This window comes from Quercus lobata, chromosome 3 (genome assembly GCF_001633185.2).
Source record: "Quercus lobata isolate SW786 chromosome 3, ValleyOak3.0 Primary Assembly, whole genome shotgun sequence".
NCBI classification, from domain to species: domain Eukaryota; kingdom Viridiplantae; phylum Streptophyta; class Magnoliopsida; order Fagales; family Fagaceae; genus Quercus; species Quercus lobata.
This window is the reverse complement of record NC_044906.1, coordinates 5120730-5192818: the sequence shown is the minus strand read 5'-3', so window position 1 is coordinate 5192818 and position 72089 is coordinate 5120730. Positions and strand designations below refer to the sequence as shown.

At 34.5% G+C, this 72089-nt stretch overlaps 5 protein-coding genes across 5 annotated transcripts; 3 read left to right on the top strand and 2 right to left on the bottom strand.

Moving 5' to 3' along the window:
• Window positions 1–6968: 6968 nt before the first annotated feature.
• LOC115980163 (calcium-transporting ATPase 12, plasma membrane-type-like) lies at window positions 6969–10274 on the top strand. Its single transcript, XM_031102444.1, has 2 exons — window positions 6969–7178; window positions 7446–10274. Exons 1-2 carry the CDS (start codon window positions 6969–6971, stop codon window positions 10272–10274), a joined length of 3039 nt encoding a protein of 1012 aa, XP_030958304.1.
• An 8601-nt stretch (window positions 10275–18875) lies between these two features.
• Window positions 18876–22635, top strand: LOC115982203 (cation/calcium exchanger 5-like). Its single transcript, XM_031104739.1, has 2 exons — window positions 18876–19826; window positions 21554–22635. Exons 1-2 carry the CDS (start codon window positions 18972–18974, stop codon window positions 22316–22318), a joined length of 1620 nt encoding a protein of 539 aa, XP_030960599.1. The 5' UTR covers window positions 18876–18971; the 3' UTR covers window positions 22319–22635.
• A 1812-nt stretch (window positions 22636–24447) lies between these two features.
• Window positions 24448–28747, bottom strand: LOC115980162 (disease resistance protein RPP2B-like). The gene is made up of 6 exons (XM_031102442.1): window positions 27797–28747; window positions 27380–27646; window positions 26483–27307; window positions 26074–26356; window positions 24632–24651; window positions 24448–24576 (listed from the first exon to the last, which is right to left on the bottom strand). The coding sequence occupies exons 1-6, from the start codon at window positions 28745–28747 to the stop codon at window positions 24448–24450; spliced, it is 2475 nt and encodes an 824-aa protein (XP_030958302.1).
• Window positions 28748–40921: 12174 nt separating this feature from the next.
• LOC115980161 (cation/calcium exchanger 5-like) lies at window positions 40922–43478 on the top strand. The gene is made up of 2 exons (XM_031102441.1): window positions 40922–41003; window positions 42748–43478. The coding sequence occupies exon 2, from the start codon at window positions 42759–42761 to the stop codon at window positions 43476–43478; it is 720 nt and encodes a 239-aa protein (XP_030958301.1). The 5' UTR covers window positions 40922–41003; window positions 42748–42758.
• A 5785-nt stretch (window positions 43479–49263) lies between these two features.
• On the bottom strand, window positions 49264–59698 carry LOC115980159 (disease resistance protein RPP5-like). Its single transcript, XM_031102440.1, has 6 exons — window positions 59205–59698; window positions 53004–54108; window positions 52112–52510; window positions 50949–51559; window positions 49448–49517; window positions 49264–49392 (listed from the first exon to the last, which is right to left on the bottom strand). The coding sequence occupies exons 1-6, from the start codon at window positions 59696–59698 to the stop codon at window positions 49264–49266; spliced, it is 2808 nt and encodes a 935-aa protein (XP_030958300.1).
• Window positions 59699–72089: the final 12391 nt, after the last annotated feature.

Here is a 72089-nt window from a genome sequence, read left to right as displayed (position 1 = left end):
TATAAGAAAGACTCCCTCATGAATGAACTTATTCAAGAACTAGTGATGAGTTATTGCCAAAATTTCACTGATGATTATAAAGGTAATATTCATAATACCAAAATGTTAAGTACTATAAACTATTCTAATATTATCAATGTTTCTTCGCAGGAATCGGAGAATGTTTCGTGGATAACTACCACTAATAAGTGGAATAATACTAATACTTATACCACCAGTAAGTGGATTATTATGGCTTCCTCAGTAGAGAGGAAGAACAAGGGAAAAGCATCAGCACAGGGCTATTCTCAAGACAAAAGGCTCCCAGCGGGATAACCTTTTAAAATGCTTGAAGGCGCATCTTCTGGGGTAAAACCTAGTGGATCAACATCCCTTCAAGGAGATGTCCTGGCAGAGGTGACATACTCCAGTGGTGATATGGTAATTGCTTTACAAGATGTTTTGTCTCGAAATTTACAATTCCACAATGGAATCTATTCTAAGTTACCAGATTCTATTAAATTCATTCTTGATAACCTTCAATTTGCTTTTACTAGAAATCACCGTTTTCCAAAAAACCCTTAGAGCCCTTGATATCCACCTTGTTAACCTTACTGCTCAAAATGAGGCTTATATTAGCCACCATGATAACCTTGCTCCAGAAAACAATTTTGTTTTAGAAAATAACCTTGTTGCAGAAAATGAGGCTCTTCGAAGCCGTCTTAAAGCCTACATTTGTCAACTCTTTGGCAAAGAGGAAATCCATTCAATGGATAATGAGACTATAATGGGCACTAATTATGCTAGATTGAGCCTTAAGACCCAATCTATATTAAGAAGTGTTGTTGCCAACTTGCCGACGGATATACAATTACGTATTCTAAGAAGCAAGGCTATGTTTAGGGCTGTTGACCTATGGTTCAAATATTTCAAAAAACTTGTTACTGCCACTATTCCTGATCCTGATGAATTAGACGAAGGTGATAATGTTTTTATTCAACTTGATTGGGAAGAACACTTTGGGAGTACTCTCAGAGTGTATGAAAAGAAACACCCATTTCCTGGCCTCTTGATAAATTATGATGATGGTTCATATGTTACTGAAGATTCAGATGATGATGATGACAGGGACCCTAACTGGCTTTCCCAAATGTTTGAATATGGCTTTATCAAGTTCATAAAATTAACAAGCCATTATCAAGCTAGCCAACTCCCATAAATTATTCAGGATGCTATTAAAGGATTTAACAGTCCTTTTGTTTCCATCAGATGCTAGAGTACATTGCCAAAATGGGAAAGAGATAACTGGATGAATGTCCAACCCTCAAAGCATCTCATTCTCATTAATAGTCACACTCACCAAGGGCCATGGTTTGAAGGAAATTCTCAATTGTCCTTTGATGATCCTTTTGATCTTGCAGAATGTTGGAGAAATTATTTTAATAACCAAATTATTAATGTTGCTTAGAATTTATGGAAAAATTATCATTTCATGGGAAGTACAGACAGGATTTCTATCTTTGGTCCCAGACCATATTCTGGTGCCATTGCTCATTTGCAAATTACTGATCATTGTAATCTAAGAAGTCTTCTCATCCCAAGGAAAACTCCAATGTTTGAGCCAATTTTATATTGTGGATTCTGTAATCACTATGCTATTTACCATGAGCATGAATGTAATTCTCCACAAAGCCCTTTTGATCCTTTTGATGGTTATCCATCCGATGCTCCTTCCACTAATTAATGAGTTCATTCTTGAGATTTCTACTGTTTGAGACTGCTGCTACTTATTTGACCGGCTTGCACAAAAGCCAAAATACTTCAATGGCTTTGAAGAATATGTTGCTAAAAAATCGGAATTGTTTCAAGATACTCCGGATTTAGTGGAAGATTTTGATTCTCCTATTTGTCTGGCCTGCACAATGGCTAAAAACTTCAATGTTTACTACTGCTAAAAGCTTGTTTCCCACCAATATGATGCTTCTGAAGATTACTAATAATTACTCTCAATTGGCACAAGATGACAAAGTTTCTTTCTTTTGGTCTCTTGTGATTGGTTCTTTTGGGCACCAATAATATGGTCTAAAAGGTGGTCTAGAATCTAAAGACACCCATTATTTGGCCTAGGTTCTCAACTTTTCAGACATTCCAGCTCTACTGATGATTCCCCAAAATTTGGAGGCAAAAAAGAAAATTTACTATTTAGTCACTATTCACCTGTCACTATTCACTATCACTATTCATCCATTACTGTTCATGACACTGTTCACTCTAAATTTTGCCTATTTAAGGGGGGTTGTCCCTTATGTTTAGAACAAGTTTTACTTCAGAATTTTCTTTCTGTAGAACTCCTTCTCTTAAGAAGCCTTCTTAGAAAGAGAATTCCTTATTTCTACTACTATTACTACCTTGTTCACTACAAACCTTGTAACTTTACAAACTTTGTAACTAAGACTAGTTCAAACTTTGTAACTGTTAACTTGTACTGTTGAGATCTTGTATTCACTACTATTGTAAGTGTTTATTCTACTTTCAATAACAAGTATTTTCAGTTTTATGTTTATTATTCTACTTGTTGCTACCGCCACCTTGGACAGATTATCGTCATAACGGACGGTTCTAAATTGCTTTCATTTACTTTGGACTATTTTCATATATACTGCTTGGCTGGTTCTACCGCCTTACTATTACTCTTACTTTCAAGTTATTTATTTTCAAGTTACATACATTATTTTCATTACATTATTACTGTGCTTTCATTTCTTCCCTTCAGCTGTGCGTCCCTTTCTCCTTTATGGTATCAGAGCCACTCTTTTCTGGCCGGTGATAGTGTGGTTGTGTTTTTTGTCTCTCTGTCTGTGTCTACCCGAAACTTTGATATTCTGTTGTTGTGTTCCCTTCTTACCGTCGTTGGCGCCACCCTAGTCATAAAGGTATTCCTAGAACTGAACTGTAAGGCCCGTTTAAGCCAAGAGAGGGCGTGTAGGGCATGAGAGGTATAAGGTTGGTAAGGTTATGTGTTACGAAATGCAACAGTTGTGAGGAAAACATGATAACTGAGTGTTGAACCTAGGATAGTATGGATAGGTTGTGGAGATCCAACTCCTCTATCAGCTCCAGGACTAGTTGTCCTCCTGATATTGTAAATGAAGAAGATCACACTATTGATGATAATGAGTTGATCCATGATTTTCGTAATTGGAATATTCCTAAAGTTGATACTAAAACTGTTTATAAAACTAGTTTTGTTGAAAGTACTTTTTATTCTGCTTACAAGGCCAGAAATGTTGAACAAATTTTCTCTATTTCAAAAGTTCATGAAAAATGTTGTTTGTTCACTAAAAGAAATATTAATGAATTCCTTGCTGCTAAAAAATTCAGTTATTTGCATATTGGTATGGTTTAAGTTGCTATCAAACCACTTACCCAAAAGGATATTAATGCTTCTGTTCTCATGTGTTTAAGAGATGCTAGATTTAAGATTTTTAAAGATAGCATTCTTGGTATGCTTACTGCTTCTATGTATGATGGTCTTGTTTATTTTAACTATTATCCTGATCTTACTCTTGCTTTGGATGATCCAAATATTGTTAAAGCTTTAACTTTGAACATTGCTTCATCTGGTTATCATATGGAAGAAGGCAGTAAGCCTTTTGCTTTGATTTATTGCATTTATTATAAACTATTGGGTACTCAAATAAACCCATGTGCTAAAATTCCTAGAGAACCTTTTGGTAAAACCATGTTAATTCAATGTTCAACCCCTGATGCTAAAATTCAAGTTCCCAAAATGATTCAATGGCAAGATGTTAAGCTTCTTAATGATTGGTTGTTGGAACAAGAATCCCCTCCTGCTAAACCTGTTTTTGATGAACTAGATCTCACTCATATTCAACAATATCTTGATGGTACTATTAAAATAAGTTTTCAAAACAATCCACCTTTGAGGATTAACGAAGGAAGACATTCCTTTGCTGGATCTGAAAGTATTTCAAAAAGAGATCAAGAGATTAATGATTTTTTGAAAAAGAATTTGGAAAAACCCTCTGATTTAAAGCTAAAAGGTATTTCAAGTGATAAATCTCAAATTAGCTCTGTTTACTATTCTACTAAACCTGAAACTTCCTCTCCATTTAGTAGAACTGCTAATGAAGAAGAAGATGACACTAAATCTGATGACACTAAATCTTTTTGTCCTTCTGATTTTCCTCCTATTGAAAACCCTGTTTACCAAAATCAATTAAGAGTTTTGACTATTTTGGATGAAAGCTTTGAAGTTGATTTGGTTTCTTTGTATGATGAATTTATGCTTGCAAAGAACAGGAACAAAAGAAAATATTTCCAAAATAATTTTGCTCAGTCTGAAAAAGACCGTGTTAAAAGAAAATGGTTAGAAAAGATGAATCAATTGAAGAAACACATTTTGTTTTTTGATTTTCTTGAAAACCATTATGTTTCAAACGATGAAGTTTCAATACAACATTTAAATGTGATAAAAAAATCAAATTTTGTTAAAGCTGATAAGACTATTGTCAAGTCTACTCATCCTCCTCTTGAAACAATTTTAATAACTACTAAGAAGGATGAAGTGACAAAAGAGGAAGTGAAGGCCTCTCCTTTCAAAATTGCTGATGATCAGACTCCCATTGTTAGTCTTATTGAACAAAACAATTTTACTAATCAATCTTTGCATATTATTGGTCAATAGCTTGACCGTATTGGAGAAAAAATTGTTGAAAAACCTGTTTCTGAAAAATCTGTTTATGTTAAAACTGAGAAACCTTTGATTGATTTACCCAGTCAAAGAGAAAAAGTTATGTTTAAAACTTCTTAGTCCAAGACTCTTGAAATTGTTGAAAAAATGCTTTTTGATTTAAAATTTAAAACTGAGGGTACTTCTACAAGTACTCCGGCTGCTTGAATTATTTCTAAAAAAGAAATTGTTTCTAAAGAAAATACAGATTCTGATACTGTTTCTTTTATTTCTACAAAAAGAATCTTTGATGACGATTTACCAGAAATTAAAAGATTTGTTGGAAACTCCAAACCCATGTCTTTTACTAAAAACTGGTATTCAAAACCCACTCCTCCGGATATGCAGTTTGAAGAGAGATCTTTCCAAACACAGTTTTCTGTTTCTGTTGATAAGCTTATCTATATATATATATATATATATATGGTTCAGTTAATATATATCTTTAGGGCACACATTAATCATTCATTTTTGAAAACATTTTATGGGGAATTGAAAAAATTGTAAAAAAAGTTGATAACTTTTTCATTTTTCCATAAAATTTTTTCTAAAATGGTTTAGTAATGTATGCCCTAAGGGCACAAATTAATAAAACCTATATGTGTGTGTATATATATATATATAACGTTTAAATAAAGATGTTCTATTTTTTTTTTTATAGGAACCCTTATCTAATGTATTTTTTAAATAATTAAAATTAAAATTATACTTGATATGTAAGTCTTGTTTGAATTTCATCACTTAACAACTTAATTTGTACAGGATGACTTGTATGTATTATATCAATATGACCCTTAACGCCTTTGTAATGGATGAGCTTTTTTTTTTTTTTTTTTTGGTTGTTGACAGATTCATCGTTGTATTGCATTGTATCTATATACACTTTATATTTGCAAAATATCAAGATAATCAAAAACCTATATCTATCCCATATATAAAATATTTAAATTTCAAGTTTTAAATATCTTAAAATCATACTTAGAATAGAACGTGATTTTATGAATCAGATTGTAAATGATATTTGATTAAAACAAAATTTGAGGTATGTATTAAGAATAAATGAAATGTGAGATTCAACTAGTGGCGGAGCCACATGTATCCTTTGGGGGGCCTTGGGCCCTCCAAAATTTTTAATTTCTTTTTACAATTTAAGTATATTTTATAAATATATAAAGGTTATATGAAAAAAAAAAGGAGTTGGCCCCCCAAAAGAAAGCATTGATAAAATAATTTAGTAATTTTTCCTAAAAAAAAGAGAGATTAGAGTTGATATACAATTACAATAGAATGAAATAGTTAGGTAGTAAGTTTTGTGAGTAAATAGTGGAAGTGTGGAATGCCTAATTTTTAGCTCAATTTCAATTCCAAATAATACATTCAAATCATTCAACATTGATAATATATGCAATTTGGTTGAAATTTTCTATTCTCAAGATTTTATCAAGAAATAAAAAAGCTCAAATGACAATTCAATTATAACATTATGATATTGATTTGTCAAACATGGATGAAGTTTTGCAAACAATTTATATATTTTATATTTACACATACACATATTATGTGGATTTTTTAGGGGAGTGTCTATTTTTTATTTGAGTTTATCTTGACAGAATATAAAATTTGGCCCCCCAACTCAAAATTCCTGGCTCTGCCACTGGATTCAACAATGAGATTTTTAAAATATTAGGAATAATGTTACTGACACAAAAATTTTTACAATTATTAAGTTTTTTTTTTTTGGGTGAAGTTTACAATTATTAAGTTGAGAGGTTATTATTAAGTCTTATATAAGTCCATCATTAACACTATTTTGCCTCTTTAATTGTGAAATTTGTTTTAAATTATGGTGTAACTCTAAACTTATTGTATACGTAAGTAACGTAACAACACACCTCAAATAGCTGATGACCATCACGTGTGAAAGTTAAAATCCTAACTCAAGCAGGGGGCTAAGCCCCTAATGAAGCAGATGAATCAATTGCTGTGTAATTTCGGGTCACGATGAAATTACACGTCTTGCAGCACGTTGAAGTCGGCAAAAGACATTAGCTTGTTTGTTTTTACTCTTTGCGTTGTTTCAACGACCTACTTGCTGTGTTACTTCAGCACAAACTCCATGCAGTTTCAAATTTAATTAAGCAAAGAAGAAAAAAAGTACTTCAATGGCATTCCTACTGGAACTTGCATTCCAATATATCAATGCCCCAGATCCAAACTAGTTATAGCAAATATTGCCATGTCTTCTTTGAACTTTCAACAACATAGCAAGATAGCCATTTGTGATGAAGAAAGCAGGTTGAACTTCAAAACCCACAAGCAGAGATGGAGGTTGGCTTACATGGCGATATACTTCATCAGGGTTCTTGTTTCTTTGTACAAGAAAGATTTTAACAAGAATGGCCCTCTCTTGGGCACTCTCTCTTACGTTGCCATTGAAGTGCAGCCGGTAGATGAGGACTCTCTGAGTGACAATTCCATTTCATTTCTCGATGGTGGTCGGGAAAAGCTAATAAGGGAGAGAGTTTCTGAGTCTTTGAGGCAGTGTGAGGTTGACCTTATCGACAGACAAAGTGTTTATGGTGCCAAGCGGAGATGGAGGTTGGCTTTCAGGGCCATATACTCTGCCAGAGTTCTTGTTTCTTTGTTCAAGAAAGTTCTTGACAAGAATGGCCCTCTCTTGCCTACCCTCTCTTTTGTTGCCATTGATGTGCAGCCTATCCATGAGGACTCTCCAAATGCCAAACCTGTTCAGTTTCTAAATGTTGCTCGGCAAAAGCTTGATGACATGGTAGGGGATAAAAATTCTGAGCTTTTAAAGCAGTTTGGAGGGGTAAAAGAACTTGTTTTACTTCTTGAAACTGATGTAAAAGATGGTATAAAAGGTGACGAAGCTGATCTTATTCTTAGGCAGAACGTTTTTACTACCAATAGATACCAAAAGCTACCTCCAAAAGGCTTTCCTAGCTTTGTGTTATTTGAAGTTTTTGAAGATATAACTATTTGTATACTTTTGGTATGTGCTATACTCTCTCTCGTTTTTGGTATCAAACAAAATGGATTCAAAGATGGGTGGTATGGTGGTGGCAGTATCGTTGTTGATATTGTTTTAGTTGTTCTTGTGTCTGCAGTGAGTAAATTTGAGCAATCAAGACAGTTTGAGAAGCACTCAACAAAGAGTAGCGATATCAGAGTGGAAGTTGTGAGAGATGAGAGGCGCCAGCCTACGTCAATCTTTGAGGTTGTTGTGGGTGATATTGTGTGCTTGAAGATTGGTGATCAGATTCCTGCAGATGGGTTATTTTTAGAAGGGTATTCCTTGAAGGTGGATGAGTCTAGCATCACAGGTGAAAGCCATCACATTCAGATTGATGAAAGGAATCCCTTTTTGTTATCAGGCACAAAGGTGATGGATGGATTTGGTTTCATGGTTGTGACTTCTGTGGGGATGAACACTGCATGGGGTAAGATGATGAGTTCAACAAGTTCTGACTTTAATGAGGAGATGCAACTGCAAGCACGCCTCAGCAAAATAACATCTCATGTTGGGAAGGTTGGGTTGGCGGTGGCTGCGCTTGTTTTCGCTGTTTTGCTGATTCAATACTTCAAAGGGAACACTCCAAATGATGGAGTGAATAAGGATAATGGCAGAAAGACTAAGTTTGTTGACGTAATGAATTCAATGGTGGGAATTGTCGCTGCTGCTGTCACTATCAGCATGGTGGCTATTCCGGAGGGCTCACCTGTGGCTGTTACTCTGGCTTATTCTATGAAGTGCTTGATGGCTAATAATGTATTAGTCAGAAAACTATCCGCTTGCCAGACATTGGGCTCAGTCACAACAGTCTGCACAAACAAGACAGGCATCCTTACACTAAACGAAATGAGAGTAACAGAGTTTTGGCTTGGAAAGGAAGCAGTGAAGGATGACACTTATTTGGATATATCGGGTGATATTATTAAACTACTGCAACAAGCTGTTGGTTTAAACACAGCTGGTACAGTTCACAAACCACATTCTACATCACTTCCTGAGATTTTTGGTTGCCCAACTGAGAAAGCAATACTTTCTTGGGCCGTGTTTGATTTGGGTATGAATATTGAAGAAGTAAAGCAGAACAATAAGATAATCCATGTAGAGGCTTTCAAATCAGAGAAAATGAGAAGTGGAGTTTTGGTGGAGAAGAACAATGGGAAGAAGATTCACACTCATTGGAAGGGAGCTGCAGAAATGATATTGGCCATGTGTTCAACTTATTATGACAGAACAGGGGTGCTGAATGTAATAGATGAGGAAAAAGCACTGCAACTTGGGACAGTTATTAAGAATATGGGAGAAAAATGCCTGCAATGCATTGCCTTTGCCCACAAAGAAGTCGTAGAAGAAAGTGGACAGGTTATTGAGAAATTAGAAGAAAATGGACTAACATTATTAGGGTTAGTTGGCTTGAAAAATCCATGTCGGCCAGGAATCAGAACAGCTGTGGAATCTTGCACAGCTGCTGGAGTGAATATCAAAATAATCACTGGTGACAGTGTGCATACTTCAAGGGCTATAGCTTTTGGATGTGGGATTCTCAATCCTGAAGAGGATTTGGACAGTGAAGCTGTAGTAGGAGGAGTACAATTCAGAGATTACTCACTTGAAGAGAGAAATGAGAAGATCGATAAAATCCGTGTAATGGCCAGGTCATCCCCTTCTGACAAGCTTCTGATGGTACAGTGCTTGAAGGAGAAAGGACATGTGGTTGCAGTTACAGGTGATGGGACCAATGATGCACCTGCTCTAAAGGAAGCAGACATTGGACTTTCCATGGGGATCCAAGGAACAGAAGTGGCAAAAGAGAGCTCAGATATAGTCATCTTAGATGACAATTTTATCTCTGTGGTGACACTGTTGAGGTGGGGAAGGTGTATATATAGCAACATTCAAAAGTTCATTCAGTTTCAGCTCACATTAAGCATCACTGCCCTTGTCATCAACTTTGTTGCAGCTGTTTCTTCTGATAAGGTCCCATTGGCTGCAGTACACACATTGGGAGCTTTAGCATTGGTCACTGAGAAACCAATTGAAGATCTCATGAAACAGCCACCTGTTGGTCAATTAGAACCTCTTATAACCAATATCATGTGGAGGAATCTGATTGCTCAGGCCTTGTATCAGGTAACAATCTTATTGGTTCTACAATTTAAGGGAGGATTCATCTTTGGTTTGGATGAGAAAGTTAAGAGCACCCTCATTTTCAATACTTTTGTCCTCTGCCAAGTATTCAATGAATTTAATGCAAGGAAACTGGAGGAGAAGAATATATTTGAAGGGTTACTTAAAAACAAACTGTTTTTAGCAACCATTGGGCTAACCATAGTTCATCAACTGGTGATGGTGGAGTTTCTGAAGAGGTTTGCCAATACTGAGAGATTGGATTGGGGGCAATGGGGTGCTTGCATTGTACTTGCAGCATTTTCATGGCCAATTTGTTGGCTCGTTAAGTGTATTCCAGTTTCAGCCAAGCAGTTGGCAAACCAAAGAGATTGTGCATCGTGAAAGACTGGCCAAGATCAGCTAGCTCTTGCCAGATAAACTTTGTATTTTCCTACTCTGATGGAAGTGAGAAAATTTTTAGGTACTTTACTATTCAGCTTTCATTCCTGTAAAGAATCTCTCTCTATTCAAGTTTAAGTAAGTATTTATTAGTTTACATGAACAGTACAATGTAGTGTATATTGTACCGTTCATCTAAACTAATAATTTTCCTTAATTTCTAATTACTAGCTTTTACTTCTCCATGTCATGAATGGAATTTTATTGAAAAAAAATATAAAAGAAAATATATTACAAAAAATTTCTTTGGTGCTTTGCTATTGTTTTCCTTTTAGTATCTGTGGTGCTCTCAACTTGAGACACAGTAACTGCTTTAGGATGCAACCAGCAACTACCTTTTGGAAGAACAGTGGAAAATTCCATAACCAAGGTTGCAAGATAAGAACTACCAAGTACTCTGTTTTGCATCTATAGAATTTCACATGTATCAGTTCTCCCAAAGTAGGGCAATATTTTGATGCACCCAATTTTACCACATAAAGGCATATAAACAGCCCTACTATGTGGCCTTTAGGTTGGTGAACTGGAGAGGGGGAAGAAAAGAGGGAAGAAAGTAGAAGAATATATAAGGAAAGTGATTCAAAAGAATGTATTCACATAGATATTTTTGTAGAAAGTTATACTAACATAATAGGAAATTCTCATGAATCATTAAAAAAGGAAAAGAAACTTTCTGTTATTTGTAACGCAGATGATAAAAAATTGGCACACATAAATTAGAAAAATATTTTTAAGAATATAAGTTAATTTCATAATATCAGATATCAAACTATTTGCAACAGTTTATTTTATTTATTTTTAAAAATTCACAATAATATGCAGAATTGCAGATATAGTGGACCACGATGTGAATTGTTCTTCTAGGGGAAAGGGAAGAGATGAGCCACATTCATTAAGAAGATAACTCAAGATGCAGATGCATGAAGTTTGGCATTGTTCAATTTGTTCTTATGAAAAATACTCCATATTAAGTACCATTTATAGTCCTTAGTCATACTGCCAAAAGATGCAGGGTAAACATTTCAAAGATTGGGAACACCCCTATATAAAACAAATAGGTCACATCATTGTTTTGTCATTACTTCCTCCAGAGACACTACCATATTACCATGGAAGATCCAAAATTGCTCTTACTCACATAACATTTGACAGGCATATCCTAGGAAAGGAACATTTCCAGGTGAAACCCAAAACTACTAAAAGAAGTGACAAAGTACCTGCCATTGACAAGACCCTAGGAATTAATAGGAGTTCATTTGGAGTCTTGGACCATGAATCTGAGGAATTCTGTTCTTGATTTATTCTTTCAAAACAGGATGATCTCATATTCTCCAAATTATGCATAACAAATAGGAACTGATGCTACAAATATGACCCCCAACACCGTGCACCAAATTCTGGGCACTTTAAACCTTATGACACTCATTTACTCTTTTAAATGATGTCAGTAAGTCAAACAGAATAGAAAACAAGTGCTGAATCTGCTTATGGGGTATGTTACATGAAAATCTTAAGGATATTTATTGTATATATATATATATATATTTTTTTTTTTTTTGAATTTGTTTGTCAAATATTATATGAATGTATGTGTATCAATGTTTTTTTCTTTCTTTGGCTAAAACAAAAAACCAGTCAGACACACGGTTCTGAGATGACCATTGAAAAAAAAAGTACTAAACCAGATATATATGCATAAGAAGACTGTTATGGTAAAATAAAACAGGCAAAGAGAGACAGAGAGGAGGTGAAGATGGTTGATGTTTGAAACTGCCAATCTACTATGTTCAACCTTTTTTTTATGCTCAACATAGTGAGAACCCATAATATTGCCTAAAATATTATATATCTACTTGTCTAGAGGTTTGAAAGGGCATTTTAAGTCCTTCTGACCTTATAGTAATTTTATGGCTACTATGACAGTGGCTTATTCTAAATTCTTAAATCTGAGAAAGCCTATCAGCAGTCTGAACTAGCTTTCCCAAAGTAGTAAGATTTCATCCTCTTTTTGCTTGGTTCTGTCATCATTTTCCATTTTATTTTATACGTATGTAGAGTTTAGATTACTTATATAAACTTGTTGCATATTTTTTAGCTATATCATAACAGATTATTACCATATAAAAACAGCAGAAGCGAGTTTAAACCATAAGCAAATGGTTTCATAATCATATCATTCTTTCAAGTCCATACCACTGCAGGCTGAAGAAAAGGCTAGCTCTGTGTGTGTGGTTCCTGAATCAAAATTTGGTTAAAATTTTTGGGAAAGTAAGAAAATAATTAGCATTAAAATTATACCATTTAAAAAGAGAATTAAATTTAGAATTGGACATTCCTTTAATAATTTGCAAAGTTTGTTGAAAAGAGATCAAAGAATTATAGGAGCTTGAAGATATCATCTATTGCACTGAAAAAGTCTAAATTAATAATACTTGACATGGCTAATTAATAATACTTGATTTTTGACATCGCCTAGTTGATTTTTGACATGTTCATTTTTGACATGGCTAATTAATAATACTTGATTAACACACAACAGATCTTCGTAGGGCCGGCCCCAGACATTTTTAAGCCTTAGGCGAGAATTAAAATTGGGCATTTTTATATTTATGTATTAATTAAATTAATATTTATTTAATATTTTTATTATAATATATTTTATTTAAAATATATTTTTCTTGCATTTTGAGATGCAAATTGACTAATTAAATTTTTGTATTCAAGTTTTTCTAACATCCCCTTTTCATTTTCTTCTAACTCTTTTTGGTGAAATTTCTTGTTCATTTGTGATATTTTCATCTAAATTTTGTATTGTATTTTGTTTATTACTAATAACAAATTTATTCATTGATCATTTTTTAGACTCAATTAATGTTTCTTCTCTTTTTCTTTTTTTTTTAAGTTTTTCATATTAGATGCATATTTTATAATAGAAATTTCAAATAAAACAATACTTAAAAATAAAATAAACACTATCTATAATATATTTATAATGACTAAAATAAAAAATAACTTTCAAGTGTAAAGCAATAAAACCTTATGTATATAAAAAGGTACTATTACAGCTCTACTTTACTGAACAATAACATTAATCTAGCAATCTCAAGTTACCAACCTGCACAAATATAAAAACGAATGATTAAAACTCAAAAATTTAAAGCCCAGACAGAAGTACAACTCCACCTCCAACCCAGCCAAAACCAATCCTATTACCTAAAAAAAAAAAAAGGATGTAAAAGACAAAACTCTAAGGCCCACGGCCCCAGCCAAAGACAAGACATAAGAGTCCTAAGATTATCTCCATCCACAAAACCAGTAAACCACGGCACCATTTGGATTTTGGATCTGCAGAGTGCAGAGCAGAGGAAAAGTCATATAGTCTATACCTAGAGAGCATACAGCTGAGACGAATCACTGATCAGATCGAAGAAAGCATGAGCCACCAACAAAAGATTTAAAAGTAGAACCAGTGTAGGGAAAGAATGAGAGAGGCAGAGAGCAAGAGAGAGAGAAGGAATGAGTAAATTTTAGGGATCGGAGTAGCAATGTTTATAAGAATGTTTCAAATTTTTTTGTTATTCGGTCAAAAGGATGTATCAAATTTTTTAGGGGTTTCATTTGAAACTAATTTTTTTTTTCTCTACTACCCGTTATGTTTCTAAATTTTGGGCCTCCTTTCACTTGGGTTTTAGGCAATGTCCTAATTGGCCGGCAGTCTTGGATCTACAATAGATACCATCACATTTATTCAATGTCAGTCTTCGTAAGTCACATAAAAAAAATGATACAAAAGATTTGTATTTCTCACGCACCATACATGTGATAGCATTTCAGCATTCCAATGTCCTTAAAATATGCAAAAAAAACTCATAAATGCTGAGCCAAAAATGTCTGTCTATAATTTCTGGAGAAGCTAAGGGGGTGTTTGATACACCTACTTATAAACATATTTTCAGTTTTTAAATAACATTACATTTATTTTTTATATACTTTTTTACCCATATGTATTTCTACACATATTTTCAAACAACAAAATATATATTTTTAAATACATGTACCAAACGCCTCTAGTTATGCTTTTATTTGTATTTTGAATTGGCAGATTCAGAAATTGTAGTCTTACAACGCAATACGTGTACATATATATCCTAACACCTCAAAATCCCCAAAAAAACGACCATTTCTCAACAAATTATATTTATGACCAGCCTTAAACTCATTCAGCTTAGCGCTATTATCTGCTATCTCTGACTAGGAAACTTCAGGTAAAGAAAACCCAGCCTTAAGAACTAGCTATCATCATGCCTTAAAATTACTCTCTGGTTTTGTAGGCACAAACATCATATGAGCCTTCGGTACAAGAAACGTAAAATTTTCTTAAATATAGTAATCATAACTCACCATCAAAACTCCATAAAAGCACAAGAGTTGTCATATAGGTAGCTTCATTTAGAGCATCCCTCCAGCTTTGCTTCTGCACCTTCTTGTTATCCTTGAATTTTTCTTCATGTTCAGCCAGCAGTTCTTCAAGCTTGCCCTTTGGTTATGTACTTTTGATGAATTCACACTCTGAAAAGGCAAAATAACCAATTGGTCATTGAGTTCAAATAATGAAATGCATAATTTTCAGAGAATACAATTAAAGATGTCAATACCCGTCAGGTAGAAAGGGCTATACAAATGACCTCGTAAAACCATGGCGGATACCTTCACGTTTGAAACTCAAGAAGACACAAAGTTCTTGCATTGGTGGGTGAAAGAGGAAAATGAGGCTTCTTTTGCTGGTAAGAAAAGCCATCAGGATTAATAAGCAGACGATTGAAAGATAGATGTATGCATTCAATTTATTGCGCATTTAAATTTTAGCACTTTGGACACTAGGTACCTTCTATATATGCACCATTGACTAAACACGTCCCATGAAATAACACTCAAGTGTGAACACAAAACATCTTCGTCAAGAAAACAAGTGTGAACATGAAAGTTGCAACATCTTCATCAGAAAAGAACATAGTGTGAATTAACATGCAACCATTGACCTGTATGGTCAAGGTCTTTAAAAAGAAGTATCACAGAAGTTGCACAATTACTAATGTCCAATATGTATATCCATGAGTGTACCAAGAAATATGCATGTAAGTTATAAATCCACCTAAAGTGGACAGTATTCGGTAAAACCATGTCTCTTTCAACGTTTGTTCTAAAAGGAACAAAAAACATAAACAAAGTCTCTTCCAAGTTCCAACTTTCAAAGCATCATTCATCACACAGCTATTGTCGCGTTCACGTTGCATCTTAGATGTTTCTTGTGAAACCAAAAATAATTGTTTGATTTTATCAACAAAAAAAAAAAAAATTGTTTGAACTTTCTAAGCAATATATACTCCTTAGTCCTAAAGCATATAAAACATTGTATGGAATATATTTTTTTTTCTTATCTTCCATGTTTGGACATTCTTAACGTCGTAATGCATACACTTGGACAATGGGCCTAATACTAACCAGATTACAAACGGGTTTATTTTCTTATATCTATTTCCACCCCTTTACAGGTTGGGCCAACCCATCATGATTTGTTTCTTTTTTTTTTTTTTTTTTTTGATAGGAAGACTGTAAAACTTTATTAAGACTTATAATAGCGTCAATACATCATGTGTAAGAGCCTGTTCTATAAAGCTAGGAATCTCTTCCATCCATGTAATAAAATCAACAATACATTGAGCATGTTTTGCAAGTAAGTGGGCTGGTCTATTCCCTTCATCTCTACAAGTATGTGAAAATTCAACACGATAAAGGTCCCCACACATTATTGTCATACCCGAAACCACAGCTACCACTGAGGAAGGAGGTGTTGTGTTCCCACAAAGAGCATTGTACAGTATCATGATTTGTTTCTTGTTTGTTTATTTTGTTTTATGTTTTTTCACCCTTCTATTTAACATATGTATTAATATGGAAAATATTTAAGCATCTAATATTTAAACACCGCCAAAGGGACTAAAATTGCTTATGAGTTAAAGTTTGAGTAATGCTACATGCCTACATCAATAATATTTCTACAATAAAATTTAGGTGAAAATTTGTTATTGGTTCTCGTCTAAATCTACTATTGACATTATTTATTTATTATCTTCTGCTACTAACAATCTGACACCAATTTTGTTGTAAAAATATTATCGATATCTTTATTTTTAAAGTTATAGGTACTATCTATGTACTTTTACCTTATAAATTATTTAGATCCTAAAACACCCACAATAGTTTTAGAAAAATATATGTAATATAATTGGAGCTTGAAAAAATAAACATAATATCTCAAATATACTAACTTATTAATAGTTTTAATTTTTTTATTAGAATAGGGTCTTTTTTATTTTATTTTAATGAAAGATGATTTTATACTTCTTATTACACTATAATCATTACATAAGACATCGCTTACACATTAGGGTGGGTTCCACACTTTTAGGGTCCACTCCCCTATAAAAGGGATGTTGCATATAATTTTACACAAAATAATAAATTTTGAATGACACATTTTGAAAATTGTTTGTTTGATCACTGATTTGTCACTAATGTATAGTGAATATAAAAAGAATATTTTCAAAAAGTGAGAAAAATAAACAAGGAAGCGACATTTAAATCGCTTTTATCCAACACTTGTTTTTTAAAAAAGCCCAATTTCATACTGCACTTTTTGAAATCATCATTTTTTGAAAAAGTATAAAAAACTGAACCAAACTCACCCTTAAGATAGTTAGACATTTTTGGGCAATGGGCATTTGTTGAGTCTTAGTCTAAACAAGACCTTTTGAAGAATTTGAGAACTTAGTTTGTTTAGTTTCGTTTGTTTTCTGCTAAGAATTATTATTATTATTATTATTATTATTATTATTATTTATTTATTTTTTTGATAATACCAAACTTTCATTAAACAAAGCAAAATTCGAAGCCCTTTCTCCAAGCATCCCATACAAACCCTAGGAGGGAGGAATCTAATGAGCATTAATTTTATAAGAGAAATTATAAAAATCCTATTTTCCTTAGAACCCACTTATTATGATGGGGAAATTAAACCAATCATAACTTGCCTTGCACCAACCACATTTAGCATTGAGAGGTGCTACGTTTAAAACATTTTTACAATATTTTCATAACAAATCATAGGTGGTTAGTTGTTATTGGTTCAAATTTGAACCTAACACCAAGATCACTTTTTTGCCCCAACAATAATAACCAGTAACAAACTACCACTTAAAATTTGTTGTAAAAATGTTGTGAACATATCATTTCTCTTTAGCATTTAGGAGCTTTTATGGGCTTTCAGAGTGTGTCAAGCTTACACATGTAGGTTGCATTAGGTATTGACTTAAAAAATCAGTTTTTTTTTTTACTATTTAGTTTTTTTTTATTATTATTCATAAATTTCAGTATGTTTTTTAGTACTATTTATGACTCTCACTGATGTCATAATTCTTTAATAAAGTCTAACGATTTACAAAAGCATGGACTTGAATGTTTTAATGACTACAGCCCAACTTGGTGAAGTAAAATTATTAGGTTCGAAGCCCAAGTAATTAGAGAGATGGATGCACAAAGCCCAATATGCATAAGTGCTCATCGGGTCCTAGGACTTTATGTACTTGGCCCACCTTTCATCTAGGGTAGCATTAGCATTTACATTATTGTGTTATTATTTATTTTTAATGCTTTAAGCCTGAATCTGACAAGATCTACCACACAAAAAGGAATCCAACAATATGTAATATTAATGTAATATTAATGATATATATTTTTTATAAGAGAATTTTTTTAAAAAGTGATATGTCTATAATATATTTACAATAAATTGTAAATAATTAGTTGTTATTAGTTTAAATTTGAATCTACCACTAAATTTTTTTTTTCTACTAATAACAACCCGTAATAATCTGCCACTTAAAATTTATTGTGAAAGTGTTATAAAAATATTGTATTATAGCATTTTTTTTTTTTTTTTGAGTTCATCAAAATTTTTTTTTGAGATATATATTTTTTTGACAGGAATGAGATAGAAATATTGATGATATATGGATGATAGATTTGCCCAAGAAGTCCCAAAAACTAAACATATACTATACAGCATGAAAAAGCCTAGATAATATATATATATATTTTTTTTTTTGCTGAATGCCTGGATAATATTATTGGTAAACCTCTTTTATACATCTTTTTTATATATTTATTTATTATATACTTATTCTGCGTAAATGTTAAGAAGAATTGATTGAAAAGCAATAGAACCGCGGATGCACTGGCTAGGACAGGAAGTGCAATGCAAGAGGACTATGTTGTTTTTGATATCTCCCCATCTGATGAGATTTCATCTTTTGTGTATTCTGATGTAAATGGGGAGAACTTTTGTAGGCTTATTGCCACTAATTTAGCCATTTTGTCCTCTTAGTTTAATGAAATTTCCGTTTAACAAAAAAAAGAAAAAGAAAAAAAGAAAGATTGAAAAGCACTATGAAAGTGTGGACAAAAGGCCCAAAATTGTCACAAACACATTGGTCAGTCAAAAACACAGAGAGAGAGAGAGAGAGAGAGAGAGAGCGATTTGACAAAAGGCCTTGATGCGAACTCCTCACATGGAATGATGGAATGGCCTTCTCTCTTCTCCTGTCCCTCAAAACCACTGCACTATCCCTCGCTCTCATCTCCACACTCCTCTTCTTCCTCCTCAAATCCCAACCTCACACCTCTTCTTTTCCCACAATCCCCACCAGATCCCTTCTCACAAAACCAACCACATCACCACCACCACCACCACCACCTTGCTCCAAATCCCACTCCAACACTTTCCTAAACTACTCTTGCCTCTTCACCCAAAACCCATTTCTCTCCATCCCTTCTCTCTCCCTCCTCATCCTCCTCTTCTTCTATATCCTCATCAAAACCGCCCAAGACCACTTCTCCATCGTAACTACCAAACTAACTAACCAACTGAATCTCTCCCCAACTATTGGTGCTGTTACTCTTTTGGCCTTAGGCAATGGCGCCCCCGATGTCTTCGCATCGGTCGCGGCGGTCCGAGGAGGCCAGTACCGAACTGGGTTCGGAGCAATACTCTCTGCGGGGACCTTTGTCTCTGCTTTCGTTGTTGGTTTCGTGGCAATCTACGCCGCACCCTTTTCGTTGAACCCTGTGACTTTTGTGAGGGACGTGTTGTTTTACTTGGTGGCGGCATTGTTTTTGTTCTACGTGTATCTTAGTGCCGAGATTTTTCTGTGGCAGGCTGTTGGGTTTGTTGGGTTTTATGTGTTTTTTGTTGGGATTGTGTTTTGGATGGATTTTGGATTGGGTGGAGGGAGGAGGAAGGTTGGGGCTGAGGTGGGTTTGGTTGGGGAAGGTGAGGTGGAGAAGGGTTTGGTTGAACAAGACTGCGAGATCGGAGAGGTTTCGAGGAATTTGGAGGAAGTGAAGCCAAGGTTCGGGTTCTGTCGAGCTCTTGGAATGGTACGTTTGAGATGAGACTTTGTGTTTTTGTTGGAATGCTTTTAAAGTTTATGTTTGTTTTTGGTGTACTATGTGTGTACTAGTTTATTTGCCTCGAGAATGAGCTTAATTTAGTAATCATGTGTCAATTGGAAAGTAGTTTTGGAGAATTAGATCGGATTTTATAATCTATATAGCTACATCCTGACGAACTTGATGCCAATTGTGTTTTATATTATTCATGTTATAGGCATTTCTTGTATCCATAAGAAAAGACTTGAACTTGAATTGGATTTTTGCTTTTTTTTTTTTTGGTTGTTAATCTTATAATTTGTTTACTTATGATGCTGTTTAGCACAATGCTTCCATAGTTCCACTAGGAAATCTCTTCAGGGTAGTCGTTTCATTTTCCTCCTCTTTTTAGTAGCTTGAGTGCAATAAGCACTTTATTGCTGTGTATGTAATCTTGCAATGCTATTAAAATAGAGAAAAAACTGTTTAACTGCTTGTTTACTTGAAATACAAATGATTGAAAATGATCTGAATCTTATAGTTTCTCACTCTCAACAATTACACGTGTGTATACATACATATATAATTACCTTTGTATAAATTTCAAATGACAATGATATATATATTAGGGTTGATTATCCAAACCAAAGTCTACCCCATTATATCAGATCATATAGGTGAGCATTTGTAATTCTCCTAAAGCCAAAGGTTGAATCATACTGTAGAATTTTGGGTTTTCTATGTATAAGGGTCATAGAAAAAATGCAGTGTCGGTTTACTTATGGATTGGCATAACATATGGTTGGTTGTGCAATATAAATTGTAAAAGCTAGTTCTATAGATGAGGTAAAGAAGAATCAGAGTTTTATAGCTAGGATTTTTTGCTTGATCTTGGAGGATTAGACAAGTTCCAAGGAAAGAATACAGCTTGTAAGGAGTTTTTGAGAAAGGTGTATGCAGATGTCCTAGATATACCAAGCTTGACCAGGTAGATGGAAGGGATGTTAATACTTAAAATTATTGATACTAGGAATATTACACGTGGGTAGCTGTCTCGTAAACTGGATCATGGAGCAATATTAATCTGCATTGATGTTGATCCAGTGGAAACTGTTGAATGCTATTGTATTTTTTGAGTACTGTTTGTTGGAAGTGTAGAATGACATTCTGTTAAATGTTGATAATGATCAATTAAGCTAAATACATTAATGACTCTTGGGTTTTTGTGTAATGTGTATGTCAATAATGATCAACAATGCTAAATGCCTATTTGAGAGAGCTAATAGAGTAAGGTGTACTAGTTGAATAAAATTGAAGAAATGGTTTCTATGTGCTTGTTCAACATATTGGTCTTGAAATGTTATTGGGGTCTTCTGATCAGTAACCTAGCTTACCTTTTCTTTGGTACTAAATTTAGTTGCATACCTGCTTTTGATATATAGACTAGATCAATGAGATGAAGGTCATCAAAGAAACGCCGACAATCTACCGAAAATTCCACCCTAAAATACCTGAATGAAAGAAGCAAAAAATTGATAAAAGAAAATGCTAGCAATTTGGAACTAGAAAAGTAGAACTGTGGGCATTATTATTACTTCTCTTCAATTCTCCTTGAACTGGGAGATACCATGAAAGTGTATGTTCAATTTCAAATTGTTTTATTTTACAGGAATCAATTGGAAGTAGATTTCTTCAATTTGTATTTACTTTATTTTTTATTTAAATTGTATATGCAGATCTCAAAAGCATGGGAACTTCCAGTCATGTTTCTATTAAAGCTCACTATTCCTCAAACCACACCTTCAGAATGGAGCAGGTTCTATGCATCAGCCAATATTGTTCTTTGCCCCCTAGCTCTTTTATATGCTTGCAATTCATTCATGCCATTTGATCATCCAATTGTTTTTCTCCTTCCCCAAACCCATTTCCCTCTCTGGTTTATATTACTATTTGCTAGCTCCTCGCTTGCAGTGCTTCACTTCATAATAGAAAAAGAGCCCCCAAAAACTGAGCAGATACCTGTGCTGCTCATAGCATTTGTCATGAGTGTGTTTTGGATATCCACTATTGCTGGGGAATTGCTGAACTGCCTTGAAGCACTTGGATCACTTCTTGAATTGCCGCCAGCACTTCTTGGGCTCACAGTACTTGCATGGGGAAATTCAGTGGGGGATCTAGTTGCAGATGTGGCAGTTGCCAAAGCTGGTCAGCCTGCAATGGCCATGGCTGGCTGCTTTGCTGGGCCAATGTTTAACATGCTTGTTGGGCTTGGAACAGCTTTGGTGATACAAACTGCCGATGTTTATCCAAATGCTTATGAGCTCCATTTTCATTTGGGAATTGTGACTGCATTTGTCTTCCTGTTACTGAGCTTGATGGGGTCTCTACTGGTGATTATTTGGTACAGATTCCGGGTGCCTAGGTTTTGGGGGTTTTGTCTTGTTGGTCTGTATATTCTTTTTATGGCCGTTAGCTTAATAATTGCCAAGTTTTCTGGGTGAATTGTCTGAGATATGACCGATAGAGTATGTCGATAAATGCCAACTAATGTGAGAGGATGCAGCTGCTACCTCTTGGGTATCTGCTTGGTAAACTAGGATTGCAGCTAAAGAGGAAGAATGGAAGGATCGAGTAGACTGCAAATTGAAGATAGGTAGAGGTTATAGGTCGGATTAATTTTTTTAATTAATTTTTTTCCATTGCATAGATTAGATGATTCTTTTTGCATTGACTACCAAATCTTTTTATGATTATATCAGAATTATCCTTGTCCACTTGTAATATGAAAATATCTATGTATTAAATCTTTTGTCACATATATACCATTATTGCAGTCACTTGCCTGTACCTTCATGCTCATCTGAGTATGCCTTGGTTGGCTTTTCAAACTAGTCAGTATTAGAAGTTTCCCTAAGATATGTTCATCAGCTTATTAATTACTGTGTTTATATTTACCATTTGTTTTTTTTTTTTTTTTAAATAAAAAAAATCCTTTGTTTTTCTTTATCCTCTGAAGTCTAAAACTATGGACAACGGCAGCCATTAGCATCAACCAATGGTCCAAAAGTTTCCCTTGTACCAAAGAATGTTTATTTGGAGTGTGTTTTGGCCCCCAACTTATTTATATTTTGCCTTTTTTGCCTCTGTTTTTATTTTTTGCAAATAATCTAACTTCTAGAGATTATTTTTTATTTTATTTTATTTTTTTATCATACATTTAAAATAGTAAAAGTTATCAAAAACTATATCATTTCATAAACACTATTCAAATATGCTGTTCCCAAATGCACTCCTAGAATAAATCTGATAATTTTCTTAAATTTCGTAGCAACCTTCTTTTATGTCTTACGATAATATAGTAAAGGAAATTAAAAAAATTTGACAAAATTTTAAAACACTTTGATAGGTACCCAAAAAGTTGTGATAAAGCCAACTGACAATAATACAGTAAAGGAAATTAAAACACTTTGACAAATTTCAAACACTTTGATAGGTACCCAAAAAGTTGTGATAAACCCAATTGCTAGAGGTATTCAAAATTATACATCAGATAATTAATTAATATATATATTTTTATAAATATAATTAATTAACATTTTTTCAAATGAGTAAGTAATCATTACTAATTAGTATTTGTGACCAAATAGTTGCTATATATATATTTTTTAGAGATAGTTTTAACTAATGACATCCGCTCCTGATCATTATTATTTATTATCAGACTAAGACACTAATTAATTTTGGTGTAGGCGGATATCGAACCCCAGATATCTTGTTTGACTATAATAGATTTTACCAGTTGAGCTAATTAAAAATCACACAAATATTTAAATGCTGACTAGGTTGTTTTTTCAAAAGATTCGTGCCCTCCCAATGAAATTTCCAAGTTAAGAGGTTTTTGACACTTTGCCCTCTAAAATAAAACAAGCTTGACCATTGTTATACATCTTACAAATCTCCACACACTTGTGAAGATGATTTTTTACACTATGTAACTCATTTCCGTTATAGGCACTATGTAACTCATTCATACTCATTTTCGTTTCATGTTTGGGTGTTAATTTGTGGTTAGCAACTCTTACAAATGGGAACAACACTGCTACTTGGTGAAAAAATACATTTTGGTGCAGCAATCACAAGCTGACACTTGAGCATGCTGTGGATTTGGAGGTGAAATAGGCGTGTCCCTAGAAATTTTTTTCTCTGATAGCACAAAAGGAAATCTGGACCTTACTAAGGCTCCAAATACTAATAGTCTACAAAATACAGAGGCCCGATCAGCCCAGCTTTAGCTGTTGCTAGGATCAATTCATTAACCAAAAAACTTACTATGTATAAGCCTACAGTGTTCCATTGTTTCATGTCTTCCGATAGTATTGAATCTTTCCAGTTCACCAGTTGGTTTTCCTGCTATTATTTCACTTACCTGCTTGTCCTTGGTCTGTAGTTGGTCAGGATTATCATACTAGTGAAACCTTGAGCTTTTGCTTGGTGAATAGCTTCCCTTGCTGCCAGCATTGTTGAGTGCTTTGGATTTGGGTCTTTACTGGAATGACACCCTTTAAACACTTCTTTTCCCTCCCTGTATCATGCTAAGTACGCTATTCCTCCTCGTTCCAGCTTTTTTCTGCTATGGCCTTCTGTCAGTAGAAGAATCTGCTGGTCTTGCTGGATTTTCTTGGGCAATGGTCATTTTGGATTGGTATTGAGTCACTGAGTGATTCCTGTCTTCCCTGTTGATGTAGGCTCTCTGTTGTACCTGTCAATCAAAATGTTACCAGCCATTAGTATTTCATGAGGGTTTGGTACCTTACCTTCAAATAGGGGTTAGTTTCTGCATTTCCATATTGTCCAGAGTCATAGCAAAGGTGCTGTCAAAGCTGGGGTTGAGGTTTTTATACTGCCTTCATGTTCTGCAGCCAATGTTCAAGCCAGTGATGGATATAACTAGGCTGCAAAATATCTGGACACTATTTCTGTTACTATGTTCCTTTTTTTTTTTGCCTGAAACTATGTTCCTTTTTTGTTAGCAAGATTTCACAGGCAAGGCATATTGCAACAAACCAAATGATGACTTTCTTTCATTAATTCTGCTTTTCCTTTGCATTAATGCCCTTCCATATTTTATTATGTGCCCATTTTAGTTTGGATTAGGATCAATTAGACTAGTTTGGATTAGGATTAGTTTTATTAATAGATTGTTAGATTAGATTTCTTTTGAATTTAAATGTAATCTTTATCTTATAAAGCCACTATTTATTTGGCTTGATGTTGAATAATAAAGCAGGTTTGGAGTTTGGACTCCCTTGAAGTAGTCCATAAGTTTTGGTTCCTTGAAGCAACCAATAAAAAATTGGGTACGCATCATATTCAGAGATTAGGAGAGAGATAGAGAAATGATAAAGACATCCGAATATGCAAATGAAACAATACAACTAAAGGAGACATACCTTACATTAAACACCACAAAAGAAATTGAACAAAAACGATGCAGAAAAGACATATTTCAAAAAATATCATAATAGGACCTTGATATATTTCCTCATTCAAATTTTTGACCAAGATATTCTAGTATCCCTGGTCGGACTGTCCAAATTCATTGAACACACTGAAGCCAATCCCACTGAGTATGTGGAGCACACCTCCTTTGGACACTGGCAACTGGCTTGAGCTCCACACAAACATATGCAGCTCCTTGCTACAAAAGCCCTCTTTCTCTTGCGATTGTTGTTGTTGCTAAGTTTTCGTGCTTTTAGTAATAGTTGACGAGAAGTACTCCAAGTTGGGTATAGAGTATGGCACAATAGTCTGCGTAGGATGAAACTTGGACCTCGGAGATGAGATAGTTTGAGCCGTTGGTGCACAATTCTCTTTGAAATTTGGCGGGCTCTAGATTGGACCTCTTCATAGTTGTCATGGAAGATACTAGAATTCTGAGGAGGAGGAGGAGGAAGAGAACACCTGCATTCTACATGGACTCCCATCCTTTTAACAAAAGGAGTAGATTTTCTGGGTGCAAAAGATGGGAAAAATATTTCACAAGACAGCTTAACTTGGTTTCGATAGCCTAGCTTCAAGTCTTGAAATTGCTTCTGCAATGAGCTTTGAGGTTTGCAAGACAGCTTAACTTGGTTTCGATAGCCTAGCTTCAAGTCTTGAAATTGCTTCTGCAATGAGCTTTGAGGTTTGCAAAAAAACCAAAGATGGTCAAAGCTATTTTTGAATAAGATTCCTCTTTTGAATGTTTGCCTACTACCATTGATGGAAATGTCAACACGATAACAATAATCACTATAATCATCCTCCATTCCAAAAGCAAGACATAGACCAAATGTGGGAAATTCTGGACCAATCCAGAATGATATGGACTTTCCGACACTTTGATGGTTGAACCAATTTGGAATGTCATGTCCGGGTAGTATAATTTCATATTCATCATCTCCTTGGGATATTCTTCTAGATAACTGTGGATCCATTGATATGTCGCTTCTGACACCTAAACATGGTATATTTGGTGGAAGTCCTAAAATTTCTCCAAACTGCATTGAATTAGCAAATTCAAGAAATTACAACTTAGCAAATCTAGTCATGTATTTGTGAAGGTAACAAAATTGGTTTCTTGATAACTTTAAGAGAGAGAGAGAGAGAGATGGAGAGAGAGAAACCTGAAGGAACAATTTGCTTGATGATTGTGAAGTCAGCGAGTGGCAGTTTGATATAAGTACTTTTATTATACTTTTTGGAAGCCTTGGAATTTCCTGAAGTTCATTGCACCTTTCAATGAAAAGCATACGCAATCTCTCAAATTTGCCAAAGAATTTTGGAAGGGTAACAACATTGCAATCGGTGATGTATAAACTTTCCAATGAGAAGGGGCAAAAAGAAGTCAATATAAAATCTATTTCCGAGCGAATTTTAAAGAAATTAAGAGATAGATAATTCAAGCTCGGAAAAACATATTTGGGAAAGTCTTCATAAGACTTGCATGGTGGTTGTATATCATTCTCGATGTCCTTTGGAAATATGACATCTCCATAAAGAGAGAGCCTTTCAATATGTTGTAATTTATAAATGCTACTTGGAAGATGTACCAAATGGTTTCCGAGGAGTAAGCTCTTAAGTCCAATGAGATTCCCAAATGATGAAGGAAATTCACAAATACCAGTTGGGTGTAGTGCTAACTTGCCTAAACATTTCATTTCTTGAGAAATATCTGGGAACTTCTTAAGGCTTGAGCAGCCAGTAAGAGTCAAAGATGAAAGAGATTTCATCATGAGACAACTTGGAAGAATTCGAAGTTTAGTGCAATTGTTGAGTTCCCATACTTCAAGCTTTTCAAGATGCCCAACAGAGTCATGAACCTCAACTAAATTCGTACAATACCTAAGATCCAATTCTTTTATGTTTGGGGCCTTTGATAAGTCAGGTAATTTCCTAATGTATTTACACCAACTGAAATTTACATATTTCAAGGTTTCGGACGAAAATATCTGTAGAAGAAAAAAAAAATTAGAATATAGTTTTAAAAAGTAATAATTTATAAATATTATTAATAACCATACCTGCTTGAATTTTTTCTGTAATCGGCTGCCCGACATGTTGAGTGCAACCAATTTCTTAGGACAAAAATTGGTTGGCAATGAAGAAAATGGATATCCAGGCCAATCAAGAAACCTTAATTCATTGGGAAGATATTCAAGGTGTCCAGAGCTATGTAGATTACGAATTATAAGTAATCTGAGATTTTTCATCTTAAGAAATTGCTCCTTCAATTGTACCTTCATTGGTTTAGGTGGGCACAACATTATGCCTTGAATTTTATCTGACCCCTAGTTGGACAAAGCAAAAAGTGAATCACATTACACAATAGAATTAAAAAAGAAAAAAAAAGAAATTACTAAACGGAAAAATATGGAGAAGAAACTGAATACATCTATCATGTGAAGAAAATGGAGAAAGTGAATCAAAACAGATAATACCTTATTTTCAATTAGTAGGTCAAGACCATCCTTATAAAACCATAGCCTGCTACGTTTTCTAGGCTTCCGTGGTGATTCTTGTCGAACAATTTCCCTACCCATTTGTTGTAGCAAGTCTTGCATCGACAATTTATTGTGTTGATCAATAGTCACAAGACACTTATCAATAAGTTTTGGAATACCAGATACTGGGTATAAATCACAGGTTTCCAGTATATCCACAACATAATCCATGTAATGTCCATTGAAGAAACATGCAATATCGAGGAAAATATCCCTTTCAGTTTCGTCTAATCCTTCATGACTTATTTTCAATATTTTTTGAATATCTTTATTAGGAAAATTTTCATACTCATATGATGAATTTTTCCATTTGGGTTTTTTTCTTCCATGCAAATCAGCACCCATTATTGTTAAAGCTAATGGAAGGCCTTCGGCATTACGTATTACTTGGTTTGCAAGTTCCAAATAATCTTCCTTGGGTTCGTTTCTCTTGAAAGCATATTGATTAAAGAGTTCAAAAGCTTCATGTTCATTTAATCCCTTTACCTCATAGGTTGAAAGACCATTTCCAAAAGTAGCTAGCAAGTGCTTATCTCTTGTTGTTATAATAATTCTACTTCCAGAAGCAAACCAATCACATCTTCCAAGCAATTTTTCTATCTGGTCTAATTCATCCACACCATCAAGAATTACAAGAACCCTTTTGCCACAAAGAGTTTCATTTATCATGTTGATTCCTCTAGATATGCTGCCCACCTTCAAATTCTTATTCCCTAAGATATCAAAAAGAAGTGTCTCTTGCAGTTGGATTATGCCTTCATTTGTCTCTGACTTCTCTCTAATGTTCTCTAGAAAGCTTCTTCCATCAAAGAGATAAAAAATCCTATTATAAATAGCTTTTGCGATTGTGGTTTTACCGACTCCACCAAGGCCATATATCCCTACCATGCGAACATCATTTGATTCTATATCTAAAAGTAATTCTATGGCCTTTGCTCGAGAATTTATTCCCACTGGATATTTAGCAACAAATAATGGCATACGATATAATTTTGAATTTGATACCTCTTCGACAATTCCTTGGATAAATTCGAATTCAGTACAACTGCCATTCATTGAAAATTAATAGCATGTAATGAGTTAGATTATAAAAAGGAAATAAGAGTATAAACTAAATTCAAGATGTTTAGTTTGTACATTACAACTAAAGTATCACTAATTAAAGTAAGGGACATGTAACTCATAAATTGAATAACTATAATTTTATTAGGATGTTTTTTGGGCACTTAGCAATTTAGTTGTCACACTCCAACCTAACGAGTGGACTAGGCACGTGAAAGCAGCCACACTTATAAAGTTGTCACTATACAAGCATTCAACGCCTTTTTATAGAGTAGTAACTATCCTCAAAGAACTATCACATCAAACTAAATTCAATTGCTCGAACAATCTCCAAAGTAACAACGAAAACAAAAATCCAAAATCTCAGGTGCATAAAATATTAAAATTTTACAAGAAATATAATAATTTAATAATCTTGACAAGATTATTAAATGTGTCGTGTTAGGGTTAATTTTTATTGTAAAATTTTTACAAGATTACAAGTTATGTTATGATTTAGCAACTTTGACAAGATTTCAAGAAACAACTTATGACTCTAGGAAGGGATAGGTTCCCTAACCTAGGGTTTAAATATTATAACATAGTAGTGGCAATTTGTGTTGGTGGATCATGTCAAAGTGGAGGTATTATATTACAAAATGAGTTAACCCTAACACGACACATTTAATAATCTTGTCAAAGTTGCTAAATAATAATATAACTTGTTTGTTAAATGAGTTGAGACCACACAATTTATGTAGCATGTTTAATAAATAATTCGTGTTGAGTTGACATAGACACAACCCATTTCAACCCACTTAAAGAATATGACTCAAACTAGGGGTGGCAATTCGTGTTCTCACGTCGAGTTCGTGTCGTGTTAACTCATGCGTATCTGACTATATGAGTCAACACTAATCTGACATGTTTATTAAACGAGTCAAGATTCCTCAACCCTAACATGACCTATTTATTTAACGGGTCAGTCGTGTCGGCCTGTTTATCTGATTTTATCAAAATAAAGAAAAAAATTTATGAAAAACAAACAAATAAATATTTTAAATATAAAATTCAGAACTAATGAGTAATCGCATCACAAATAATCATTGAAAACTAAAACATATCTCAATATTTCAAATAATCAATCACAATATGTCAAAGAAAAAAAACCATAACAACTAATAAGTTTATATACTTAGGACTTGAAGGGTATATTGGTAAAATTTCATTTAATTAAACAGGTCAGACGAGTCAAACGGGCTCCATAGATTGAACACTAACCCGACCCGTTTATCAAACGAGTCCGTCGTGTCAAGCCGAATATGACACAAACATATTAAGCCTCAACATATAAGCTACTAATTTCGTGTCGAGTTCGTGGGTCGTGTCCAATTTTGCCACCCCTAACTCAAACTGACTAACATATTTTATATTTGTAAGCATATAAACTATATTTTAGGCAAAAAGGTTAGGGGTTTTCGAATTTCAGTGATGAATTTATCAATATAAAAATTAAAATTATTTTAATTACTCAATTGTATATTTAAAATTTAAACTTATACTGGATAAAAATGAAATTTATTTTTATAGGTTAAATGGGTTTGTGTCAAAATGGAACTTGTCTTGACACGAATAATGAATCTAGTCATTTTAAGTTGACTGCGTGATGCAAGAGTATAGGGATGGGTAATAGATTGTGTGGCAACCATGTAAGCAACATGTGTCATTTTGTGTATGTCTCTAATCATCATTTTTTAAAAATTATTCATTCAAAATCATTCATGGGGTCTTGTCATTTTGTGTGTGCAACAAGTGTCTTTTGATTAAGAAAATTATTTGCAAGTTTGTGTTGCTTTGGAATTGAGTAATTCCTCCTCACAATCAAGAGTCGCATTGAGTGGCATATGTAAGTTACTTCTGCTCCCCCTATTGAGTAGCATCCTGAGACTATCATTTTTTTCGTTGGTTGAATCTTTGGTTTAACCAACACAACAAGTTATAACCTACATCATCATTGTGGGTCAAACAAGTCAACATAGAATTGACTCATTTATTAATTATGTAAAAAATGGATGATCTATTTTGATATGAACCCATTTACACTAAACACTAACCCATAAAAAAACTTGTTGGATTAGTGAGCCATGTCAAATATTCCCACCTCAATTACAAAGACCAGTGTCAAAATTACTAAGTCCTCTCCTACCAAAAAAAAGTCCTGTTGTCTTTTTCCTTTGGAACCGGGTATCATAATCTCCCCCAGTTATAAGATTTAGTCCTCTAAATTCATCTCAAAGTGAACCAAGCCACTAGGCTTCTGTTGCGCATGGACACTAATGCTACCATTTGTGATTGTCTATAAGATTTTCCTAGTATCGTAAAAGAACTACTAAATTACCAAAACTTCTTTGGATACATATAATTCCGGTCTAAGTAGTTCTTTTATATTCCTTCCATAATGAATGAAAATATCAGTGCCTATTCTGTCAAAATATCCCAAATAATGTGATAATTATCAATCACTATTCTCTAATTGCTCAAAAGTTAAAACTTAAAAGTGATCTCCAAAATTATAATGAAAAAAAAAAAAAAAAAAAAATTCATGATTTCAACGTTCATCATATAAATCACTAAACTCTGATAGCCATTTAACTCTATACCTCAATATTAAGTAATGCTTTCATTCTTTCACGAGTTCAAACTAGTTCACATGCATGTGCATGTTTTTCCTTCCTCAAAGTGCGTAAAAGGAAATTTTCAAGATGACCGTAGAGAATCAACTAAGCACTAACATTGTGTCCATGTCATAGAATACCTTGGTAATACCTCAATCATGTAATCTATCATTTGCGATTAGAATAAATAAGATAACCTAATAATAAGTTCTTTTATTTCTATCTTTAACCTATAACTAATTACCTTCTTAGAAAAATATGATGACAAAAACAAAAATTACTTTCATAATTTGTCAAAACTTAGGGGAAACAAAGAAGAAGAAGAAGCAAATTAATAATTAGGGCCGGGTAGTTGTTTAACAATAATCTAGTGGTCATTCCAAAACTATTAAAACTCTTAAAAGCAAAAAGTAATCAGTAGATACATACTTGTGCTTGTAATGCCAACCAGAAATATTGGCCACTTCATATAAAGCATTCCTCCACCTTTGTACCTTCTCAGCATCCTTAAATTTTTCTTCATGTTTAGCGAGTGCTTCCCCGAACTTTCCTTTTTGCTTACGAATTTCTGATGGATCAACATTGTAAAAAACTGGTCGCACCAACTGATCATTTTTCTTACACTCAAGAATCTTGACAAGTTCATCCAAGCACCGAGTAGAGAATGCATAGTTTTCAGAGAATACGATTATTGAAATCATTGAACCCTCAATAGTTTTGAAAAGTTCAGTAGAAATTTGTTCTTCCATTAGGAGATTATTATTGATGAAAGTGTGAATGCCCTGCTGACACAAAGCGTTATACAAGTGACTCGTGAAATCTAGACGAGTATCTTCACCTTTGAAACTTAAGAAGACATCAAAGTTCTTGGATTGGTGAGTGAAAGCGGAAGATGAGGCTCGTCTGCTGGTTACAAGCGCCATTGGGATCTCTATGAGTAGAAGGACGAGAAAAAAAATCTGAAAGGAGAAAGGAAGATGTGAAAGGGGTTGCCAATATATGACTGAGAAAAGTAACCGACAAATTAGGAAGGTGAATTCAAGCAAGTGGAGATTTTGAAGAAGGGCTTGCTTTTGGTGTGGCATTGACATACTCTTCGAAATTTCAAGTGCCACATATTGATGCTTTATAGTTTTTAAGACCCTTTATTAAAAACAATTCAACTTAACGAATGCTATTCCTTAACAAAAGCCCTTCTTTCTTTCTTTATTTTATTATTATTATTATTTTTTTTTTTTTGAGAATAAATGGTAGATCAAAGTAATAGCAATAGATTTAGATATCCATAATCCTACGAAGTTCAAAGAAAGGTTTTCACGTTTTTAACTTCTCTAGAAAAGTACCAATCTTTTTTTTTTTTGGGAGAAAAGAAAAATAACAATTTTTAATCTTTAGAGAGGTCCACACATTTTTAACTTTTCTTGAAAAGTAGCTATTATTATTTTTCTTTTAAAGAAAAGAAAAGAAAAGAAACTATATATTTTTAGTCTTCCAAGTTTCACCACTCCTTCAGTAATCAAAAGTTATTCTTTTTCCTACAAAATCCTCACTTTTCCATTTCCTTGAGATTCCTCACTCACTCAGATATATTTTTCCCTGAGGTTGCCCAAAATCAATTCTGCTATACACGCCACAACAAAGAGGAAAAAGGAAAAGGGAATGTGTGAAATGTTCATCGATTTATTGTACATTAATACGCCGGCTAGAAAGCAAATAATTAATTAAACATTGATCTTTTATTGTTGTGCATAAAGTTTTATGCTTTCTAACATTAACACGAATATAAGTCCACCTTTATGTTGAAAGATAAAAGCGTACAAGACGTGGCATCAGAGGAGACTTTGATTTGATGCAGTCTTGATTTTACATTGCTGTATCATTGAATTTTTTTGTGTGAAACCGAGAATAACTCTTTGAACTTTCTTATTTTTATTTTTTTGATGTAAAATATTCTTTAACTTTATTACAAGTTACAACCATACCGGTCCTTACGGTGTAACATTTCACATTACAAAATCTACTCCTCAGTCCTCACGCGTAAACTGGGCCCTTATGAAAAATTTGTCCTTATAGTGAATTCATTTTCCGAGAACAGTAAACAATACAGCTTCTCAGTACTTGGTCAATCGAACACTTTCCTTATATTATTTTTTATAAAAATTTGGTGCCTTTCGAATTCGAATTATTTTAAATCAATATGCCAAAAAAAAAAAATTACAATTAAACTTTGATTTTCTTTTTTTATTGTATAAAATTTTACAATAAATCTAAAGTTATAACATATTCGACAATTATTTAGATAACAAGTTATTAAAATATAATAAAGTAGTAGGCCAATTTTCCTACCAACTCAACAGTTATTTGTTGTGAAAATTTTTGCCTATGTAGTCGTAGTAGCAATTAATGGCATTACTCATGATTTTATGCTTCTTAACATGGACATAAATAATTCCATTACTGTCATATATGTTGAAAGATATAAGCTGGCGTCTGCGTGCTACGCATGTTTACCATAGTGTGGCGTTCTCAGTACTCTTTAGTAATAACCAAAGGAAAAAGGAACAAGAAAACTCTTTATCCTAGCAACAACTCTTTATCCTAGCAACATTACTATAATGAGAAAAAATGGCACCTTCATTTTCCAAACAAAATAGTTTTTCGACTCTCCACTTTTCTATTCTTTCAACCAAACACACATTAAGAAAAATTAAATATTTTCTTTCCCCATACTTTTCCATTCCCCAACCAAATAGACCTACGTTTCCATGCCTCTTTCATTTAGTCACCTTCTTTTTAGACTAATGTGTGAACCCATTTCCATGCATGCCCGAAAATTAATACTTTGTCTTTGACCAGTGGTTAGGGTCTCGTGTGGGGTTAGGCCATTTTTGTCCGACGAACTTGAGGATCCGTCAAAGGATATTTTGAATTCCATCATTTTTTTTTGAGGAATGAATTCCATCAATTTTTTTTTTTTATCTCATCAAAGGGTATAGATTTATGTGTCTATTTGCGTTAATATACTTATGTTTATGTGTTTATATAGTACCCTCAATATATATATGTGTGTATATATATATATATATATATATATATATGTTGTTGCGTGTTTATATTGATAAAAATATAAACACACTACATATTGATGGAATAAATGTTTGTATGTTTATGTTTCATAATATATGTTTACGTGCATATTTACGTATTTATCATTTCTTTGTGTGCAAACACGGATATTAACACACACACACACCAGTATATGAGTTGTACGTCTGAATGTGTTCTCCAAGCATTGATCGATATCTCTCGTCCGGAATGCGTGTCCCGTAATAACTATCCTCCTCGTCCTTACTATTTTCACCCTGCCTCCTTTTCTTCAACAAACCCAATTCTCTTTCACGCATAACCCCGTTACCGTGTTTCACATTCTGTTTGTGTAACTAGCAATAAACCACAATGCAGGCAAACATACATACATAAGTGCACACCCCACTAAACCAATAGTCCATACATACATAAAGTGCATAATTTGCACACTAAAATTGCAATCACAAGCAATGGTTCCAACTGTGACCAAATCCAAATTCTCTCCCAAGTAGGAGCTTTCTCTCACACATACCGTGTGATTCTTCCTCCACCTTTGTGTGGTCTTCTCCACCATCTGTGGGTGGGTTTCTCCATCACTGGGTGAGCCTTCTCTACCCATTCTCTTCGTGATCACTTTACTATTTTTCTGAAAATCCCTAAATCTAAATCCCAAAAATCTCAGCTACATATCAACCATCAACCATCCCATATCTCTCACAATTGTCACTCATTTTGTCTGCTGGTTTTAGTGCCTCAATCATTGGATTCAGCAGGAAGTGGGTCGGCATCTGATTAAATAAATCCCGGTCATTTTGGAGCTTTTCTCTCTCGCCGAATGAGCAAAGTTCTTCTGGAGAGTGGGTCTTCTTGGTCTGGGTGGGTTTTGATCTATTGTTGATCGATACTCGATGGCTTTTCTGCCTGAAGCAACTGTTGCAAGGATCATTTGTAGGGCAATTCACCGACATTTAAGGGTAATTCTGATTTGTATTTCTTTATTGCTTCTAGGCTCTGAATTTTGGGATTATCTCTTTGTTTGGTTCTGTTTGGATGTTTTGTTTGTTTCAATGGGCATTTTTACTCCTGGTTGGATTCGCTTTGTATAGACTAAGATATGAAAAATACAGAATGGCCACACCACTGAAAACAATGAATTCCCTTTGTTGGAATTGTCGGGGAATTGGGAACCCCTGGAAAGTCTATACGCTCCGCGATTATGTGCGGCGCTGGAATCCCAACTTAGTTTTCCTCTCGGAAACTAAATCAAAATGCAAACGTATGGAAAAAATAAAATTCAAACTTGGTTTTACAAATGGATTATGTGTATCGAGTAGGGGCCGAAGTGGAGGGCTTGCTCTTCTTTGGTCCAGTGACACAAAGCTGGAGATTAAGAGCTATTCTAACCATCACATTGACGCGATAATTACAGAGGTAGACACTGGTCTTGTTTGGAGATTCCCCGGGTTTTATGGATACTCGGAGACCCACCTTAGGGAAGAATCCTGGAAACTCCTCTACTATCTACATAGTCAATTTAATTTACCTTGGTTTTGTTGTGGTGATTTTAATGAAATCCTTTCAATGACTGAAAAAGCTGGTGGAGTTCAACGTTCCCAAAATCAAATGGATGGCTTTCGTAGAATTGTAAATCACTGTGGTTTTAAGGACCTAGGATTCTGTGGCCCAGATTATACTTGGTGCAACATGAAGGAAGGGAGTAATAGGATTTCGCTTCGCCTTGACAGAGCTTTTGCTACTAATGAATGGCTCGGGCATTTCAAGGACCCTAGTATTCACCATTTGGCTGATTCCACATCCGACCACTGCATTCTTGCCATCACTGACTCTCCTCCTCCATCCCGTAGAAGTAAACGTCATTTCCATTTCGAAGCTATGTGGGTCAAAAGGGAGGATTGTCATGATGTGATTGAGGCTGCATGGCACTCCGGTACTTTCTCTGCCACTCCTAAAGGGGTAGCTTCAAATCTCCAAAAATGTGCAAGTGCGTTGGCAAGCTGGAATCAGAATGTAGTAGGCAATATTCCAAAGAAAATAGCCGAGAAAAGGAAAGCTCTTAACTCCATTACAACTGTTGATTAGCAAGGCAGCAGAGGAGCTGAAATTAATCAGCTTTGAAAGGAAATAAATGACCTTCTGGACAGTGAGGAGACCATTTGGCGACAATGTAGCAAAGTCCATTGGTATAAGGAAGGTGACAGAAATACAAAATTTTTTCACGCTCGTGCTTCGGAGAGGAGGAAGAAGAATTCCATTTTGGGGCTTTGGAATGAGGATGGTGTTTGGTGTGAAAGTAAGGAAAGTATCACAGCCACTGCTATAGATTATTCTGAGAAAATCTACACTACATCTTCTCCCACCGGAATCAATGAAGTCACTAATGCAATCCCTAGGCGTATCACAGATGAAATGAACTCTAAGCTCACCAAAACCTTCACAAGTGAGGAAGTCTTGAAGGCACTCCAGCAACTCCACCCCACCAAAGCACTTGGGCCTGACGGTATGTCCGCGATCTTCTTTCATAATTACTGGGACATTATTGGACCTAGCATTATAAACATGGTTTTAAATGTGCTGAATTCAAATCTGCCCATGACTGAAATAAACAAAACCAACATCTCCCTCATACCAAAAACCAACCAGCCAGCCAGAATGACAGAATTCCGTCCCATTAGTCTCTGTAACACCACCTATAAAATCATTGCAAAGGTCCTTGCAAATAGGTTTAAAGACATTCTACCAAACATCATATCCGAAAACCAAAGTGCATTTACCCCTAATCGCTTGATCACGGATAATGTTCTTATTGCCTTCGAGTTCATGCATTATCTAAACCATAAAAAAGAAGGAAAAGAAAATTACATGTCTATTAAATTGGACATGAGCAAAGCTTTTGATAGGGTAGAATGGAGCTTTATTAAAGGTGTGATGGAGAAATTGGGTTTTGTGGAAAAATGGATTGATATTATTATGAATTGTGTCTCTTTTGTTTCTTATTCAGTGCTTATAAATGGGAAAGCTTGTGGGAACATTCCTCCCTCAAGGGGCATTAGACAGGGGGATCCTCTCTCCCCTTGCCTCTTCCTCCTTTGCGCCGAGGGCTTTTTAGCTCTTATTCATGAAGTTGCCATGAATCAGCAAATTAATGGATTTTCCATTTGTAGAGGCTGCCCTTTAATTACTCACCTTTTCTTCGCCGATGATAGCCTCTTGTTTTGTAAAGCAAAGGAGCAAGAATGTCATACACTTGTCAGTATCCTTAACAGATATGAAGAGGCTTCGGGGCAGAAAATTAACACTGACAAATCCTCAGTTTTCTTTAGCCCGACCACTCCACAAGAATTAAGGGATGGCATCCTAAACATCCTTGGCCCAATGCAAGATTCCAGACATAACAAGTATTTGGGGTTGCCTTCCATCATTGGGAAATCCAAAGCTCAGGTGTTTGCTGAAGTTAAAGACAAAGTGGCAAAAAAGCTTGCCGGTTGGAAGGGTAAACTCCTTTCAATTGGTGGGAGGGAGATCCTAATTAAAGCGGTGGCTCAAGCAGTGCCTACATACACTATGGGTTGCTTCCAACTTCCCAAGACTCTTTGCCAAGACTTGGAAAGTATGATGAGGAGCTTTTGGTGGGGGCAAAAGGACAAAGAGAACAAGATTGCGTGGGTTAGTTGGAGGAAGATGTGTCGATCTAAACTTCATAGAGGTATGGGCTTCAGAAACATTCAAGCCTTTAACCTTGCCATGCTAGCTAAGCAAGGTTGGAGAATTCTCACAAACCCCGACTCCCTAGTGGCTCGAGTTTTCAAAGCAAAATACTTTCCTTTTGATGATGTCCTCAATTCCAAAAAAGGGAGTAACCCCTCATATGCTTGGCGAAGCATCCACAATAGTCTTGAGGTTATTAAAAGGGGCACAAGATGGAGGGTAGGCAATGGCCGACGAATCCATATTTGGGATGATAGATGGTTGCCAACACCATCAACCCACAAGGTGATCTCCTCCCAAGCTGGCTATGGAGACTTTCCTTGGGTGTCTTCCCTCATAGACATTGACACTAGATGGTGGAAGATTGATGTAATTAATGCTACTTTTCTGCCCCATGAAGCCAGCACCATCCTTAAAATCCCACTAAACTATAATTTGCCCGAAGATTGTCTTATCTGGATAGGCAACAAAAGGGGTGAGTTTACAGTTAAAAATGCATATCATATAGCTTCAGGTATTGTGGATTCAATGGAGGAAGGTGAAAGCACCTCAAGTAGCTCATGGACCCTTTTATGGAAGTGGATTTGGCAGCAAAAAGTCCCTTCGAAGATCAAAATTTTTGCTTGGAGGACTTGTATCAACGATCTTCCAACTATGAAAAATCTAAACAACAGAGGTGTTCATTGCTCTAGCTTCTGCCCTCTATGTGACAAAGCCATTGAGACCACAGCCCATGCACTTCTTCATTACGATCATGCAAAAATGACTTGGGCATTTTGGTATAATTGTCCTGTGGACCTCTCTTCCTCTTATTGTGACTTGGTGGATATTGCCTTAGATTTTATTGCAAAAGGCTCCCCGAATGATTTAGAGCTCTTCTTTGCCATTGCCTGGTCTATTTGGTGGAATCGCAATCAAGCAATCATGAGGACTCGGGTTCCCCTCCAATTCATGCTTGGGAAATGGCAGGTGGAGTCTTGGCCGAATTCAAGGCAGCTTGCTCCTGTCCGAGATTATCTCAGTCCATTCCCCAGTCCAAGTGGAAAGCTCCACCTACGGGCTTCATTAAAATTAACACTGATGCAGCAGCTTTTGAAGATGGGAGGAAATCGTGCATTGGTGTAGTCATTCGCGATAATATGGGTGAAGTTCTAGCAGCATCAAACAAGGTTCTACCCGCGACATACTCGGCTGAGATCTCAGAAGCTCTGGCCATGCAAGATGGTGTGCTTCTTGCAGCGGAAATGGAAGTCTCCCACGCTATTTTTGAGTCCGACGCCTTATCCATTATTCTAGCAATTAACGATGGAATCCATGGTGGTGAGCTTGGGCACATAATCAGAAACATCAAAGAAGTGGCTGCTTTGTTTTCCTAGTGTTCTTTTAAACATCTGAAAAGGGAAGGCTACAGAGTTGCCCATGAGCTACATGAGCTTGCAAAGGTAGCTGGGAATTCTGGTGTTTCACAGGTTTGGAAAATGTCTTTTCCAAGTTTTCTTAAGCATCTTCTTATTGAGGATCTCTATTTGTAAAGCTCAAGTTTTTTCTCTCTTTTGTAATTCATTTTCAGTTGAATGAAATTCTCTTATTTTCCATCAAAAAAAAAAATATATATATATATATCTATATATATATATATATATATATTACAATCACAAGCATCAATCAAACAGGTCATTGCGATTTCAAAGTAAAAAAATAATAGTAATAAAATTAAAGTTAAGAACAAAAAAGCCTACCTTGGCTACCTGTGCTCTCATCCTGACTGCTATTCCCATAATAATCAAAATCATCATCCTGTTGTGGAAGTTGAAAGTTCACCAAAGACTACAGCACAACCCAACACCCAAATTCAAAAAAAAAAAAAAAAAAAAAAAAAAAACCACAACAAAAAACAAAAACTTTAAGCTTAATATTACCAAACCCAAGATTCCAAAAACAGTGAAACATCAAGAAACCCCCAAAATTCTCCACTGAACAACACCAAATTAAATCTCAAACTTCAAAAGGAGGCAGTAATATCCGTGTTTGCACACAAAGAAATGATATTTACACAGATATCAAGACCACTTCTCCATTGTAACTACCAAACTAACTAACCAACTGAATCTCTTTCCCACTATTGGTGCTGTTACTCTTTTGCCTTAGGCAATGGCGCCCCTGATGTCTTCGCATCGGTTGCCGCGGTCCGAGGAGGCCAGTACCGAACTGGGTTCGGAGCAATACTCTCTGCGGGGACCTTTGTCTCTGCTTTTGTTGTTGGTTTCGTGGCAATCTACGCCGCACCCTTTTCGTTGAACCCTGTGACTTTTGTGAGGGACGTGTTGTTTTACTTGGTGGCGGCATTGTTCTTGTTCTATGTGTATCTTAGTGCCGAGATTTTTCTGTGGCAGGCTGTTGGGTTTGTTGGGTTTTATGTGTTTTTTGTTGGGATTGTGTTTTGGATGGATTTTGGATTGGGTGGAGGGAGGAGGAAGATCGGGGCTGAGGTGGGTTTGGTTGGGGAAGGTGAGGTGGAGAAGGGTTTGGTTGAACAAGACTGCGAGATCGGAGAGGTTTCGAGGAATTTGGAGGAAGTGAAGCCAAGGTTCGGGTTCTGTCGAGCTCTTGGAATGGTACGTTTGAGATGAGACTTTGTGTTTTTGTTGGAATGCTTTTAAAGTTTATGTTTGTTTTTGGTGTACTATGTGTGTACTAGTGTGTATTTGCCATGAGAATGAGCTTAATTTAGTAATCATGTGTCAATTGGAAAGTGGTTTTGGGGAATTAGATCGGATTTTATATTCTATATAGCTACATCATGACAAAGTTGATGCCAATTGTGTTTTATATTATTCATGTTATAGGCATTTCTTGTATCCATAAGAAAGGACTTGAACTTGAATTGGATTTTTGTTTTTTTTTTTTTTGGTTGTTAATCTTATAATTTGTTTACTTACGCCGCTGTTTAGCACAATGCTTCCATCGTTCCATTAGGAAACCTCTTCAGGGTAGTCGTTTCATTTTCCTCCTCTTTTTAGTAGCTTGAGTGCAATAAGCAATTTATTGCTGTGTATGTAATGTTGCAATGCTATTAAAATAGAGAAAAAACTGTTTAACAGCTTGTTTACTTGAAATACAAATGATCGAAAATGATCTGAATCTTTTAGTTTCTCACTCACAACTATTACACGTGTGTATACATACATATATAATTTCATTTGCATAAATACCAAATGACAATGATATATGTATTGGGGTTGATTATCCAAACCAAATTCTACACCATTATATCAGAACATATAGGTGAGCATTTGTAATTCTCCTAAGCCAAAGGTTGAATCATATTGTAGAATTTTGGGTTTTCTATATATAAGGGTCATAGGAAAAATGCAGTGTTGGTTTACTTATGGATTGACATAACATATGGTTGGGGTATCTGTTGTGCAATATAAATTGTAAAAACTAGTTCTATAGATGAGGTAAAGAAGAATCAGAGTTTTATAGCTACGATTTTTTGCTTGATCTTGGAGGATTAGACAGGTTCCGAGGAAAGAATACAGCTTGTAAGTAGTTTTTGAGAAAGGTGTATGCAGATGTCCTAGACATACCAAGCTTGACCGGGTAGATGGAAGGGATGTTAATACCTAAAATTATTGATACTAGGAATATTACACGTGGGTTGCTGTCTCGTAAACTGGAGCATGGAGCAATATTAATCTGCATTGATGTTGATCCAGTGGAAACTGTTGATGGCTATTGTATTTTTTGAGTACTGTTTGTTGGAAGTGTAGAATGACATTCTGTTAAATGTTGATAATGATCAATTAAGCTAAATGCATTAATGGCTCTTGGAGTTTTTTGTAATGTGTATGTCAATAATGATCAACAAAGCTAAATGCCTATTTGAGAGAGCTAATAGAGTAAGGTGTGCTAGTTGAATAAAATTGAAGAAATGGTTTCTGTGTAGTGTGTGCTTGTTCAACATATTGGTCTAGAAATGTTATTGGGGTCTTATGATCGGTAACCTAGCTTACCTTTTCTTTGGTACTAAATTTAGTTGCATGCCTGCTTTTGATATATAGACTAGATCAATGAGATGAAGGTCAACAAAGAAACGCCGACAATCTACCGAAAATTCCACCCTAAAATACCTGAATGAAAGAAGCAAAAAATTGATAAAAGAAAATGCTAGAAATTTGGAACTAGAAAAGTAGAACTGTGGGCATTATTTTTACTTCTCTTCAATTCTCCTTGAACTGGGAGATACCATGAAAGTGTATGTTCAATTTCAAATTGTTTTATTTTACAGGAATCAATTGGAAGTAGATTTCTTCAATTTGTGTTTACTTTATTTTTTTATTTAAATTGTATATGCAGATCTCAAAAGCATGGGAACTTCTGTCATGTTTCTATTAAAGCTCACTATTCCTCAAACCACACCTTCAGAATGGAGCAGGTTCTATGCATCAGCCAATATTGTTCTCTGCCCCCTAGCTCTTTTATATGCTTGCAATTCATTCATGCCATTTGATCATCCAATTGTTTTTCTCCCTCCCCAAACCCATTTCCCTCTCTGGTTTATATTACTATTTGCTAGCTCCTCGCTTGCAGTGCTTCACTTCATAATAGAAAAAGAGCCCCCAAAAACTGAGCAGATACCTATGCCGCTCATAGCATTTGTCATGAGTGTGTTCTGGATATCCACTATTGCTGGGGAATTGCTGAACTGCCTTGAAGCACTTGGATCACTTCTTGAATTGCCGCCAGCATTTCTTGGGCTCACAGTACTTGCATGGGGAAATTCAGTGGGGGATCTAGTTGCCGATGTGGCAGTTGCCAAAGCTGGTCAGCCTGCAATGGCCATGGCTGGCTGCTTTGCTGGGCCAATGTTTAACATGCTTGTTGGGCTTGGAACAGCTTTGGTGATACAAACTGCCGATGTTTATCCAAATGCTTATGAGCTCCATTTTCATTTGGGAATTGTGACTGCATTTGTCTTCCTGTTACTGAGCTTCATGGGGTCTCTACTGGTGATTATTTGGTGCAGATTCCGGGTGCCTGTACCTTCATGCTCATCTGAACATGCCTTGGTTGGCTTTTCAAACTAGTCAGCATTAGAAGTTTCCCTAGGATATGTTCATCAGCTTATTAATTACTGTGTTTATATTTACCATTTTTTTTTAATAAAAAAATCCTTTGTTTTTCTTTATCGTCTAAACTATGGACAACGGCAGCCATTAGCATCAACCAATGGTCCAAAAGTTTTCCTTGTACCAAAGAATGTTTATTTGGAGTGTGTTTTGGCCCCCAACTTATTTGTTTTTTGCCTTTTTTGCCTCTGTTTTTATTTTTTAATTTTTGCAAATAATCTAACTTCTAGATATTATTTTGAAATAAATTAGCTTTTAGCTTTTAGCTTTTAGCTTTTTTATTTTTATATTTTTTTTATATCACACATTTAATATAATAAAAGTTATCAAAAACTATATCATTTTATAAACACTACACAAATATGCTGTTTCCAAATGCACTTCTAAAATAAACTTGATAATTTTCTTAAATTTCGTAGCAATTTCTTTTATGTCTTACAATAATATAGTAAAGGAAATTTAAAAAACTTTGACAAATTTCAAACACTTTGATAGGGACCCAAAAAGTTGTGATAAACCCAATTGCTATAGGTATTCAAAATTATATGCCAGATAATTAATTAATATATATTTTATATAAATAATAATTATAAATATTGTAAGGACACGATTTGGGACGACCCATAGTAGTGTTGGGTTCGCACATAAAAAGGCCCCAACAATATCATTTATAGAGCGTGGGTTTGAAAGGCTAGGTCTAGATCACCAGACAGTGGGTTTTTCGTGGTGTTCATACATAGTTAAATCACATTCGCCCTAGAAGTCTTTTTCCAGGAGGCGGGCTGGGAGGCTCTGGTTTCTGGCCATTTTTCCCAGCCCCTGCTCTGGATTGCTTACTTTTCCTTTTATACTAGCATGTGTTCCTTATCCTTCGTCCACGTGTAGGATCGATTTTTTCCAAGACTGATACTTGTCCCATCAGCCTATATCCAGAGTGGTTGGGGGTGGTTGTAAAAGCTGGAGAGTATGGCTCTGTCAGGTGCAGAGTATTGAATGGCAGTAAGGGCAGCTTTCCCTGGTCGTTTTACTTTCCAGCGTATCCTTCTCTATCGACCTAGATATTTTAGATTTTTTCCAAATTGTTCCTATACCGTTTTTGCCCTTCCTTCCGGTGAGACTTCAGACATGCCGAGGACTGAATCGTCCTCGGCTGTGTCCCAAGACTATTTTGTACTTGTATTACCGATCCTGGGCCATAACCTTCCTCGGCTCGGGCCTTGGGCCCCAATGAATAAAAGGGCCAGGGCCACAAATTATTGGGCCCCACAATAGCCCCTCAAAATCCTGCTGTCCGACCTCTTGGTTGGAGAGGAGGGTTTTGATAATGCCAAGCCTTTATTACGGCTCGTTTAATTTGGTCCTTCATTAATGTTGGTGTCTCCTTATCTACCTAGGAAACATACCGGGCTACGAGACATTCCTTTAAATTCCTTCACAATGCGTTCCTGCTGTTTGCTTATCCAAAATATGCCTTTAATGATTTCCCTTTACGAGACCATTTAAACTCGACGGTTATTGATGGTGTGGGGAAGTGGAACGGGTATATTCTCGTTTACAGATTTTCTTGGAAATCTGGACAGATTAAATACCTTCCGCTTTGCCCTTCATATAAGAAGAAAAGCAAGAGGTTATTTCTCTTGTACAGAGACCCTTTTAATCCTTTTGAAATCTGAAACACTTAGCCGCCTCCAGAGTTTACTTTATCCGCTAGTTTCACCTTAAATTGTGTTACGTTCGAGATAGGAGTAAGTAATGAAGAAACCCCACCCTTCCCAGAAATACCATGTTCCTATGAAGCTCAAAATGGCTCGGTCAGGGCAGGGATGGCAGAGACTCAAGATCCCTCTTACCCTCCTTTCAGCCAAAATCCGAAGCAGGAGCTCGTCGCGTCAAACTTTTGGCACGACTGAGCTGGGGTCACCTATTATCAATACCAGCCGCTCTCTTATGAGCATAGTAACATGGCACCAGCGTATTAGAAGTCAGGACTGACGCAGGGACAAAGTATCCCTGCTTCTTCCTCTCTTCCTTCACTGGTGCCTCCTTTTGCCTCTCTTTCTTCTTCTTTCCACCACTAGATCCATCCTGGTGCTTTTCCTTCTTCCTCTTCTTCTCCTCTCCCATCAAGGAAGATCCTCCTCTCAATATGGATGCTAATGGAGCAGAGTTTGGAAAGACTTGGGAGCAGAGCTTAAAAAGATTTCTGGCTGTTCGTTTGTGTTTTTTTTATTTTATTGTTTTAGTAACTCGTTTTCTATATTGGCTTGTTCAAGCCCTTCTTTGTACACTGTAATACCCCTTTATATTAATAAAAATTATCATTCCTTTATTTCATATGTTCTATCTCTTCTTTTTTGGAATGGATATGTCGTAAATAGACGCGCTGCTTTGCGATTTCTCTTTTATTTCTATTCTTTGAACGATGTTTAGGGCCAAAATCCCAGTTAATAAAAAGGTCTTGCTCTGTGCTTATTGAAACAATCCGACTTAATAATACTAAATCGAACAAATGATACTTAGGGCTGAAATCCTTACTAAGAAGAAAGGAAAAAGATATTATGATGAACTTATTAGGGCTGTCTGGCACAATACCGCCGACCTGAGAACACAATACTTAAGGCCAAAATCCCTTACCAAGAAAAAAAGACGCTATCATGAACTTACGAGTGTTGTTCAGCACAATAATACCAACTTGAACAAACGACACTTAGGGTCAAAACCCTTGCTAAGGAAAAGATATTATTATGAACTTAATAGAGTTGTTTGGCACAATAATGCCGACCTGAGAAAACAACACTTACCCCAAAATAGCTGAGATGATAGCTGAATGCTCGGTGCGGTGTAGGAGGTAATCATCCGAAGACATATAACCCAAAAATGAACAACCCCTACAGGTTGCTGAGTAATAAGGTGTTTCACCATCTTCCTAATATCTTTCATAGCGTTAACCTCTTCTGGTATTTGATCCAAGGATTGAGCAACTTAGAATTTTTATTAAGTAGCCGACCTTTCCATAGGTTTGAATCCGAGGACCATGCAATACCTTGGTTCTATCCAAAATTTGATTTCTATAAGTAGTTGGTTTCCCCATACGCTTGAGTCCGAGAACTATGCAATACCTTGGTTCTATCCAAAATTTGATTTCTATAAGTAGTTGGTTTCCCCATAGGTTTGAGTCCAAGGACCATGCAATACCTTGGTTCTGTCCAAAACTTGATTTTGATAAGTAGTTGGTTTCCCCATATGTTTGAGTCCGAGGACCATGCAATACCTTGGTTCTGTCCAAAACTTGATTTTGATAAGTAGTTGGTTTCCCCATAGGTTTGAGTCCGAGGACCATGCAATACCTTGGTTCTGTCCAAAACTTGATTTTGATAAGTAGTTGGTTTCCCCATAGGTTTGAGTCCGAGGACCATGTAATACCTTGGTTCTGTCCAAAACTTGATATTTATAAGTAGTTGGTTTCCCCATAGGTTTGAGTCCGAGGACCATGCAATACCTTGGTTCTGTCCAAAACTTGATTTTGATAAGTAGTTGGGGGAGTTATCCCCTCGGCTATGGCGTGGGACCTTGGTTTAAGGGGATTAGCTCCTTGGCTAAGTCCCTAGAACCATCCGTGCTGCTGATGCTACGAAGCGCAGCCCCTAGCGAAGAAACGTAGCCCCTAGTGGGACTTTACTCTAAAACACTATATCTGGCTACTGAAAATGATGTGAAGGATGGTATCAGCCCACCACCAGTGCCAAGGCACAAGCCTCCCCACAGACGGCGCCAATTGTAAGGACATGATTTGGGACGACCCATAGTAGTGTTGGGTTCGCACATAAAAAGGCCCAAATAATATCATTTATAGAACGTGGGTTTGAAAGGCTAGGCCTAGATCACCAAACAGTGGTTTTTTCGTGGTGTTCATACATAGTTAAATCGCGTTCGCCCTAGGAGTCTTTCTCCAGGAGGCGGGCTGGGAGGCTCTGGTTTTTGGCCATTTTTCCCAGCCCTTGCTCTGGATTGCTTACTTTTCCTTTTATACTAGCATGTGTTCCTTATCCTTCGTCCACGTGTAGGATCGATTTTTTCCAAGACTGATACTTGTCCCATCAGCCCATATCCAGAGTGGTTGGGGGTGGTTATAAAAGCTGGAGAGTATGGCTCTGTCAGGTGCAGAGTATTGAATGGCAGTAAGGGCAGCTTTCCCTGGTCGTTTTACTTTCCAGCGTATCCTTCTCTATCGACCTAGATATTTTAGATTTTTTCCAAATTGTTCCTATACTGTTTTTGCCCTTCCTTCTGGTGAGACTTCGGACATGCTGAGGACTGAATCGTGTTTTCGGCTGTGTCCCAAGACTATTTTGTACTTGTAATACCGATCCTGGGCCATAACCTTCCTCGGCTCGGGCCTTGGGCCCCAATGAATAAAAGGGCCAGGGCCACAAATTATTAGGCCCCACAATTAATATATATAATTTTTTGATAAATATAATTAATTAACTTGTCTTCAAATGAGTAAGTAATAATTAAACTAATTAGTATTTGCTGCCAAAATGGGGTGACGAATATTTAGATGTTGACTAGGTCATTTTTAAAAAAAAAGATTTGTGCCCTTTGAATGAAATTTCCAAGTTAAGAGATTAATGACACATTGTCCTCTAAAATAAATTATGTAACTCATATTCTTAGAAAGTAGAAAATAAGGTACATTTTATTTTTAATCATTTATATATGAAAGAGATTATAGGCATAAGGGTGGATGGGTAAGATTGGACGTGGGTTTCTAAAAAAGAAACATGAAAAAAAATTGGACCTAAAGTAAAAAATAAGGTATATTTTATTTTTAATCATTTATATATGAAAGAGATTATAGGCATAAGGGTGGATGGGTAAGATTGGACGTGGGTTTCTAAAAAAGAAAAGAAAAAAATTGGACCTGGGTTATTGAAGAAAATGTAGCTTGGTTCTCTGTGATGTTGAAATAAATTGCAAGTAGGGCATTCTTAGGCTTAAATATAAAGTGGGAGATGCGTATTAGTATTTTCAATTTTGATTTAAAGAATCATGAGTTGTGTTATCCGCTGTGGTTGTTTGTAGACTTTTTAACACAACTCATCCTTCATTAACTCAAAATTGAAAATATTAATACGCATCTCCCACTTTATATCCCGCGTATTGAAATCCAAATTCATACTCATTTTCCTTACATGTTTGGGTGTCAATTTGTGGTTAGATTACAACTCTTACACATGGGAACGACATTGATACGTGGTGAAAAAATTCATTTGGGTGCAGCAATCACAAGTTGACCCACTTGAGCATGTTGTGGATTTGGAGGTGAAATAGGCGTGTCCCTAGAAATTTTTCTCTGATAGCACAAAGGAAATCTGGACCATACTAAGGCTCCAAATACAAATGGTCTACAAAATACAGAGGCCCGAACAGCCCAGCTTTAGCTGTTGCTAGGATCAATTCATTAACCAAAAAACTTACTATGTATAAGCCTACAGTGTTCCATTGTTTCATGTCTTCCGATGGTATTGAATCTTTCCAGTTCACCAGTTGGTTTTCCTGCTGTTATTTCACTTACCTGCTTGTCCTTGGTCTGTAGTTGGTCAGGATTATCATACTAGTGAAACCTTGCTTTTGCTCGGTGAATAGCTTCCCTGGCTGCCAGCATTGTTGAGTGCTTTGGATTTGGGTCTCCCTGTATTTTGCTAAGTACGCTATTCCTCCTCGTTCCAGCTTTTTTCTGCTATGCCCTTCTATCAGTAGAAGAATCTGCTAGTCTTGTTGGATCTTCTTGGTCAATGGTCATTTTAGATTGGTATTGAGTCACTGAGTGATTCCTGTCTTCCCTGTTGATGTAGGCTCTCTGTTGTACCTGTCAATCAAAATGTTACAAGCCATTAGTATTTCGTGAGGGTTTGGTACCTTACCTTCAAATAGGGTTTGGTTTCTGCATTTCCATATTGTCCAGAGTCAGCAATGGTGCTACTGCTGTCAAAGCTGGGGTTGAGGTTTTTATACAGCCTTTATGTTCTGCAGCCAATGCTCAAGCCAATGATGGATAGAACTAGGCTGCAAAATATTTGATCTGAGATTGATACTTGAACCTAGCCACATTGCTTTTGTAGATAGACGTGAGGAATAAATGATCCAGGTTCCTCTTGAGACTGGCACAAGACACTTTTTCTGTTACTATGTTCCTTTTTTGTTAGAAAGATTTCACAGGCAAGGCATATTGCAACAAATCAAATGATGACTTTCTTTTATTCTGCTTTTCCTTTGCGTTAATGCCTTTCCATATTTGATTATGTGCCTGTTTTAGTTTAGATTAGGATCAATTAGATTAGTTTGGATTAGGATTAGTTTCATTAACAGATTGTTAGATTAGATTTCTTTTTGAATTTAAATGTAATCTTTATCTTATATAGCCACCATTTATATGGCTTGATGTTGAATAATAACAGGTTCGGAGTTTGGACTCCCTTGAAGTAGTCCATATATCAATTACAAGGTTTTGGTTCCAACCAATAAAAAATTGGGTACACATCATATTTAGAGATGGACAAAATTTAGTTACAAAATTAGTTGTACTTTAAGGTTACAACTTTACTCAATATTTTTTTCTTGGAGGTGAATTTTTTACAAATCTACCATTGAATTACATTTTCTTCTTATATCCTTCATGCTTGCAAAATTTCTAGAAAATTAAAAATCAAAAGTTATATAATCAATAACTTGTTAAAATTGAAAGTTTTTGTAGTTTAATATTATACATATAATATAATTTTATAGATTATATAGAAATAATATCTGATTGACACAAAATTTGATACATGTATTAAGAGCGTAAAGAGCATGCAATCCAGCTATTAGATTTTTGAAATATGTAGCAATATTAATGATATTTGAGTAAGGTTGTAGCTTTAGGCTACAACTAATATTTTAGCTAAACTTTGTCCTTTCGAGATCAGGGGAGAAATAGAGAAGTGACAAAGACATCCGTATATGCAAATGAAATAACACAACTATAGGAGACATACCTTTACATTAAACACCAAAAAAGAAATTGAACAAAAACGATGCTAAAAAGAATATTTAAAAAAATATCATAAAAGTACCTTGACATATTTCCCAATTCAAATTTTTGATCAAGATGTTCTGATATCCCTGGTCGGACTGTCCAAATCCATTGAACACACTGAGCCCAATCTTGCTGAGTATGTGGAGAACACCCCCTTTGGACATTGGCAACTGGCTTGAGCTCTACACAAACATATGCAACTCCTTGCTACTAAAGCCCTCTTTCTCTTGCGAATATTGTTGCTGAGTTTTCGTGCTTTTAGTAATAGTGGACGAGAAGTACTCCGAGTTGGGCACAGAGTATGGCACAATAGTCTACGTAGGATGAAACCTGGACCTCGGAGATGAGACAGTCTGAGCCGTTGGTGCACAATTCTCTTTGAAATTCGGTAGCCTCTAGGTTGGACCTCTTCAATGTTGTCATGGAAGATATTAGAATTTTGAGGAGGAGGAGAACACTTGCATTCTACATGGACTCCCATCCTTTTAACAAAAGGAGTAGATTTTCTAGGTGCAAAAGGTGGGAAAAATATTTCACAAGACAACTCAACTTGGTTTCGATAGCCTAGCTTAATGTCTTGAAATTGCTTCTGCAATGAGCTTTGAGGTCTACAGAAAAACCAAAGATGGTCAAAGCTATTCTTGAATAAGATTCCTCTTTTGAAAGTTCGTCTACTACCATTGATGGAAATGTCGACACGATAACAATAATCACTATAATCATCCTCCATTCCAAAAGCAAGACATAGACCAAATGTGGGAAATTCTGGACCAATCCAGAATGATATGGACTTTCCGACACTTTGATGGTTGAACCAATTTGGAATGTCATGTCCTGGCAGTATAATTTCATATTCATCATCTCTCTGGGATATTCTTCTAGATAACTGTGGATCCATTGATATGTCGCTTCTGACACCTAAACATGATATATTTGGTGGAAGTCCTAAAATTTCTCCAAACTGTATTGAATTAGCAAATTCAAGAAATTACAACTTAGCAAATCTAGTCATGTATTTGTGAAGGTAACAAAATTGGTTTCTTGATAACTTTAAGAGAGAGAGAGAGAGAGAGAGAGAGAGAGAAACCTGAAGGAATAATTTGCTTGATGATTGTGAATTCAATGAGTGGCAATTTGATGTAAATACTTTTATTATACTTTGTGGAAGCCTTGGAATTTCCCGAAGCTCATTGCACCTTTCAATGAAAAGCATCTGCAATCTCTCAAATTTGCCAAAGAATTTTGGAAGGGTAACAACATTGCTATCGGTAATGTATAAACTTTCCAATGAGGAGGGGCAAAAAGAAGTCAATATAAAATCTATTTCTGAGCGAATTTTAAAGAAATTAAGAGATAGATAATTCAAGCTCGGAAAAACATATTTGGGAAAGTCTTCATAAGAATTGCATGGTGGTTGTATATCATTCTCGACGTCCTTTGGAAATATGACATCTCCATAAAGAGAGAGCCTCTCAATATGTTGTAATTTATAAATGCTACTTGGAAGATGTACCAAATGGTTTCCGAGGAGTAAGCTCTTAAGTCCAATGAGATTCCCAAATGATGAAGGAAATTCACAAATACCAGTTGAGTGCAGTGCTAACATGCCTAAACATTTCATTTCTTGAGAAATATCTGGGAACTTCTTAAGGCTTGAGCAACCAGTAAGAGTCAAAGATGCAAGAGATTTCATCATGAGACAACTTGGAAGAATTCGAAGTTTAGTGCAATTACTGAGTTCCCATACTTCAAGCTTTTGAAGATACCCGACAGAGTCATGAACCTCAACTAAATTCGTACAATACCTAAGATCCAATTCTTTTATGTTTGGGGCCTTTGATAAGTCAGGTAATTTCCTAATGTATTTACACCAACTGAAATTCACATATTTCAAGGTTTCGGACGAAAATATCTGTAGAAGGAAAAAAAAATTAGAATATAGTTTTAAAAAGTAATAATTTATAAATATTATTAATGACCATACCTGTTTGAATTTTTTTCTCTAATCGACTACCAGACATGTTGAGTGCAACCAATTTCTTAGGAAAAAAATTGGTTGGCAATGAAGAAAATGGATATCCAGGCCAATCAAGAAACCTTAATTCATTGGGAAGATATTCAAGGTGTCCAGAACTATGTAGATTACGAATTATAAGTAATCTGAGATTTTTCATCTTAAGAAATTGCTCCTTTAACTGCACCTTTATTGGTTTAGGTGAGCACAACATTATGCCTTGAATTTTATTTGACCCCTAGTTGGACAAAGCAACAAGTGAATCACATTACACAATAGAATTTTATAAATAAAAAAAAATAGAAATTATTAAAAGGAAAAATATGGAGCAGAAATTGACTACATCTACCATGTGAAGAAAATGGAGAAAGTGAATCAGAACAGATAATACCTTATTTTCAATTAGTAGATCAAGACCATCCTTATAAAACCATAGCCTGCTACGTTCTTTGGGCATCCGTGGTGATTCTTGTCGAACAACTTCCCTACCCATTTGTTGTAGCAAGTCGTGCATCGACAATTTATTGTATTGATCAATAGTCACAAGACACTTATCAATAAGTTTTGGAATACCACATACTGGGTATAAATCACAAGTTTCCAGTATATCCACAACATAATCCATGTAATGTCCATTGAAGAAACATGCAATATCGAGGAAAATATCCTTTTCTGTTTCATCTAATCCTTCATAACTTATTTTCAATATTTTTTGAATATCTTTATTAGGAAAATTTTCATACTTAATTAATGTATTTTTCCATTCAGGTTTTTTTCTTCCATACAAATCAGCACCCATTATTGTTAAAGCTAATGGAAGGCCTTTGGCATTACGTATTACTTGGTTTGCAAGTTCCAAATAATCTTCCTTGGGTTCGTTTCTCTTGAAAGCATATTGATTAAAGAGTTCAAAAGCTTCATGTTCATTTAATCCCTTTACCTCATAGGTTGAAAGACCATTTAAAGTAGCTAGCAAGTGCTTATCTCTTGTTGTTATAATAATTCTACTTCCAGAAGCAAACCAATCACATCTTCCAAGCAATTTTTCTATCTGGTCTAATTCATCCACACCATCAAGAACTATAAGAACCCTCTTGCCACAAAGACTTTCATTTATCATGTTGATTCCTCTAGATATGTTGCCCACCTTCAAATTCTTATTCCCTAAGATATCAAAAAGAAGTGTCTCTTGCAGTTGGATTATGCCTTCATTTGTCACTGACTTCTCTCTAATGTTCTCTAGAAAGCTTCTTCCATCAAAGAGACAAAAAATCCTATTAAAAATAGCTTTTGCGATTGTGGTTTTACCGACTCCACCAAGGCCATAGATCCCTACCATGCGAACATCATTTGATTCTATATCTAAAAGTAATTCTATGGCATCTGCTCGAGAATTTATTCCCACTGGATATTTAGCAACAAATAATGGCATACGATTTAATTTTGAATTTGATACCTCTTCAACAATTCCTTGGATAAATTCGAATTCAGTACAACTGCCATTCATTGAAAATTAACAACACATAATGAGTTAGATTATAAAAAGGAAATAAGAGTGTAATCTAAATTCAAGATGTTTAGTTTATACATTACAACTAAAGTATCACTAATTAAAGTAAGGGCCACGTAACTCATAAATTGAATAACTATAATTTTATTAGGATGTTTTTTGGGCACTTAGCAATTTAGTTGTCACACTCCAACCTAACGAGTGGACTGGGCACGTGAAAGCAACTACACTTGCAAAGTTGTCATTAAACAGGCATTCAATGCCTTTTTATAGAGTAGTAACTATCCTTAAAGAACTATCACATCAAACTAGATTCAATTGCTCAAACAATCTCCAAAGTAAAAACGAAAACAAAAGTCCAAAATCCTCAAATGCATAATATATTTAAATTTTACTAGAAATATAATAATTCTTCATAAATAAGACATTTATTTCTAATAATTTCATACTAGTAAGGGAAAATGTCATAAATCTCAAATAGTACCTACTCAAAAACTCCTTTCAAACTTCTAGCATTCTCCAAACTTAACCAAAAACTCAATCATACATCGATGCATGAAATTGCGAGTATCCAAAATACTGTATTTGATTACACTAAGGTCTCCTTAGTGATATAAAACCATTCTTGAATTCCCTTTGTTAGGTTTTGTGGAGCTTAGTTGTGTTTGATCCAGATAACAGCCCGACTTGAAATGTTGTGCGTGGTTTTTTAATGAGAGATTTTTTGAGGCTTAATCCATGGAGAGGAGGCTTGGGCCGATAGGCCAAAACCGTAGAAAATTTTTTTACCCCATTGTGAATCCTATGCACAGGATATAGAAACCGTTGTTTTGGCGATTAGGGTTTTTTGATGTAGTTTTTGAGAGAGAAAAAAAACTGTACTACCGCACTTTGTATTTTTTCCCTGATAATAGTAAAATTCCTGCAATTTTGTGTACGTAGGCAAATAAATACTATCTTGTACATGTGATTATTTCTTTTCTTTGGCATGTGTTTTCTCTATTTTGTTTCTCACATGTTTGAGAATTTTGTGTTAATTCCCTACCCCCTTAGCTAATAATATTGATTCCTAATGGTGAACTATCAAAATTCTATTACTCAGGCACAATTCACAAGGAAACATTCATAAATCATGACCTATGTCTAGATCTACTAACCGTATTTCACATGAAAACATGCCAAAGATACATATAAAAAAAACTGACCTCCTAGGCAACCACTATTCCAAAACAATAAATCAATAGCAAAAAGAAAATTTTTGTAAACTTAGCTTGAGAATCGATAGCCTCTTCTCTCAAAGTCTTTGGGGACTCTCCTCTTTGGGAAGTCTAAGAAGTGGAAACAACTTATGACTCTAAGGGGGGATAGCTTCCCTAACCTAGGGTTTAAATATTATAATATAGGAGTGGCAATTTGTGTTGGTGTATCGTGTCAAAGTGGAGGTATTATATTACAATATGAGTTAACCCTAACACGACACATTTAATAATCTTGTCAAAGTTGCTAAATCATAACATGACTTGTTTATTAAATGAGTTGAGACCACACAATTTACCTGGTATGCTTAATAAATAATTCGTGTTGAGTTGACATAGACAACCCATTTCAACCCACTTAAAGAATATGACTCAAACTAGGAGTGGCAATTCGTGTTCATGTATTGGGTTCGTGTTATGTTAACTCATGAGTATCCAACTATATGAGTCAACACTAACCTGATATGTTTATTAAATGGGTCAAGATTTTTCAACCCTAACATGACTCATTTATTAAACAGGTTAGTAATGTTGACTTGTTTATCTGATTTTATCAAAATGAAGAAAAAAACTTATGAAAAAACAAACAAATAAATATTTTAAATATAAAATTCAGAACTAATGAGTAACTGCATCACAAATAATCATTCAAAACTAAAACATATCTCAATATCACAAATAATCAATCACAATATGTCAAAAAAACAATAAACCACGACAACTAATAAGTTTATATACCTAGAGTTTGAAGGATATATTGGTAAAATTTCATTTAATTAAACGGGTCAGATGAGTTAAACTGGTTTCATAGATTGAACACTAACCCAACCCGTTTATCAAACGAGTCCGTCGTGTCAACTCGAATATGACACGAACCTATTAATTCTCAACTCATAACCTGCTAATTTCGTGTCGGGTTCACAGGCCGTGTCCAATTTTGCCAACCCTAACTTAAACTGACTAACATATTTTGATATTTGTAAGCATATAAACTATATTTTAGGCAAAAAGGTTAAGGTTTTTTTTTTTTTTTTTTTAATTTCAATGAAGAATTTATCAATATAAAAATTAAAATTATTTTAATTACTCAATTGTATATTTAAAATTTGAACTTATACTAGATAAAAATGACATTTACTTTTATATGGGTTTGTGTCAAAATGGAACTCATCTTGACACGAATAATGAATCTGGTCATTTGGAGTTGACTGCGTGATGCAAGAGTATAGGGATAGGTAATAGGTTGTGTGGCAACCATGTGTGCAACATGTGTCATTTTGTGTATTTGTCTAATCGTCATTTTTAAAAAATTATTTAGTCAAAATTATTTATGGAGTCTTGTCATTTTGTGTCTGCAACAAGTGTCGTTTGCTTAAGAAAATTATTTGCAAGTTTGTGTTGCTTTGGAATTGAGTAATTCCCCCTCACAATCAAGAGTGGCTTGTTCGCATTGAGTGGCATATGTAAGTTACTTTTGCTCCCCCTATTGAGTAGCATCCTGAGACCATCATTTTTTTCTTTGGTTGAATCTTTGGTTTAACCAACACAAGAAGTTATAGCCTACATCATCATTGTAGGTAAAACAGGTCAACACAGAATTGATTCATTTATTAATTATGTAAAAAATGGATGATCTATTTTGATACGAACCTATTTACACTAAACACTAACCCATAAAAAAACTTGTTGGATTAGTGAGTTATGTCAAATATTCCCACGTCAATTACAAGACCAGTGTCAAAATTACTAAGTCTTCTCCTACCAAAAAAATAAAAAGTCCTATTGTCCTTTTCCTTTGGAACTGGGTATCATAATCTCCCCCAGTTATAAGATTTAGTCCTCTAAATTCATCTCAAAGTGAACCAAGCCACTAGGCTTCTGTTAAGCATGAACACTAATGCCACCATTTGTGATTGTCTATAAGATTTTCCTAGTATCGTAAAAGAACTACTAAATTACGAAAACTTCTTTGGATACATATAATTCCGGCCTAAGTAGTTCTTTGGCCAACATGGACATTTGCCCCTTTTGCCCAAAATAAGTAGCAAAATGTCCATATTATGAAATTATCTAACAAAATGCCAATATTTTGAAACTCGAATTTTAAAAAATTGAGTTTCAATAAAAAAACATGATTTAATGAAAATCGAGAAACTCGAGTTCCATGTAATTTTTTTTTTTTTTTTAAGTTTTTTGCCTATAATTCGATTTCTTAAAAATCGAGTCTTTCATTGAAACTCAATTTTTAGGAAATCGAGTTTAAAACAAGGCATATGGTTAAATAGTTTTAGAACATGGCATTTTGCTACTTGTTTTGGGCTAAAGGGCCAAATGCCCATCTTGGCCGTAGTTCTTTAGGGCCTGTTTGGGTAAAGAATTTTCGTCACTCAATTTCCATCACTCAATTTCCATCACTCATCACTCATCACTCATAACTCATCACTCATCACTCATCACTCATCACTCATCACTCAATTTTTCACATCCGTTTGCCTTCATCACTCAGTTTTCATCACTCACTATTTTTCACACTATTTGGAGGGCCCACACCTGTCACGGTACAGTGTTTTTTTTTTTTTTTTCACTAGCAGCTTCTTCTTTTTTTTTTTTTTTTCCCTCCTGGGTTGGCTGTTCGGTCTGGGGTTTTTTTTTTTTTTTTTTTTTTTTTCACTAAGTTTGGTGAGTCTAGGTACTTAAAAAAAAAAAAAAAAAAAAAAGCCAACGCCAACCCAGAAAGAAAAAGAAAAAAAAGAGACAGCCAACGCCAACCAAAAAAAAAAAAAAGCCAACGCCAACCCAGAAAAAGAAAAGAAAAAGGAAAAAAAAAAAAAAAAACAGCCAATGCCAACCCAGAAAAGAAAAAGAAAAGGAAAAAAAAAAAAAAAAAACAGCCAACGCCAACCCAAAAAAAAAAAAAAAAAAGTCAAAAGGTGGTCAAAAGTTGCGGCTGTGGGTCCCTCATGTGTGTTTATTTACGGAAATGCCATTGAGTTATGAGTTATGGAAACTGAAAACAGCCTTTTGTTGTTTTCAGTTTCCATAACTCATAACTCAAAAATCAGAGAATTGAGTGATGGAAACAGAGTTATCGTTTGGCCAAACAACCTTTTTGCTATGGACCCCACCATTTTTGAGTTATGAGTTATGGAAACTGAGAATTGAGTTATCAAAAAACTCAATCCAAACGGCCCCTTATATTCCTTCCATAATGAATGAAAATATCAGTGCCTCTTCTGTCAAAAAATCTCAAATAATGTGATAATTATCAATCGTTATTCTCTAATTTCTCAAAAGTTAAAAGTGATCTCCAAAAATTATAATGAAAAAAAAAAATGATTTCAACGTTCATCATATAAATCACTAAACTCTGATAGCCATTTAACTCTATACCTCAATATTAGGTAATGCTTTCATTCTTTCACGAGTTCAAACTAGTTCACAATGCATGTGCATGTTTTTCCTTCCTCAAAGTGCGTGAAAGGAAATTTTCAAGACGACCTTAGAGAATCAACTAAGCACTAACATTGTGTCCATAGAATACCTTGGTAAAACCTCAATCATGTAAACTATCATTTGCGATTAGAATAAATAAGATAACCTAATAATAAGTTCTTTTATTTCTATCTTTAACCTATAACTAATTACCTTCTTAGAATAATATGATGACAAAAACAAAAATTACTTTCATAATTTGTCAAAACTTAGGAGAAACAAAGAAGAAGAAGCAAATTAATAATTAGGGCCGGGTAGTTGTTTAACAATAATCTAGTGGTCATTCCAAAACTATTAAAACTCTTAAAGCAAATAGTAATCAGTAGATACATACTTGTGCTTGTAATGCCAACCAGAAATATTGGCCACTTCATATAAAGCATTCCTCCACCTTTGTACCTTCTCAGCATCCTTAAATTTTTCTTCATGTTTAGCAAGTGCTTCCCCAAACTTTCCTTTTTGATTACGAATTTCTGATGGATCAACGTTGTAAAAAACTGGTCGCAACAACTGATCATTCTTTTTACACTCAAGAATCTTGACAAGTTCATCCAAGCACCGAGTAGAGAATGCATAATTTTCAGAAAATACAATTATTGAAATCATTGAACTCTCAATAGTTTTGAAAAGTTCAGTAGAAATTTGTTCTCCCATTAGGACATTATTATTGATGAAGGTGTGAATGCCCTGCTGACACAAAGCGTTATACAAGTGACTCGTGAAACCAAGACGGGTATCTTCACTTTTGAAACTTAAGAAGACATCAAAGTTCTTAGATCGGTGACTGAAACCGGAAGATGAGGCTCCTCTGCTGGTTACAAGCGCCATTGGGATCTCTATGAGTAGATGGATGAGAAAAAAAATCTGAAAGGAGAAGGAAAATGTGAAAGGGGTTGCTAATATATGACTGAGAAAAGTTACCGACAAATTAGGAAGGTGAATTCAAGCAAGTGGAGATTTTGAAGAAGGGCTTGCTTTTGGTGTAACACTGACATACAACTCTTCGAAATTTCAAGTGCCACATATTGATGCTTTATAGTTTTTAAGACCCTTTATTATAAACAATTCAACTTAAAGTGTACCTTTATGGTTGAAAGATATAAGCGTACAAGGCGTGGTATCAGAGGAGACTTTGACTTGATGCAGTCTTGATTTTGCATTGCTGTATCATTGAATTTTTTTGTGTGAAACCGAGAATAACTCTTTGAACTTTCTTATTTTTATTTTTTTGATGTAAAATATTCTTTGAACTTTATTACAAGTTACAACCATACCGGTCATTGCGATCTAACATTTCAAATTACAAAATCTACTCCTCAGTCCTCACGCGTAAACTGGCCCTTATTAGGACCGGCTGAACATTAAATTCAATTGATACAATTGTTTAAGACTCCATATAAAAGAAGGTCCAGTTAAAAAATATAAATACATATATGTGTAATATTTATCTATATATTTTAATTACAAAAAAAAAATATTTTAGTCCTTTAATTGGTCAATAAAATACATTAAAAAAGCCACTTAAAAAATATAAATATATATGTGTAATATTTATCTATATATTTTAATTACAAAAAAAATATTTTAGTCCTTTAATTGGTCAATAAAATACATTAAAAAAGTCCTATTGTATCTTAAAATGCAAAAAATTAAATAAGTGAAAAAAAAAAAAAACAAATTTCAGCTAACAAAATTAAATTTTAAAAGATAAATTCATTAACCCATTCTTAAAATATGCTAAAATCAAAATTAATACTAAATAAATTTATTAATAATACAACATAATTATCTTAAAATATACTAAAAGAGAGATTATAAATTTCTAAATCAAAAAAAAAAAATCCCTCATCTTTCTATCTCTCTTCTCTCGATATTCTTTCCTTTCTTACCTTCATCTTGATTTTTGATCTTTTTCTATCAACTCAGTCATTCCCCTCTCTATCGATATTCTTTCCTTTCTTATCTTCGTCTTGATTTTTGATCTTTTTCTATAAGTTTAGTTATTCATTTCGAGTTATATTTTTTAACCTACTTGATTGACGGGACAAGGACAACACGTTAAGTTTGCTTTACACCTGCACAATCTGCTCACACTCCACAGCACTAATCCACTGTACAGTAACAATGTACACTGCACAAAGCTTGATACTTGATAAAATGACCGCACCTAGCACTGCACAGGCACAGTGCAGTTGTTGAGTATATGATTTTTTATAATCTATAAAAGTGGAAAACAATTTTAAGCCCCCACCAACACAGCTGCAAACTCCCTAACGGGCCATACACAATGTATACCCAATTTTTTTTATACAAATTTTTACTTTATTAATTATTATTAGTTATTATATCAATTAATAATTTAATATATATTATATCAACTTATTTATATTTTAGTAATATTAATTTATTAAATTACGCAATAAATAAAAATAAATTTTAAATAAAAATAAAAATATATTTAATTAATATTATTTAAATATAAAAAAAATTTCACTTAAAATTTTCACAAGTATCCAAAGTTGTTAAGCCGACTCTAATTTTGACTCATGAAAGCTATCGACCATTAAAGAATGACAGAGTCCTAGCTCAAGACTTTTTTTTTTCCACACAATGTGAACATCTGAACCCGAGCCAGCATAGCATAGCAATAATACTGTGGGCCCATTCATGCTCAGTCCTCTCAGTACTCAAACTTCAAAGCAAACCCAAAACCCATACCCAATCCTTTATTACTCCACCAGTATCTAACATGTGAAAGCCAGACCAAATTCAATTTGGAACCCAAAAAAAACATACAGTCGGAGAGAGAGACGAAAAAAGCTTGATTTTGACCCATGAAAACTATTCACCATTAAAGAATGACAGAGTACTAGCTCATGACTTTTTTTTTTCCACATAATGTGAATATTTGAACCCGAGCCAGCATAGCATAGCAGCAGCAAAGTAATGGTAGTAGCAGAGAGAGAGAGAAACGAAAAAAGCTTGATTTTGACTCGTGAATGCCATTCACCATTAAAGAAAGACAGAGTACTAGCTCATGACTTTTTTTTTTCCACACAATTTTAATATCTGAACCCAGTTTTTCTTCTTCTTCTTTTTTTTTTAAAAAAAAACCCCATTATTTAAATTTCCCCAAATAGAAATAAAATATTAATTTTTTATAAGAAAAAAAAAACCCTAAACAGCTAAACTTTAACATTAACATGAAATTTAAACAAAGAAATTAATGCAGTGGGTGAAGTGTAGAAAGAGGCTGCAGATTTTTAGATTTTGGGCTCAGTTCTGCACAAATTACCAAAGTGTGACTTTGGGTGAACAGGAAAGGTCAAATAGACTAGGCTTGAGGCCTGATAAGTTCTCAAATACCACATGTGGTGTTGTCCTCATCTCAAAAGAAAATTAATGATAGCAGTTGGCAGAAAAAAAAAAGGGAAAAAAGAAAAGAAAAGAAGACCGTATGCAAGAAGATGGGTCTAGGACGGATTTTTTGGAAATCAGCAGTGTCAGCCTTAAACGGTTAAACCTTGTTAGGAAGTGAGTAAGATAAATAAATTAAAAAAAAAAAAAAAAAAAAAGAGGCACTCGACTTTGTGAAGCCGAGCACTAACTAGGAACTCGAGTTTCATAAGTTTGAGTACTATTTAAAATTTAATTTTATGAAATTCAAGTACTAAAAAATGATACATTATTAAATATTTTTGAAACAGTGCGAATATGCCATAAATTTTGTCAAAATGTACATCGTACTCGAGTGTAATAAACTCGAGTAACACATTGTAACGAACTCCAGTTCTATATAATCAGGTTCTGTGTGGCATTTTTTATGGAACTCGATTTTCTTAAACTAGATTTTTTAAAACTCGAATTTTAAGAAAGTGACAAATTACTAAATATTTCTTAAACAATGATAAAACACTAATAATTTTAAAAAATAGTGATATTTGACTATTTTTGCCCGCCCTTTGAATTTATTCTTTGCAACTTGTGGTGAAAACCAAGCGAAGCTACGGCCGGTAGTGATGCTTTGTGTTGTTTAAGTTTTTTTTTTTTTTTTTTCAAATAAAAATACTTGCCAAATAAGCTCGGCTTTCACACGTTTGAATTTATTCGATGCTACGGCCGGTCTTAATGCTTTGTTTTGTAATTTTTTTTTTTCTAATGGAAAAATACCATGTCTCAGTCTTACTATGACTATGAGTGCTATACTTTGTACTACCAATCACAATTTACAATGGTTTCAAAAAAAAAAAAAAAAAAATTCACAATTTACAACATTTCCCCCCCCCCCCCCTAAAAAGTACTCAAAATTTTAAAATGAAATAAGTAAATAAAAATTAGATACATGGCAATGAATTCCATAGCAGATCCTATCCTTCACAAATACAAAACTGGCATATATTAGCACATGTGACATTTTGCTCCTGATCACAAGCTTTATTAAGGGATGGAAAGGGTCATTACTCATTACTAGTTTATGTCTAGAATAAGTAATTATTCAGTATTTGGGAATACAACAACAAATTATTCTATTCTTTCACATAATAAATGATTCACACTAATTGAATTCATGACTGTATTTATTATTTATGTAAAAGAATGGAATACCAAATAGCTGTATTTTTATAGTACCCAATAACTTTGTCAATTTAAGGATAATTTTACGAGTGTGAGGAGCGAGCGAAGAGCACAATGTGCAAACCTTCATAAATCAAAATCTAAAAAATAAAGTAAAATAAAAATAAAAATTAATTAATATATAAATATATATATATATATATATATATTAAAAGACCACAATAGGTTGAATGACTCAAAATAGCACATTGACTCAAAATAGTGCATACATAGGAAAACATAACACATGTATATTACTCGAATTAAAAACATGTAGCTCAAATAAATAATTTAAAGGGGTTAACAAGGTTAACCTGGACCAAAATTCCAATGTGGAATCATTAGTGATTAATATCCAAGCAGTTTATTTCTCAGCAAATTAATGTGCAAATTAAAAAGATACAAGAGTTGTGTTAAATCCAAGCATTTTTAACACATTATTGGCCCATTAGTCTAATAATATTGGTCATGGGCTAAGAAGATGAACTTAATGGATGAGGTACCCAAGGTGGGCCTTGGATCCACAAAATGGTTCGAAACTTCAAATTCTTCTTAGGTTTACACATGCAAAATATATAAATATACTAGTCGCTAACCCGTGCGATGCACGGAAAAGTTATTAAACATGACTTAGAAGATTATTCAATCACACACACAATCTTCTATTTTTTTCCTATTTGATTTGATTTATTCTTTCTATTTTTTCTCTCTCCTATCTTTATCTTTAATCTTTATTTAATTTTTATCTTTTTCTTTTATCCACTGTAGAATTTAATACCTGATTAAAAAAAAAATTCTACACTCTAAGTGTTTGTTTAGAAACAGTTTATTTAGTTGAAATTGAAATTTTTGTTGTTGAAAGTACCTTAAATAAAGCCAGAAGGTAGCTGAAATAGTACAGTGGGACTCATGAATAGTACTAAAAAGTATAATAAGACTCATGAATAATAGTAAAAATAAATTAAATAGTAGGTAAAATAAGCTAAATAGTTATAAAAAAAATCTTTTTAAACCAAGCCGCAAGCTAAATGTATATCTACATATTAATTTAGACTTATAAAAAAAAGTTTGTCTTATCTCCAATAATTTTTTAATTGGAATTTTCTTTTTCTTTTTTTAATGAGAAACTGTTATATCATCCACTAATTAAATAAAATGTGGAGATTAAAACTCACTACCACTTGCTATTGTGTATTTAGAATAAATAAATATTCTCTATTTAAAAAGTACCGAAGATAAACCAAACCCATTAAAAAAAACTATATTTATGATTTATCTACTCTTCTACGTGTTAATATCTTTTATTTTTCGTTTTTACTATCTTCCCTCTTTTTTCTTCGCATATTATCTTCTTTACTCCACAGCTGGCTTCAGCCACTGACACATGTTACCTCTCCACACTATTTGGCACACTACTCCATGTCCACAAAGGGTAAATTAAGATCTAATTTCAAATAAAAACATATATTTCACTCTCTTTTAGTCTTTCCTCATACAAGTTGCATCAAGTATTGGTCCATGGACGAAGGTCTCTCTCAGCAGCAATGGCCGAAGTTCTTTCTGCTTGGTAAGGGACTGTGTTACTCTCTTTTAGTCTTTCCTCATACAAGTTGTAGATCTCTCTTTGTTTCCTTATATAACTGGCAGCCATTGCATCAAGTATTGGTCCATGGACGAAGGTTTCTCTCAGCAGCAATGGCCGAAGTTCTTTCTGCTTGGTAAGGGACTGTGTTTTGTGTTTAAATTAGTGCCAGTCAAAGTGTTGGTACGAAATATAGTGGCTGTACCAACCACGACAGTCCCATATTCACTCTTGGTTGAAAGGCTGAGAAAAGAGAGAGAAGGTAGTTGCTTCGAAGGAGGTAGAAGGGAGTATCGGGATTTGCAATTTGTATTTGATAGGAAAAAAAAAGATATTTATTATTATTATTTTTAATAATGCTGAATTGTAAAAATGTGGGAGCTCTAAAGATTTTAGTTTTATATGTATATATAGATTACATCATGCATGCATAAATATGCATATATGTTTTCGTAAAATATATATATATATATATATACATATACATTTATTTGTGCGTGTGTTAATATCCGTGTTTACACACAAAGAAATGATAAATACGTAAATATACACGTAAACATATATTATGAAACATAATCATACAAACATTTATATTGGCGAGAATATAAAAACACACACATATATTCCATCAATATGTAGCGTGTTTATATTTTCATCAATATAAACACACAACAACATACATATATATATTGAGGGTAATATATAAACACATAAACATAAGTATATTAACGCAAAAAGACACATAAATCTATAGCTCAATGGAATCGAGACACATAAATGCGTACGTTGACCGAATCGAAAATACACAAACATATACACATACTTATCTATGTGTTTACATATAAATGTGTATGTTGATGAGATATTAAAAAAAAAAATGATGGAATTCGTTCCTCAAAAAAAAAAAAAAAAAATGATGGAATTCAAAATATCAGGATATACCCTTTGGCGGATCCTCAGGTTTTTCGGACAAAAATGGCCTAACCCCACACGAGACCCTAACCACTGGTCAAAGACAAAGTATTAATTTTCGGGCATGCATGGAAATGGGTTCACACGTTAGTCTGAAAAGAAGGTGACTAAGGGGGTGTTTGGTTTGTGTTTTTAAACAACCATTTTCAGTTTTTAAACAATATTTCACACATTTCAATGCACTTTTTCACCAACATGTATTTTCACAAATATTTTCAAACAACAATTTTCAGTTTTTAAACACATATACCAAACGGGCCCTAAGGCTGTGTTTGGTTCCTGTAAAATATTTTCCGAAAAATAAATCTCATAAAATATTTTCCAGAAAATATTTATTTTCCAGAAATACTATTTTCGGGAAAAGAAAATATTTTCAAGTGTTTGGTTGCATTATGAAAATTGTTGTAGAAAATATTTGCATGTGTTTGGTTCTATTCTGAAAATGCTGTTTTCATACAAAATTTTCACATTTTCTCAGCTATTTTCTCAGCATCCAAACAAATTTTATTACTAAAAATTTCAAAATCATAGCCAAATCCCAATCCACAAAACAAATCACAGCCAAATACCCATCACTTGCAACCACCAACAACAACCCACAACCACCGAAATTTATACCCATCACCGAAACTCCAATTCAACCCACGGCAACAAACTCCAGCAATCAAAAGCCACAACCGACGGCAAGCAAGCAAAACCCACCACCACAACAACAACAAAAATCAAAATCACACAGAGAGAGAGAGATCGGTTCGTGGGTTTTCGGCAAAGTCGAAGGCTTTGGGTCGCCGACGAAGTCGAAGGCTCGTGGGTCGAAGATCGGTGGGTTGAAGGCTCTAGGTTCGTGGCACAATTTGGGCTCTAGATTCGCAAGTGAAGTCGAAGATTGGTTCATGGGTTCGTGGCCCGAAGTCTCTAGGTCGTCGGCGAAGTCGAATGCTCGTGGGTCACCGGCGATGGGCTCTCTCTTCTGCCTCTCTCTCTCTCTCTCTCTCTCTCTCTCTCTCTGCGCGTGGGCGCGATCTCACTCTCACTCAGCTCTCTCTCTGCTTTTCGGAAAATTATATTTGAAGGTAAAATAAAAACGGAAATCATTTTACACCTTAACACACGATCAATTGAAAAGCATTTCTGGAAAATTTATTTTCCATGTGCAACCAAACACCCGCATTTACGGAAAAACATTTCCGGAAGTGATTTTCACCCAAAACAAACACAACCTAAAAGAAAGAGGCATGGAAAAGTAAGGGGAAAGAAAATATTTAATTTTTCTTAATGTGTGGTTGGTTGAAAGAATAGAAAAGCGAAGAGTTGAAAAATTATTTTGTTTGGAAATCGAAGGTGCCATTTTTCTCATTATAGTAATGTTGCCAAGATAAAGAGTTTTCTCGTTCCTTTTTCCTTTGGTTATTACTAAAGAGTACTGAGAACGCCACACTATGGTAAACATGTGTAGCACACAGACGCCAGCTTATATCTTTCAACATATATGACAGTAATGGGCTTATTTATGTCCATGTTAAGAGCATTCTTATTAAGAAGGGCAAATGTTATAAATGCTAAAATTTAACATACAAAATACTATAAATACTAAAAAGTATACTCCATTAATACTCTCAAATCTTATTTATTTTGCAATTCAGCTACAGTGGGCTGCTAGACTTATAAATGCTAAAATTTAACATACAAAATACTATAAATACTAAAAAGTATACTCCATTAATACTCTCAAATCTTATTTATTTTGCAATTCAGCTACAGTGGACTGCTATGTCTAGCAGCCCACTATAGTAAGATTATAAAAAATATATATATTTGTTTAATATTTGTTTAATGGTAGTTATTTGAAAACATAAAAGAAAGAATAAAAAAAATATTTAAATAAAGTGGTAAAATAATAGAAGTTTCAATGTTTTGTGGATTGTAAAGTGGTATGTTAAAATTGATAAAGTAGGATTTTAAAATGGTAAATGCTAAAATATTTAGCATTCTTGATAAGAATGCACTAAGCATTAGCATTGAAGAATGCTAATGCCATATCTAAGGTTTTTTTGGTATTTCATAGCTAAAAAACATTTGCATCAAAAAATGGTATGCCTCACTATTGCAAAATTTTTTGCAATAGTGCTACAGTACAATTCTAAACTTAGAATTGTACTGTAGCACTATGCTAAATATATATATATATATATATATATATATATATTTTATTCCACCCCTTAGTTAAAAAAAGTGATGATGTAAAAGAAATAATAAAGAAAGATTAAAAAAATAATATTTTAATGAAAAAGTAAAATAATAGAGTTTTTGGATGTATGGTGTATTGTAAAATGGTATGGTATAATTGATAAAGTAGCTTTTTGGGATGGTAAAATAGGATAGAGTAGCATTCTCCAATGCTGATTCTCTAAGAAGCATAAAATCATGAGTAATGCTATTAATTGCTACTACTACTACATAGGCAAAAATTTTCACAACAAATAACTGTTGAGTTGGTAGGAAAATTTTCATATGGCCTACTACTTTATTATATTCATTATTAATAACTTGTTATCTAAATAATTGTCGAATATGTTATAACTTTAGATTTATTGTAAAATTTTATACAACAAAAAAAAATCAACGATTAATTGTAATTTATTTTTTTGTTGGCATATTTATTTAAAATAATTCGAAAGGCACCAAATTTTTATAAAAAATAATATAAGGAAAGTGTTCGATTGACCAAGTACTGAGAAGCTATATGTATTATTTACTGTTCTCATAAAATAAATTCACTATCAGGTTGAATTTTTCATAAGGATCAAGCCAGCTCAACAACTTTAGAGAATTTAGGAGAAAATTTTAAGTGAAATCTTTTTTATATTTAAATAGTAATTAAATATATTTTTATTTTTATTTAAATTTTTTTTTATTTATCGTATAATTTATTACTAGAATATAAATAAGTTGATATAATATACATCAAATTATTAAGTGGTATAATAACTAATAATAATTGATAAAATTTAAAACTTGCATAAAAAAAAAATATTAATTTGAGTGGGTATCTATTGGGTGTGGCCCGTTAGAGCATTCACATCAGCTCGTGTAAATTTATCATCTATTTTACACCAAAAAAGCTACATTTTCTATTTTACACATCTATTTTTACAAAACACCCACATCAGTTCATCTATTATACACTATATTTTATATAAATAATATTTTTATATTCTTTTTTTAATATTATTTTACCTACCGTTTCTTTTTCCAATACATCATTTTCTTTCTTCTTTCTTCTTTCTTTCTTTTTCTTTTATCTCTGCCGTTTCCTCTTTCTTTTCTTCCTCTTCTTTTTTCTTCTTTCTCTCACGATCAAAACCTAGAGGCACCAGAGCTTTTCTTTCTTCTTTCTTTCTTTTTCTTTTATCTCTGCCGTTTCCTCTTTCTTTTCTTCCCCTTCTTTCTTCTTCTTTCTCTCACGGTCAAAACCCAGAGGCACCAGAGCAAGGACTCCATCAACACCACAACCATCACAAGCACCACAACACCTCTCCAATCCACCGATCTCCATTAAAACCGATCTCTATCAACACCGATCTCACCGATCTCCGTCAACCCATCACCGATCTCCATCAACACCGATCTCCATTAAAACCGATCTCCATCAACACCGATCTCATCAATCTCCGTCAACCCATCACCGATCTCCATCAACACCAATCCACATCACCGATCCAAATCGCCTCTCCAATCCACAATCCACAATCACCGATCAAACGATTTTGTTCTAGTAGTTGATTTTGTTGTTGATTTTTGATGTTTGTGATTGATTTTTGATTTTGTGTCTATGGGAGTGTGTATCAGAGGAAGAAAGAACATTATGAGGGATGGTTAGTTGTGCAGATGGAGAAGAGAGAGAAAAATACGAGCGAACCAGAAATTATTAAAATATTGTATACACGAGCTACAGTAACCATGTATATATTCACGGTTACTGTAGCTCGTGGATAAATATACATAATTATACAAGACTTTGGAAGCACTGATGTAGAGCAATTTTACTTCAAAATGTGTAAAAATGGTATTTTTTCTATTATACAAGATTTTCCACCCACTGATGTGGATGCTCTTAGAGAGTTTGTAGCTGTGTTGAGAAATTATTGCTTCCTCCTGGAGGACCACTGATGTGGTCCTCCCAGCTCCTTCCACCCAATAGGAAAGTGTCACTTAGTTGAAATTTATGACTCAGCTCCACATCACCAATTAACCATTAAATTAACTCTTGTTAAAAAACCAAACCATGGTTAAAAACTAATAGAAACATAGCAGCACCAACCGGATCATTGAACCCAAAATCACCAATTCAAAATTTCTCTCATAACCCTTAAAAACACTATCTGCCTCTTTCTATCTCTCTCCCTCTAGCTCTATTTCCCCAATATCTCTCTAGAGAAGAAATTCTCCCTCTCTTTCTGAATGAAATTGAAATTTAAAGAAGTGTTAAGCCATGGGAGGCCGCCGTTTTCACAAGAATTCGGGCAGTGACACAGTCAGTGGGAATTCCGGCACTTCAAATGTGCTTATAAGCATTTTTTGTGAACTTCTGATGTTCATAATTGGTGCTGGGAAAACTGGTATCTTTCGTGAGTATTTTTGGATTATGACTATTGTATAAACTGACTATAGTTGTATACTGTTTAGAGATTTCATCACTTGTATCTTTCATTTAAGTTTGCATTTCCTTGGAAGAAATGAGGATTAAATCTCTGGAATTTTGTATCTATCTTAGTTTGCTAGTTGGTTCCTTCTCAAGGAAAACTTTGGGACATCAATTTCGCAGCATCAACAACAACGTTCAAATGCAAAACCATGAAACCCAACAACTAAAAGACTCACAATCACAATCTAGAGTTAAAAACTAGGACTCAAGATATTAACCTCCCCACATTACAAATTCAAAAAAAATTAAAACATCTGTATGCCTTCATCTCATCAACCACATCCTTGTTAAGATCGAATGGCCATGAGTCTTAAAACCAAAACCCAAAATTCCCATGACCACCAAATCTGATACCAAAACCAGTCGCCATGGAAATTGTTGGTTTTCTCTTTGGGCCTCCACTGACTGTGTCACTGCCGAAATTCTTGTGGAAACGGCGGCCTTCCATGGCTTAACAATTCTTTAAATTTCAATTTTTTACAGAAAGAGAGGGGGAATTTCTTCTCTAGAGAGATATTGGAAAAATAGAGCTAGAGGGAGAGAGAAAGAAAGAGGCAGATAGTGTTTTAAGGGTTTGAGAGAAATTTTGAATTGATGATTTTGGGTTAAGTGATCCGGTTGGTGCTGCTGTGTTTCTATTAGTTTTTAACCATGGTTTGGTTTTTTAACAAGAGTTAATTTATTGGTTAATTGGTGATGTGGAGCTGAGTCATAAATTTAAACTCAGTGACACTTTCCTGTTGGTTGGGAAGAGTTGGGACTTGGTGTGGTCCTCCAGGAAGAAGCAATAATTTCTCGTGTTGGTGGGGGTTAAAATTGTTTTCCATTATAAAATATTAATATAGTCAACAACTGTACTGTATCTGAATTGTTTTCCATTATAAAATATTAATATACTCAACAACTGTACTGTATCTGAATAAAATATTAATATACTCAACAACTGTACTGTATCTGATGTGGTCCTCTAGGAAGAAGCAATAATTTCTCGTGTTGGTGGGGGTTAAAATTGTTTTCCATTATAAAATATTAATATACTCAACAACTGTACTGTATCTGAATAAAATATTAATATACTCGACAACTGTACTGTATCTGATGTGGTCCTCCAGGAAGAAGCAATAATTTCACGCGTTTTGCAGAGAAGGAGGACAAACAACACTGTAGTGATACTGTAGCAGTACTGTTTATGAGACTCACAGTAATTTTATTTATTAAAAAATATTAAAAATGGGTCCTACGGTACTATTTACAAATTTAAAAATTATTTTGTTACAGTGTTTTCAGTTTTCAATTTTCAGTTTCAGCAACAATAAGTTCAATCCAAACTAAACCCTAAGTAGGTT

Coding starts and splice junctions, on each gene's coding strand:
- LOC115982203 (XM_031104739.1), top strand. CDS start 18,972: ATGGCCTTCTCTCTTCTCCTGTCCCTCAAAACCACTGCACTATCCCTC. Junction 19,827..21,553: donor TCTGTCGAGCTCTTGGAATG/GTACGTTTGAGA, acceptor TTGTATATGCAG/ATCTCAAAAGCATGGGAACT.
- LOC115980162 (XM_031102442.1), bottom strand. CDS start 28,747: ATGGTAGGGATATATGGCCTTGGTGGAGTCGGTAAAACCACAATCGCA. Junction 27,308..27,379: donor TACAGAAAAAATTCAAGCAG/GTATGGTTATTA, acceptor TTTCTTCTACAG/ATATTTTCGTCCGAAACCTT. Junction 26,357..26,482: donor CAAGCAAATTGTTCCTTCAG/GTTTCTCTCTCT, acceptor AATTCAATGCAG/TTTGGAGAAATTTTAGGACT.
- LOC115980161 (XM_031102441.1), top strand. CDS start 42,759: ATGGGAACTTCTGTCATGTTTCTATTAAAGCTCACTATTCCTCAAACC.
- LOC115980163 (XM_031102444.1), top strand. CDS start 6,969: ATGTCTTCTTTGAACTTTCAACAACATAGCAAGATAGCCATTTGTGAT. Junction 7,179..7,445: donor TTGCCATTGAAGTGCAGCCG/GTAGATGAGGAC, acceptor ATTGATGTGCAG/CCTATCCATGAGGACTCTCC.
- LOC115980159 (XM_031102440.1), bottom strand. CDS start 59,698: ATGGCGCTTGTAACCAGCAGAGGAGCCTCATCTTCCGGTTTCAGTCAC. Junction 51,560..52,111: donor TACTCCTCGGAAACCATTTG/GTACATCTTCCA, acceptor AATTCAATACAG/TTTGGAGAAATTTTAGGACT. Junction 49,518..50,948: donor GTGCACCAACGGCTCAGACT/GTCTCATCTCCG, acceptor CCTCAACCCCAG/CTTTGACAGCAGTAGCACCA.